Here is a 63,575-nt window from a genome sequence, read left to right on the forward strand (position 1 = left end):
AGATGCCTCATGGACTGATAGGAGAGTCTCTGTGGTTCTATGAAAATGGATATATAAACATAGTTCAGCTAAGAAATGCAATTAGAATTTAACAGAAGCAATAATTTAATTAAGTCAAGAAAATGATATCCATTAGAAAACCATTTGAAGAGTAAACTTGGGAGAACTTTTGCAATAATTTCGCAACAAATATTCTCTATCCATTTTTCTCCCATGAAATCAGTGACAATCTGTAACCTAAGATGGAGGAAGAATTAATATAACTCTTTTTAGTTGGCTTATATACAAATGCTGAATTTTGTAAACATTTATGAAATATATATAAACTGACTCATTTGATTTACAAATAAAAAGTATCAGTGCTGAGATCTTTGTAAATAATATACTCAAAAATGTAACTTGTCTTTTTTGCAACACCCATTTTCTTTCAAATCAAGCTTCCCAAATGCTAACATTGATTATGCCACACAGTTAACACTATAAAGCAGCCATTTTCTTCAGGTGAACTAATTGCTGTAGTTTAGAGATCACTTGTAATTCCAGGAGATGCCCTGGACTCACCTAGAAACTGGTATCATTAATTGGGTTCGAATACACAAAATTATTTCAAGCATTTGCATTATATTTGTGGTGTGACTGAGCTTTTTGTATGCAGAAGTGATAATTACCATTTATTTATATTGCTACTTTGGAAAAGAATCATGAAAATTCTTTGGGAAACAGAAGAGAAATAAGTCAGGAAGGATAGCTGTTTAAAAAGGGGATAGACTCTGACTGGAACCTATATGATAACAATGCAGCACAGAAGCTCATGCATTCAAATTGTAAATGCATTATATTCCATTTCACCCTACGTTCCCCAAAATTTCCCAAGCTGGAAATTTCAAAAACTGGAGAACAGATTTTCAGTGACATTTACAAAGTAAATTTGGAATCAACACAAATCATGTGTAACAGAATAGAGGAACTTTCTCATAATCTAAGCATGGTATATGGATCTGATACAAACTCTGAAAGAATAATAGTTTTCATTCTGATGGAGTAAGACTTCCAGTGGATTCAACAATTGTGGCCAAATGTTTTCAGTTTAAGTGTTCATGAAAACCAAAATAGCATATTATATATTTTACTAGAAATAAAGCCCATTTTATTTTGGAATAAAATGGGCGCTAGGGGCAGTTCCTTGGGAAGCCTTCGCAGGGCAAAGGCTCCCTGGGGATGTGGGCTGCAGGGGCGAGTGGGGCGTGACCTGGGGCATTCTCCCAGCCACAGGCTGGTCTCCTGGGGCTGGTAGATGGTGGGGAGGCCGCACCCCACCCTGGAGCATCCCATGGGCTTCTCCCGGCCCCAGGAGTGGGCTCACCGCGTCAAAGACGTGGCGAGGCCGGTGCTGGGGCCGGGAGAAGGCAGCAACCTACCCCCCCCCACCCTGGAGCAGCGTGGAGCCTTCTCCTGGCCCCAGGAGCGTCCTCGCCATGTCCTGGGGCCGGAAGAAGGTGGCAAGTGACCCCCAGCACCCCGGAGTGTCGCTTGTGCTTGGTTGGGGCCCAGGAGCAGGCTAGGTGTTCTGGGGCCAAGTAGGGCACTCATAGTTTGGCTTGGCCAGCCATGCTACTTTTGTGACCAGTGACCTTCATAGAAAGGAAGGCATCAGATTTCTGTTGGAGTCGGTCACTGACAGTTGCACTCTATCCAGGTTGGGTAGTTGCATTTCCTCACTTGGACCCTTTCTACCTAGCCATAGGACTTCTGTCTTTGAAGGGCTGAACTTCAGATGGCTCAGCTTGAGCTAACCCATCACACCTTCCAAACATCTGGCTAAATCTTCTGGGGGAGAATCAGGATGGCCATCCATCAGGAGGTAGAGCTGCATATTGATGGCACCCTAGTCTGAACTTCCACACTAGCTGGACAAGAGGGCACATAAAGATGCTAAATAAAATTGGAGAGAGTACCGTCCTCTGTGGAACTCCACATATGATTTGGCAGTGGTTCAATTGTCTCTCTCCAGTTGCTAACACAATCCAGTCCTAAACACTTCCATATATGCAAGCCTTAGAACTCAGCCATGGGAAACTTAGATAATTGGCATGTACAAAATGGTTCACTACCACTTAATCAGAAAATACTTATTAAGTTAAAGAAATGAGTTTCTCTGCCTTTCCTGTTTCTTACACTGAACACTGACGATTGCCTCTGGCGCAAAATCAACTGCCATGTTTTTGTTTGTTTTTAATCCCCATGTAAATCATTTAGTTTATTTGTTAGAGTCACTAATACCCTCCTCTCACTGTCAGATCAATATTTGGCAGTATTTAGTGTTCTAAATACATAAGCTTTTAATGCAAAAATGACATGTTTGTTCCCTGCTGAGCCCCCAAAGGCCAATAAATATGCCTTATGATCAATCTCTTGTGATGAGAGATGTGTGAGGTGGAGCTAATGATCCTGCAGGACAGGTGCTTTTCTCATTTTAGTTTCAAGCACAGATGCATCCCCCCTTCCCTATTGGCATTTCATTAACTATTGGCAGCATTGAGAAGCTTTCTGTTTGCTTTGTAATTAGATTATAGGAGTTGACTTGATAGGGAAGAAAGTAACTCTTCAGATCAGAGAGCATTTCCTTTTATAAAGCAGATGTTGGAATGCCGTAAAATCTGAAGCTCAGCACAAGGGACTGCTGTTTTCTCAGGGAAGCTATTTCTTCTCCAACATTTCTCCAAGTTGTTGCCAATTCATTTTCCTCAGAGTTCCATTAGCATCCAAATTTAAGCTTCACCGTGCTAGTCTCTACAGGATCTGTATGTTATCTGCAGCCAAAAATTATAACTGAGTCCAGCTACATAATGAAGGAAAATGTGATGGCTGCTCTCAATTAAGATGGCAAGCATTTATGTGTAAGACACAACTCTAAGAAAGCTTGTGAATTTCAACAAGACATTGTGAGTGGACACTTTAAAGAAGTCCAGAATAATTTCTTGTTCTAGTGTAAACCATCAAACACAACTTTTGTCCTAAGAACATGAACAAAGTGGTTCTCACCTATACAATGAATGGCCAATAAGAATCAGGACAGGGTCAAACTTAGGGCTTTTCTATATGGGCTTTTTAGTTGGTGCTAGCTCCATATTGCTTTAACATTAAAAACACGTCAACCTTTAAAATCATACAAGCCCATCATTTCCATTCCAGTGGAAGGCTGGTAAAGTGCTACATTGTGGTCCACAAAGTGCCATACAGATGGCTATCCTTTTACATATATATGTATGGTTGTAGGGAGGCCAGTTATTGATGGTATTCTGTAAGTCTCAGCCACAGGCGGGGTTGAATAGCTCTGTCTTGCAGACCCTGCCGAACTGTTTTAGGTCCTTCAGGGGCCTGATCTCATTTGGAAAAGTATTGTACCAGGCCATTGCCATGGCTGAGAAAGCCCTGACTGTGGTTGAAGCCAGTTTAGCTTCTCTGGGGCCAGGGATCTTGAGCAGGTTTTGTATGCCTGATCGTAAGCTTCTCTGAGGGATATAAGCAGGTACAAAGGTCCAAAAACATTTAGGACACTGAAGGTAGGAACCAGCACCTTGAACCTGATTTGGGATTCAGTGTGGAACTAGTGCAATTGTGAGAATACTGGTTAAATATGTACTCTCCATCTGGTTCATATGATGACCCTGGCCACTGCATTCTGGACCAGCTGAAAATTCTGGATCAGGTAGACGGGTAGCCCTGCATAGAGCAAGTTGCAGTAGTCTAATATGGAGGTGACCATGGCTCCAGTCTTTTTCTGAAAGTCAATTCTGAGCCAGCTTTTTTCTTATGCATTAAATTTCTGCTGGTTTTCTTGGATTCCTATCCACCTCCAGTCCACTTTTCAATGAATGGATTGTCATAATTATGAAACAACTCCCTCTTCCCCCCTGCCCTGATGATGAGTGGTTTCATTATTATTTTTAAAGGCACTAAAATGCTGATATATCTATATACTGTTGTAATAACAGGTCTAATCCTATGAAATCCCAGTTTGTTTTGTTTTTTGTAAAGTACATCTTTGGCTCCTTCACTTAGACTTACTTTTTAAAAAAAGCTGAGAATTCAGACAACCTGTTTGACGTATCATTTCAGCATTATATTTTTAAAAAATATCAATATTTTAGTCCTTTCTAAAAATGCAGCCATGATCTCCATCTATTGACAAAAGCTTCTGCAAAAAATGAAAGTGGTGGTTGCTGTGATGCTAACAGTGACACCACTAATGACAGCAAGTATCCTCACTTGAAACTCTTGATTATTTAAGCCATTGGAAAAAAATAAACTGACTCCACACTTGTAAAAATACAGGGGGGAAGGATGATAAAGATTTACGCTCAAACTTATTTCAATGCATGTGATTGACTTTGCAAAAAATCATAAATTGAGTGTGCAGAAAAGTATCTTCCCCTTCCTCCAATGAGCTCAGGGCAACAGGCATGTTTCTCCTTTTTCTGTTTTATCCTTGCCACAACCCTGGTATAGGTCAGCCTGGAAGTATGGGAATGGCCCAAGATCACCCATGAGGGTGTATTTCAGAGTTTTGACCCTTAGTGCATTTTTGGTACTGGCTAAACCACACTGATACAAATTAATTAGTTTCTTCATAACTTTCTTCTTTTAACTTTATAACTTATTAAAATGTTTTAATTTTTGTTTTATTATGACAGCAGACAGGATGTCTGATTAATGACTGATTAATACAACTGACCATGAAGGTATGAAGGTTACACATGCTCTCTAACTGAGCTTAAACTAAAGGATGCATAACCTGTCCAAATGGTGATTCTAAACCATTTGTAATCCAAGCAAGTTAGTATATTGTGAGCATGGGTCTATACTGACTAGTCTGAAAACCACCGCACTTAATGCCACTACTGTGCATACATTAAAAAGCCATAAGGTGTATTAAATTTGCTTTAGTGTTCTATCTTATTCCTTGAAGATCCATATACTTTAGTCCCCACTGAGAATTTTCTTTTTGCAATGTTATAAATAGATTTTTCACTTTCACTAGTATGAAGATGAGAAAACGGAGCCTTTTAAAAGGTTGCCACCATGGCATATATAGGGTGGTGGTGAGATCCCTATTATCTTCCTCTAACTAATGAGAAGTTGTTTGCTAAGCCAGTTCCTGGAGAAGCAATAAAGGGTTGCATTATTATATTTCAGGTTATCTATAGTTTTATTTTAGAGATAACCCTTTCCCCAATTAATGGGTTGGTTTCAAATAATTGTTTGTTCTATGTGATTTTTGTGCCAATTATAGCATCTCATAGACATTTTGCAGTAACTGTGAGTACACGGGGAACAGCAAAAATAGTAAACTGAATTTCATTTGTTTCAGTGCTTTCTGTTAATAAAGGGAACATTTAATGACACTTTGCCAACTCTATTTGCAGAAATTACTTTACTACCATTTTTAAAGTCTATTGATTAGGAACTGCAAGCTCCCTTTTAACCATATTATCTTAAAATGAAATTATACTTAAATGAATTATACTTAACTTTGACATTTTTTTTTCATAAAACATTGGCTCCCTCCTTTCCGTCAATTTGAAAATACTCTTTTTAATCAATCCATAGTGCAGTAAAGAGGGAATTTGGGGGAGAACAACCTTGTTGCCCACTAATCTTTCACTGATTAGGGGCACAATCAAGTCAGACTTGAGCCTTTTCAAGTCTCTTAGATTTCAGTGGGAAAACACTGAAATGCAGTTTCATATAAATCCAGACTGCCTTAAGGCTATAGAAGGCTTTTGATAGATTATTGAACTACACTTCCATCTTATTACCGCACTAATTTGCTTCTTTTTTGTGAGAGAGCCAGATGAATTCCACCAATAAATATCATTGCTAGGTAATCTCTTTAGTCCTTAGTTACCTAAGACCCGTCTTTCTGCCAGCCACAAACCTCCTCAGTCTTCTTTCTCTGTATCTTTACTTCATGTTCATATCTTGCAGCATTACTTTATGGCTTTTTTTCTTATTTTATAAAGAGTTCCATAAATACCTCTCACCAAAATAGGTCTGTAAAATCTCTTGTATTTTTAAAATTGTATTCATATTGTGTGTTTAAAATTTTTGGATTTATGGGGTCATTGCCACCTGTCATTTCCCGAGAAAGAACATTCCTGGGGGCACCTTCTGGAGAGGGGTAATTATTTTGACCTAATAAATATAATCCTTATCAAACTTGGAGGGCAGGTAGAAGAGAGGCAGCTGGAAATTCCCTGTGAGTTTGGTATCTCTAATATGCCAGGGTGGTGTTCTGCTGCCAATGTTTTAGATGGCTAAAAGTTTGCCTCTGGCTTGCACAGGATCTGTTTTATGCACTCCTGAACTTCTTGAACCTGTACCTGCCAAAATGACAGAAGGTTCAGGAGTCTATATAGCAGACCCTGTGCAATCTAGAAACACCAAATTTGGAGAGCATGGAGAGGAATGTCCAGGGGAGATCCTTTGAAACAAGATTATTTACTTCTTGCTTTAAGCTCTCACCCTGTTTTTGAAGTGCCTCTGGATTACAAATAAGCTAGTCATTGGCCAGCCTCTGTCAAGGAAGAAGGCTGGAGGTGGATTCTGAATTTTGAAGACTCAATGATTTCCTTCCTTTTTTCTTCCCCACACTCAAACTAAGATAACAGAAACTGTGAACTGATATCTTAAATTCTTTTTTCTGTCTAGCCTTTTTTCTCACCTCTCTTTCCTCTCTCTTCCATCTCTATTATCCTCTTTCTATCCCTGATTTCTAATAATCTATGGACTCCTTTTCTCCCTTCTTTCTTCCTTCTTAATTTTATTCTTAATTTTCTGTGCAGTTGTTGTTGTTGTTCAAGACATTCATGTCTTAAGGTTTTAATGCAATAAATACTGTTCTGTATGCCTATATGGGAAATTTTTAGGGTTTACAATTGAAACTTGATTCTGGCAATCTATATAAGCAGTAAGCGCTGAAGTTAATTCACCGTTGTATGAGCTGATTTCTTAGCTTTCTAAACAAGAATCAGGTTAATGTCAGCTAAACCCTTCTCATGTCATCCAGATCACCCAAGAAAAGATCTGCTTCAGATATAATTGTTTTCTGGAGATACAGAAAAGGCATGGCTACTTTGAAAAGGGCAACCAAGAAAAATAAAGATGAAGCGTTTGAAGAAGAAACATTGGATACTGCACAGATGTTTTGCCTTATTGAAAAGCAAAACAAAGAACTAAAAGCCTTAGTTGAAGGCCTTCATAAACAACAGATTAAGGAAAGAATAACACAAGTAGTTTCAAAATAATATATTGTGATGGTTATCTAATGGTCACTAACAGTGTGTGAATCTATTGCACACCTGTAAACCGATGCTATTGCACACCTGAGTGGTTAGATTGGTTCTGCATTGATTCTAGTTGCTGTTTCAAGGACGTTGACTGTTTAATTGTAGTAATTATTTTTATGATCTGTGCTGGAGGCTATGCTAGATGCCACTTGGAAACTTTTAATTTATTCTTAATAAGTGTGTTACAACTAGTGACAGTGGCTTCAGTGTGGCAAAAGCCTTATTGTTTGGGAAGAAATTCAGAAGTCATTCAGATAGGCCTGAAATAAATGTATAACTGGCTCATTGTCAGCTTATGGTCCCTGTGAATGATTGGAGTGATCAGATGGTAGCATAGTACTTGGCTGTGTTTCTGTAGGGTGATGCCATCTGGATAGGGGCAGCTTGGCTATCCTAGTGATGTTAGATCTGTTGGCAGCATTTGGCCTGGTCAACCATGAGTTGTTAGCCTGCTGCATCACCAGGGCTGGGATTCAGGGGACAGCCTAACATTAGGAATGCTCCTTTCTCTAGAACTGAACACTAAGGGTGGCATTTGAGTATTGAATCCCTATCAACTCCCTTGTGGGATTCCGCAGGAAGCGGATCTTCCCCCCATACTATTCAACATCTTCATGTGTTCTCTGGCCCAGCTGGTGCAGAGTTATGGGCTAGGTTCTCACCAATATGCAGATGACAACCAGCTCTATCTCTTCATGGATGGCCACCTGGACCACCAAATTATATATATAATTTGGATTATATGCAAAGTGTGTGTATATATATATATACACACACACACACAATTCTCAGAAAATATGGAGCTCACAGTCAGAAATCATAGCTGCTGAGTTCCAACACTTTTGTCTGAATGAATCCCCAAACCACCCTATGTACTGCCAGATTCTGTGCTGTCACCATTAAGATGAACAAAAATTTCACAGGAAAATAAATCTTTGTGTATTTTTAATAACACATATATTTACAAATTTTATACTGATTACTGTTTAATTATGATGCTTAGTTTTAAATGCATTCAATATTTTACCTTACATTTATTTACCCAGCATTTATTGTATCAGTCTGAATGACTGTAAATAAAGTGTTGTTGTTGCCTATGCATATGAAAACACACACTAAGAATTTAATTTCAGCCTAGTATGGCATGCTGGGCAGGAAATAAGGAAATATGACTTCTTTGAGACAGTCCAGATATAAAAGGGAAAGCTGGATACTAACCCTCAAAACTGAGCAACAGCAGTAAGCTAATGCAATTAAAACATGAGCATGCAGCATGGTGTTGTGTAGTGGTTATAGTAGTATGGTGTAGTGGTTAGAGTGGTGGAGTTTAAATCCTTACTTTACAATGGAAGTTCACTGAATGACCTTGGGCCAGTCACTTGGTTTAATTAATTTATTTAGATTTCTATACCGCCCTTCCATATGGCTCTGGGTGGTTTACATATAACATCACGGGGTAACTACACAGAACATTGCAACAAATACAACAAGTATAATCATCATAACATAACATGTCAACCAGAACAATATTTAAACAGAAACACTGGCACAGCTTTGGGTAGGGGGTGTCTGGGGGGGAAGTGGGTGTTTTTGAGTCAGTCGGCCTCAAGCAAATGCCTGGTAGAGGAGCTCCTTTTTGCATGTCATGCAAAATTGTGAGAGTTCGGACAGGACCCTGATCTCTTCATGAAGCTCGTTCCACCAGGCGGGGCCAGCACCAAGAAGGCTCTGGCCCTTGTTGAGGTCTGACGTGCTTCTCTGGGGCCAGAGATGCATAGCCAGTTGGCAGAACGTAAGGCTCTTTGGGGGTTATAGGCAGGGAGGCAGTCTCTCAGGTACATTGGGCCCTGACTGTGTATAGCCTTGTAGATGATTACCATTACCTCCAGAATTCAATTAGGAGCCAGCGAAGTTGTTGGAGTACAAGTTGGATGTGGGATCTCCATGATGTATTAGTGAGAATCCTGCCTGCGGCATTCTGCACCAATTGTAGTTTCCGGATCAAGGATAAGGGTCTGTATAGAGTGAATTATAGAAGTCCAGTCTAGAGGTGACCATTGCATGCATCACTGTGGCTAGGTGTTCCGGGGCCAAGTAGGTCACTAGTATCTTGGCTTGGCGGAGGTGGTGAAATGCCACCCACGCTACCTTTGTGATCTGGACTTCCATTGTAAGGGAAGCATCCAGGATCATATCTAGGTTCCTGGTGGAGTGAGCCGTTATGAGCTGTACTGCATCCAGGGTGGGCATACGTGCTTCCTCCCATGGTCTCTTCCTGCCCAGTCACTGGACCTCCTTCTTTGCAACTGAGCAAGAGGGTGCATGAAGATATTAAATGGGATAGGAGAAAGAACTGCTCCTTGTAGGACTCCACATGTGAAGCAAATGAAATCAATAGGCAAAAGGTTGTATCTTCTTGAGATTTATCAAATCCTAAATAATTTTGCAACCAGAACGGGGTCCCAGGTATTCAATCCTGCTTTCTATTGCTTCTTCAGTGGCTGCAATTGTAGTCTATAATGAAAGCAACACATTATGTAAAGACACAACCTTTTGCCTATTGGTTTGGTTTGCTTTGGGTGTATTTCTACAAGAAACCAACGGTGTTTCTTCATTTGGAGTCCACATGTGAGCTGGTGATGGCTAGATACTCTCTCTCCTATTGCTAAACTCTTTCCGCAATGCCAGAAGATCAGCCATTTGAGGGCTATCCCCCATATACTGCCATTGGAAAGGTGGTGAGCTAGGAGCTCATGATCAACTGTGTCAAATGCTGCTGACTGGTCTAATAGTACCAGCAGCGCTAAGCTGCCTCAGTCCAGCTGGCAGCAGAGGTGACTAGCACTGTCTGTACACCATGGCCAGGCTGGAAACCCAACTGAAATGGGTCAAGGGCTGAAATTTCATCCAGGAATGCTGATATTTGGCCTACAGCAGCCCTTTCAACCAACTTCCCCAGAAATGCCAGATGCGAGACAGGGTGGTAGTTCTCAATCTCCTGCAGAGCCAAGGATGGTTTTTTGAGCAACGGGTGTACCACTGCCTCTTTTAATCCCTCTAGGAATTTCCCATTGAGAGGGAGAGATTGATTACAATTGGGGGGGCGTTCCTATTCTTATGTCTGATATTTTTAGGAGCCACGATGGACATGGGTCTAGTGGACAGGTGGTTAGCCTTGTTTTTGCTAGCATCCTGTTCACTTCATTTAATGAGAGAAAGTAACTCCAAAGATGGCCAAGTAATTCCAAAGATGGCCAAGGGACCTCTAGTTCACTTTCTGTGTACAAAGTTTGAGGAAGGTCATGGCGGAGAGTCGAGATTTTGTCTGTGAACTGACTCGCAAATGCCTCACAGCTAATGTCCAATTGGCTAATATTTTGGCGCCCTTCATTGAGGGTAGTAAGGGATCGGACAATCCTGAATAATTGTGCTGGGCGTGAGTGCGCAGATGCGATGCTAGTTGAGGAAAAGCCTAATATACCTTAAAATGTAGTTATGATGATAAAAATCAAGAATTAAGTATGCCACTTTGGTACCCCATTGGGGAGAAAGGGAGGACATCAGTGAAGTAAATAAATGGTAGGGTGGATTTACCCCTCTTGCCATGAAGAAGGTTGATTCATGATATTCTATGTACTGTCCCAAAAACATTTAGGTCCAGGCTTCTTCAATCATGCATGAAGTGCAAAATATTTCCTTAAATTATTACCGAATTAAGCAAAACATTTTGTTGGGTTAAACAGATCTCTTAAAATGTGGTTAAAGAAAATCATTAAAACAGAACACGAGTAAATGCTATGAAATCAATGCATTATAAATAAATTGGCCAATTAAAAAAGAGACATATTCAACAGCTTTGCTATGGAAAGACCATCATAGTGGATGAGATGATAGCCCAGAGGAATAAAAAAGTAACAAAAGTTATAATTCTTGATGTAGAAAGACTTAATTGCATTCTGATTGAGACTAATATTTGCTTAGGCAAATATTTGTTTTCTATTATACTTAATTATATAGCTATCAGTTTACAAATAATAAGCAGTGGGAAAAACTTTAAATGACTTACATGATGTACAAAATAATGTCAGGATAAGGTCAAGCTGTTAATAGGAACATAAATATAGGGAACAAAATGAATAGGATAACAATTTCCTCCTCTCATTTCCCAGGCTAAAATTCACCATATATCCGAGTCAGAGGCAGACTAGGCTTTGCTCCCTTCCCCATTTCCAAAAACGTTTGTTTCAAAAAATGGTGTTTGCTTATACCTAATTCCACCATTCTGTGCCCTTGATTGCCTCACCCATTCCCTCAGTATGTGATTTTTAAAAGAAAAAGCATGTTATCACATTGCAATGATGTTACAGTATGTTATTTTGTACAGCTGGAAACAGCATGGTAATGTGATCACACCTTTAAAAAAAGGTCAGATACCCTTTCCTGTTCCCACAACAGATAACCTGTGAAGTAGGTGAAGCTGAGAACCCTGATATTGGTCAGAACAGCTCTATCAGCTAGCTGCATGTGGAGGAGCAGGGAATCACACCTGGGTGTGAACTGCACGGAGCTTTTATTCCAGCCTCAGGTCGATTCAGTCCCTGCCCTCTACACAGAATGCGATTTCTGTTTTGATTTGGGGCGATTTAAATTTTCCTTCTGCAGCAGGAAGGATTGATCCGGAGTGACCCTACCTTTATTGTGCAATATCTTGGAGTGCTTTTAATGCTCAATATATTTTAAAATTACATTGTTTTGAATCTGGGCTCTCCTCCGTGGTAGGGAACCCATGATTGGCCACAGGTGGTCATGTGACAAGCCTGTCTTAAAGGAGAAGTCACTAATTTCTCTCAACTTCTGTTGGTCTTGGATTTTTTTTTCTGCCTTCTTCGATCCTCTCCCCCCCCCTTCTAGAAAAGAAAGGATTTTTTCCTCCCTCCTCTGACTTCTTGGATCCTCTCCCCTGCCTTCAAGAAAACAAAGAAAGAGTCTCCATTTGCCTCCCCCCCCCCCTTCTGAACTACCCTAACCACATGCAGAACACTTTCCTGTTTCAAGACAGGAAGACTTGAGTTCAAATCGATCTGAATTCAACAGGATTGACAATGGAATAAACAAAGTAAGTGCAAACTCTGCCCTGGTTTACCAGATTAGTAGTCCTTTAGGCTTGTGGGGATGCTTCCATGCTTGGTGGGAGATGGATGGGGCAAGCAACCAGTCTCTTTTAATTATTTCTTTACACAACTGAGAAAGTGTCTGACATTAATTCAACGAGATCTGTACACAATGGAAAAATGGGCAAATGAGAACAAGATGCAATTTAATAAAGATAAGTGTAAAGTTCTGCATCTGGGTCAGAAAAATGAAAAGCATGCCTCCTGGATGGGGGATACGCTTCTAGGTAACACTGTGTGTGAACGAGACCTTGGGGTACTTGAGCAGGCAGTGTGAGCAGCGGTAAAAAAGGCAAATGCCATTTGGGGCTGTATCAACAGGGGCATCACATCAAAATCACAAGATGTCATAGTCCCATTGTATATGGCACTGGTCAGACCACACCTGGAGTACTGTGTGCAGTTCTGGAGGCCTCACTTCAAGAAGGACGTAGATAAAATTGAAAGGGTACAGAGGAGAGCGACGAAGATGATCTGGGGCCAAGGGACCAAGCCCTATGAAGATAGGTTGAGGGACTTGGGAATGTTCAGCCTGGAGAAAAGGAGGTTGAGAGGGGACATGACAGCCCTCTTTAAGTATTTGAAAGGTTGTCACTTGGAGGAGGGCAGGATGCTGTTTCTGTTGGCTGCAGAGGAGAGGACATGCAGTAATGGGTTTAAACTACAAGTACAATGATATAGGCTAGATATCAGGAAAAAGATTTTCACAGTCAGAGTAGTTCAGCAGTGGAATAGGCTGCCTAAGGAAGTGGTAAACTCCCCCTCACTGGCAGTCTTCAAGCAAAGGTTGGATACACACTTTTCTTGGATGCTTTAGGATGCTTAGGGCTGATCCTGCGTTGAGCAGGGGGTTGGACTAGATGGCCTGTATGGCCCGTTCCAATTCTATGATTCTATGATTCTATGATTCTATGATTCTATAATCAACCAACATGGACAGTTTTATTTCTCTAATGTTTTTGTGAACTACAACTGAACTCAAAAGGACTGATTACCTGTTTTAACAAAGAATTATTATGTGGCATAATATGGTTTAATTCGGATATTATGACACAGTTTACTAATTTGCCATTCATTTACTTTTGCCTTATATCTGTACGCTTATGATCATTGTTTCATTTAATCTGAGGAAGAGTGCATGCACTTGAAAGCTCACGCCTTGAATAAATCTTTTTTGGTCTTAAACGTGCCATTGGACTATAATTTTGTTGTCAGATTAGAAGCCACAACTCTTAACCACTACATTAAAAAGACTATTAATGGTGCCATGGCAGCTTTATCATCAGCCAACAGTACCAATATCTTGTCTTGAGTGAGCTTCAGTTTAATGTTACTCATCCATCCCATTGCATACTCCAGGCAGCTGGAAATAAATACATTTGGGTGTCATTTGCATATTGATGGCACCTCATTCTAAATCTCTCCCAAGTAGATGTTAAACAGAGATTCCTGCAGGACTCCTGGCATACTTGGAGGAAGCTTTGGTGCTCAATCTGTACCAGTTGGGTTTCCATCCTGGCCATGGGGCAGAGCCTTGGTGGATGATCGCAGGTGCCAGCTGGATTGGGGCGATTTGGCCATCCATGTGATGCTCAATCTGTTGGCTACATTATATGGTTCAAGGAATCCGAAATATAATAGGAAAATTAGCAAAATTATCTTCTCTTCCATGGAAGGCTCTGGTGACAGAAGAGGAAGGAGGTTGGTAGGAGACAATCCATTGAAACAGGAATAAAGTCAGATTTATGATCTCCCTATATAATAATTTCTTATTTAATTTTGTTTTTTTATGAATATACCACTTATCACAATAGGATAACATCTATTTTTGTTATCAGTCCTCACTAAACCACTGAAGTCAATGTTCAAATAATTCTGACCATAGAAAGGTGCATGATTTCACCTCATGTTTATTGCTTTGACAGATAGCACATAAGTACTACAGAAAACAGAAATGTACAAGAAATGTTCAGGTTTGCAGTTTCAGTTCATGTCATATTACTGCAAATTCTGTATTTTAAGAAACAGGACAGACCTTTGAGCACTGTATAAGTTTGACTTCCAAGTGAAGTATAGAAAAATGAACTTCTTTCTTTTGAGGCATGAATGTTCATGTTGAGACATCTGAAATGTTTATGTTGAGACATCTGAAAATGGGCATTAAATTCAACAATAATTGTTTTAATCACCAATGAGATTGCACATGCTATTATTTTCAATATGAAATGTATTCTCCAGTTCAGTCATCATTAGACATAACTAAATATATGACAACATAGTCCAAAAGTAATTCTGAATATGGTGATTTCACCAATCCTATTTTAGAATGGACTCTTAGGGCAAACTGCTGGGGGTGGAATCTTTTGTGTGTGTGAGGAATCAACGTGGTGGCTAGTCATTAAAGAAAAATGAAACTACGCTCTGAAGCCATAACTAGTTTAATTGTGTGTGCCTCAGCCAAGTTTCTCCTTTGACTACCTAGAGACACGTACTGCTAATCTGCTCCTTGAAACTATCCTGTAAATAATCAAAACTTTTGTGTTATTTAAATATAATTCCTGCTTCAGTGATTTCCATATCCTGCTAGTGCATGACCAAGCTTATTTCATGGCAGCAAATTCAAAGTCTATATACCTGCTAACTTTAGAGCTCCTGGGTTTCCCCAAACAAACCTGGTTTAAAACAAACCTGGTTTACCCAAACCCATAGGAAACAGTGTGGGCCATTCCGCACCAGGATCTATGTAGCAAATTGGTTGCGGAATGAAAAAACTCCATTTTAAATAGTGGAATTCGTTGTTATGCATACCTGCCTTTGTAGTAGAATCCAGTTGCGTTTCTATCGTTTCCCACAGGTTTCCGGTCTCAGCAAAAATCGCTAGCCAGGAAGCGATATTGCCAAGCTTTGTCCTGCCCCAGGCCGTCAAGCAGCCAATGGGCGGCCGTTATCATGATCCCAAAAAGCCCCTTTCCCTTTAAGGAAGGTTTTAAAAAAACACACACACATTGCAATGAATCTGCGTTGATTCGTTGCAACGGAGAGACCCATCTAGCTAGCAGGTGGTGTTTGAGCTGCCGTTTCATCGTTGCCACGCTCCCCCCAAGTGAAAAAAAATACCCCCCCCCCCCGCACGGGCATGATTTTCAGCCGAAAATACAGTGAAAAATAAAGGGAAAATAAACCAGCAAACGGGGATGTGTGTTGCTTCGTGCTTGGTGACTTAAAACAGCTCTGGAGAGGGACTGCAGCCAGGGAAGCTTCACTGGGTAAACGAAAGCTCACCGGTGCATTGATCTCCACTCGCTCCGAGAAAAAAAATGGCAAAATGGGTTTGTGTGGACATCCTCCTTTAAAGCCACCAGTCATATCCCCCTGACATGCAAATGATAGCATTAGACTTTTTGTTAATATGTCTACTTTTGTTTCAATTATTTTTATCACAGATAATCTATAAAATCTAATAAGTAAGGATGCTTATGAGGAGAACAAGCTATTGCTATAATTCCACACTAAAACAATAATTGCTGTGTACTGTATTTATATTATGTACAGTATTTATATTTCTGCTTATTTGTTTCTAATGGGTTTGACACACTATTTTATGGTCATTTTTGCAAAGAAACCTTTTAGGTGTTGCATTAGATTTTTCTCCAGTTTGTTAAAGTATTGATTTTTCCCTCCTGCATTTGCAGTGAGCATCTGTACACAGCTGCTACTTCAACATTCAGTAGCAGAGGTGATTATGACATGATTGCAATTTCCAGCTATTGGCACTGCTCCTGCTTTTGTGTGCAGTAAGACAAAGTTTTACTTAGGATGCTGGATGAGTATGGATCCCCAATAAAAATGAAATATTCATGGAATGAGACTAATTCAAGAGCATCCCTTTATGCATATTGTTACAAATTTTATGAAGCTGATGGCTTGCTATTAGTCCAGGATGATGAGTTGATGTTTCATCAGTGGGAGTTAATGGTGAGAGATGTTCTCCTGATGGCTGGGAGTTTGTCAACCTCCAGCAAATACCTATCAGAGCTTGAGGAAAGTGAAGCTTTCCAGTGAATTTTTGAAGGAAGAAAAACAGATGAAGCCAGACTTTAAGTTAATTTACAGTGAATCAGAAAGACAGCATCTGAAATTCAGACAGGATGAGGTAGGGGTGAGGAACTGGTAGTGAGAATCTGGACCATTACAAAAAAAACAATTTGTGTTAACTGAATATGGATAATATTAGCAGGATTAGTAGGATTCTACAAACTGCCATTGTGCATGGCAGCAAGAATTGGCGGCAAGATGGCCACATGGGGAAGCTGAAGGATGAAAATGGTGATCTTTTCCCATGAGTTTTTCCATTCTTACTAATAAATTATCACTATTTTCCTCCATTAAGTCACAGCTGTTCCATGCAAGAGACATTCAGAGGTGGTTTGACATTGCCTCATTCAACATCACAACTCTGGTATTCCATGGACATCTCCAATCCAAATGCTAGCCAAGGCTGATCCTGCTTAGCTTCTAAGATCTGATGAGATCAGGGTATCCTGTCTATCCAGATCAAGTTAGAAATTTGGAAATACTTAAGGTAGGAAAGTTAGAGGTGCCCATCATTATAATCTTTCCCCACAGCAATTCTTCATAGGACTTTATTTACAAAATTTAGACCTTGCATCTCTGCCCTTTTTTGAGCCACAAAAGCAGCTAACAGATTTAAAAATGTATACAATAGAGTGCTTTAAATTCTCAATATTTTAATATTTGGATTGAGAAAGCAGGCTGTTTTGAATCTGGGCTTTGCTCCATGGTAGAGAACCCCTCATTGGCCAAAGCTCCTCATGTGACAAGTTTGCCTTAAAGGAGAAGCCCCTAATTTCTCTCAACTTCTGTTGGTCTTGGATTTTTTACTCCCTCCTCTGCCTTCTTTGATCTTTTCTCCTCCACTTCAATAAAAGAAAGAAAGAGGCTTGGCTCCCCCCCCCCCCGCTTCTGAACTACCCTAACCACATGCAGAAGACTTTCCTGTTTCAATGGGGAGGGGGGAAGAGGAAGACCTGAGTTCAAATCGATCTGAATTCAACAGGATTGACAATGGAATAAATGAAGTGCAGATAATGTGTGCATGGGGGAGTAATCAAACTGAATATTGTTCAAGGCTGATTTCTGGGCTATAAGAATCATCATCTGATTCCACATACTGACTAATGCAAGGGACTATTGTTGATGAACAATTTCTTATTTGGTACAGACACAGGTAAGGAACAGCAAAGCATGGTGTTATAATGCCAATCCAAACATTATCTCATGGAAGTCTTGTTCAAATGCTAGTGAAAATATTAAGTGGTCTCTTAGGAAACCCACACTAATAAAGTTAATAAATTGCAGTTATTCTGTAAATAATTAATATACCTTGTCTGGCAGTTTCATTTATAGTGTGATATCAAGTCGATCTAAGTGATTGCAGACTAGATTGTTATTTTTTCCACTTGTGTAAAAAAAAGATACAAAATGTACTAGAAAGCTGCACAGCTTCATTTAAGACTATAAACATTAATTTAACTTAGAATGCTTTCATCTCTCTCTTTAATCTCTAAAAAGGGTTTCATTATTTAGGTGCAATTAAGAAGTTAAAGCAATTTATTCAACTATTATCCCTCTCAGCAATGTTTAAGGATCTAAAAACAAATCAATCAAGGATGATATTGCTCTCTTTAAAAAGCAGCTCTTTTGCTAATTTCATACTTGTTTTGAACAAAAACAAATTAATTAGCACATTCATGCAGGCAAAGAATCAAAATCAATTCTAGCAATAATTTCACCCTGGTTTTTAATTTTAAAAAATTGATTAATCTAAGTTTAATTCTGAAATTCTGAAGTTATATATTCATTAGGTTTATTTGAATTCACATGCAATTCCTCAAAAGTTGTAATGAAACAACTCCTATCTTTGAAGAGACACTTGCTCTGAGATGCATCTAAAGTTTTTGTGTAAATTTTGAATTTAAACTGAATCTAAGATCCCGAGAGAATAGCATATATGGTCCCCCATTAATTAGAGCAATTAGTATATTAGCAGTATTTTTTAGGACTGGTTTGATTTCTTCCTTGTCAACAAACAAAATAGAAATGAATTTCTGCTAGGTCATAAAAGTAGCAAGAATAAATAGCAAAGTTACTCTTAGGTTTTTATGGTGTTCTTATATGCTACCTCAAATTAAGCTCATAAATGGCAAATTTATACCCATAAATTTATACAATACACTGGTTAATGTTATTCATAATCTACCTTTAAACCTTTCAATCCAAAATTATAAACAATCCAGAATTTAGTTGTGAAAGGCTCAAACTTTATTGGCAGAATAAAGTAAGTGATGTTTGATATAGGTAAAGTAAATAAGAACTTCCGCTATTAAGAAACGGAAGGCATAGATAGGGAGTGAGCCATCTTCCATTCTATTTCCTTAGTAACTCAACCGGAAGTCCAATTTTTGGTGTATCTCCCTCACTTTTGTTCATTTAGGGATGTTACATAAACAACAACCTACACATGGGAAAGTGGATAAACCACTTGCATACCGTGCATAATTTCCTTATTTGGGGTTATGAAATTTCTTTGTCTTTTCTTATCTGGAATTTTCTCCATGCTTCTTACGCAGCAATAAACCAGCAGTTTGTCATGCAGATAAACTATTTCCTCAATGCGGTTTCTTGTTGACAAGCCAGTTTTTCAGCTGAATTTTAAATAATTAGTATTTATGAAAGTGAACAGATGAAATAAATATGTCAGAAGGTGAACTAATGACAAAGATTTTATTTATTTTATTTATTTATTTAGATTTATATACCGCCCTCCCCGAAGGCTCAAGATGCTAAACATCCATCCTGGAGGATTATTATATATGCATTTTAAGAGTGTTGCAATGCAGAATACAAGCAAAAACACACAGTTGCCCCAAACAATCTATGGTTTCCGTAGTTTAAAACTGTATATAACAAACATAGTTATATGACACCTCTACAATAGTAGCTACACAAAAGACATTTTATAGTTGGTAATCATCTGATTGCTTCTGAATGCTGGTTTCTGGATAAGGCTTTGACATATACTTTCCTTAGACTCTTTTCAATTACAGCATATTCTCCCTTCTGCCAGAATTAATCTGATTAGGTGTAGCCCTCTCCCCCACAACTTCTACCTTTGTCCTTTGCAAGCCAGAGAACTTTTTCAGCACTCGGAGTCAGGATTAATGCACATCATTTCTCTACTCATAATGAGACACTTTGTACAGTACTCAAATACAGTGTTATAGATTGATAACACAGCTAAAAGAAAAAACAGGTGGAAAGTCAGTTAATGACAGATCTTTCATACTGCATAGCATTTTAAATCAGAGAAGGTCTATAAAAACCAGTCACATACACACACACACGCAAACCATCTAATTTTTCAGGCCACCCACTTTGTATGAAATGTACTTCTGCCCGTTGCTCAATAGCAAACATATTTCGGCTATATCTTCAGCTTGAAATCTTGTTCTAGCAAGCAGGTCAGATAAAAAGCTATCTCAAGGCCATGAGTAGAATAGGCAATAAATAGATAATGGGCCAGGTCTTCTATTATCCATGTACCATAAATGCAGACTTTCTGATCATATGAGATTTTACTATATCTACTTTCAAGGACCTTAGTAGGCATGCTTTGGAACTAGAGTGTTGTAAATCCTTTCTACAATTTACAGCTTGTCAGATCACAGAAGTAACTTCTCATCCAGTATCACGATGTCAAAAAATCCAGGCAAAGGGGGGGAAAAGTAAAAATTCCTTAAATGCCTCTTGCCTAACCATATCTTTAGTTCTAGTTTTAAACAACAGGTTAACACATCCTAGACTGGCCACATTCCCAAATAATGTAAGTATTTATGAGATTCATTTTCAACAATTTCAACAGATTCATTTTCAACACTTTAAGACAATAACAAAATATTTCTGAATTCTGGCAGTATCAGATTTGACTTTAACCTGTGTATTCAACAGGAAAAATGGCCAATAGTGTTCTCCAAAAAAGTGTCTTCTGCAATTTCAATTTGAAAAGAGATTACTTTGTCCCCAAATCTGAACTCTACAAATCATAAGGAGTGTAGACTTAGATGATGGACTGCAATATGGGAGATTTTGGTTCATATCCCAAGCCTTAGTCTTTGGCCAGATTCTTTCTCTCAGTCTAACCTCGCCCATGAGGTTGTCGTGATGATAAAAAAGAAGAGACAAGAAGTGCATCCCCTGTCCAGAGTTCCTTGGACAATAGGTGAAGTAAAAATCTTATAGAGTTATGAGAGGTCTTCTTGCTGTCAAGATTTGTATGGCTGAATTTATTATAACCATAGGAAACATTGTAACAGTTTTAACATTCTGGAGAAGAAAGCACCAGATGAACCAGCAGCTGGCCAGTCTAGGTGCGGAATATTGACTCTTCTTGTATGACATTTACTTGACTACTTTGTATCAACCTTCTTGCAAACTTTACTAGGTTTAACACAGTGACCGTGGCCTTACCATAAAACACAGCTGGCAAGAACTGACCATGCTATTATTTGTGCATAAATTAAATATCCTAGTTGCCTAATGATACTGTCCATAGAGTTTTCATGGCAAAGATACTGGAGTGGCTTGCCAGTTCCTTCTCCAGTGGATCATCTTTTATCAGAGCTCTCTGCTATGACCCATCCATTTTGGACAGGTCATTTACATTCCAATCCCAAAGAAGGGCAATGCCAAAGAATGCTGAAACTACCACACCATTGCACTCATTTCTCATGCTAGCAAAGTTATGCTCAAAATCCTACAAGCTAGGCTCCAGCAATATGTGGACCGAGAACTTCCAGAAGTACAGGCAGGATTTCGAAGAGGCAGAGGAACTAGAGATCAAATTACCAACATACGCTGGATCATGGAGAAAGCTAGGGAGTTCCAGAAGAACATCTACTTCTGCTTCATTGATTATGTTAAAGCCTTTGATTGTGCGGAGCACAACAAATTGTGGCAAGGTCTTAAAGAGATGGGAATACCAGAGCATCTTATCTGTCTCCTGAGAAACCTATATGCAGGTCAAGAAGCAACAGTGAGAACCAGGCATGGAATCACTGATTGGTTCAAAATTGAGAAAGGAGTTCAGCAAGGCTGTATACTGTCTTGCCTATTTAACTTGTATGCGGAGCACATCATGAGAAACGCGGGTTATATGAGTCACAAATTGGGATTAAGATTGCAGGGAGAAATATCAACAACCTCAGATATGCAGATGATACCACTCTAATGGCAGAAAGTGGAGAGGAACTAAAGAGCCTGTTGATGCGGGTGCAGGAGGTGAGTGCAAAAGCTGGCTTGAAACTCAACATCAAGAAAACAAAGATCATAGCATCTGGCCCTCTCAATTCCTGGCAAATAGATGGGGAAGAAATGGAGATAGTGACAGATTGTATTTTACTGGGCTCCAAGATCACTGCAGATGGGGACTGCAGCAAAGAAATTAAAAGACGCTTGCTCCTGGGGAGGAAAGCTATGGCAAATCTAGACAGCATCCTAAAAAGCAGAGACATCACCCTGCCAACAAAAGTGCGTCTAATCAAGACTATGGTCTTCCCTGCAATGTATAGCAGTGAAAACTGGACCACAAGGAAGGCCGAGCATCAAAGAATTGAGGATTTTGAACTCTGGTGCTGGAGAAGACTCTTACGAGTCCATTGGACTGCAAGGCGAACAAACCAGTCAGTCCTAGAGGAAATCAGCCCTGACTGCTCTTTAGAAGACCAGGTCCTGAAGATGAAACTCAAGTACTTTGGCCACCTCATGAGGAGGAAGGACTCCCTGGAGAAGAGCCTAATGCTGGGAGCGATCAAGGGCAAAAGAAGACGGGGACGACAGAGAATGAGGTGGCTGGATGGAGTCACTGAAGCAGTCGGTGCAAGCTTAAATGGACTCTGTCATAGCCCCGTCTCCAGAGGGTGACTCTGCACCACGGCCTGAGCTCATTCTGCCAGCTCCCTCGGAGGAAGAAGTGGAAGAGCTGAAACAAAGCAGCAGGGTGCTGCTTAGAGAGGCAAGTCCCGATAGGGAGCCACAACCAGGTCCCACCCGGACAAGCACCATGCTCTCTGCACCAGCATTACCTCAGCCTGCAGCAACTCCCCTGAACAGCCCAGACTCATCTCCAGAGCGCAGGAGGGGATGCAGGAGGACAACGTTGGCAACACGCAGGCAAAGTGCTTGGCTTAGACTACAGCAACAGGCTAGGTTGGGCTCAGGTGGGGCTCATTCATTGGAGGAAGGCTAAGTGCCAGGTGCAGCCACTTGATGTGACAGCTCAGCTTGTTCTTAAGCACAGCCAAGGTGCTTCCCAGTGTGGCTGCAACATTGTGCATATGTCCACCCGTTGCCTTGACTGGTTTCCTGCTCCCCGATGCTTTGGCGAAGCTCTGCTTGACTGATTCCTGGCTTGACCCTGCTTCACCCGACTAGACTACACTTTGATTGAATGCTCCACAGATTCCTGGCTTGACCTTGGTAATGATAAGCGACAACTCTTTCGGTTCTCTACTAGCAATTCCTGATAAGACCCGGACTGGACTTTTGACTACCCTCTGGTACGCACTTTGAACTTGCTTGACTTTGTAACCGTGCTTGCCCTTGCACTAACCCTGCGTGTGCCAGGCTAGGGCAGCACAGACTCTGGGGAATGGTAGAGGACAGGAAGGCTTGGAGGATTATTGTCCGTGGGATCACGATGGGTCGGACACGACTTTGCAACTAACTAAGTTGCCTAATGAGCACATAAAGCAACAAAATAACATTCAGAATAACCCTGTGAAATAGAACTTTAAAATGTTTTGCTAATTGAACTTGTATGTTTTCTTTTATAAATCAGAAATGGAATTATAAACCTTTTTAACCAGTGCCATTGATTGTTTCTCTTGTTCTTTTGGCTTTTTGGAATCCCAGATGACATTGTTTGTTCTGTCTGATGAAATCTCTAACCCCTAAAATTAGCTTATAAAATGAATTAATAGTGTATGAGCTGAATTTGGTTCAGGCAGTTAAGAGGATTAAACAGGGTATAACAGCTTTTGCATTAAATCTATTGACTTGAATTTCCTAGAATAAAAAAATGTGTTGAGATGAGGTTTCCACTCTATAACTTTGGATTCCCTGTAATTTTCACGGGGCATAAATTTGACTTCTCCTTATTTTATGTGTTTGGGAGTTATCAGTTTCACAGTTATTGTTATTCCCAGTACTCCTGCTTTTCAATTTATATTGTCAGTTCAGATTTACAAGAGATCCCTAATGTGCCATGATCCTTCCTATTGGTGCTAATTAGGAAAAAATGATAAAGGTCCTGGCTTTCCACTATTCCAAGAAGACACTACCAAGCATCATTCCATACGCATACCATTAAGCACATTCTCATGCTTGTCCCCAAGTAGAACAAGAGTTCAATAAGTTCATTTAGAGAGAGCTTGGTAGTTGGAGTTGGAGGGGATGGAGCCTATTTTACCTTGGGGAATCCAAAAATATAGGAAGCTGGTGAGTAGTAGCCAACTGCTCCAAAGCTGCAATAAAATGTATTATTTATTTAACATTTTTATGCTGCCTTTTCACCCAATCAGGGCCCACAAAGTGATAAACATCCAAAATCATTAAAATACAGTTAAAGTATAACTTCAATTAAAAACACACAAATAAACAACACTAGAAGGAATGTTATCAGAAGGATGACAGGGGGAAAAACATGGAAGTCTTCACCTACTGGTAAAAGACACCAGTAGAGGAAAGACAGATGAAAACCCTGGGGACAAAATTTTGATGCTATGAGTGAGAAGGCTCTTTTTTAGGTTGCCACCCATCTAGCCCCAACTAGCAGGATAATCAGTGCAAGGCCCCTAAATGTCAGGAAATTCATTATGGTTCATCAGTTCATGAACATGGCCAAAATTCATGACATGCTTTGGTTTGTCAGCTGATTTGTGTCAATCCCTACTGGCCTTCCTACAGAGGATGAAGCTGGCTAAAAAGAGTGAAATGGAAGAGAAGACCTGGTTAGAGGGAAGAAGAATGAAGAAATTACTGCCTGGGAGGCTTCATTGGCATTCCAGAACAGGAGAAGGAAGAGAGCACAGAAAGAAAAGTAGCACAGGGCAGGGAGCTTGTTCTTTTTCACAGACATTACTAGGAAAGCCTGACATATGTTTCAGGGCCTGTTACACTGCTATGTTTGCAACTGTGTACAAGCTACACAGTTTGATATTGCAAAGCTAACTGGGGTAGTTACCAAAGATGCTCTTTGCCCAAAGTCCTATACATCTTATGGCTGGCACTGCATAACAGTATCTTGAGTGTTTGTTCCATCACAAACTGTGTTTCTGCTACTGTGACATCACACCTTTCTTTTACCACTTAACATATTTTGGACATTCACAAGTGCATAATAAACATTTAAAGTAGCTTACATTTTAAGTAGTTCTTGATACTTCAACTGTGATTTCCTGTCTGTGAAACAAATTATCTGATAAACTGAGCCTTATGGAAGATCAGTGCTTTAATTCCAGAGAAGCCATCAGAATAATTATGTTATATTGTCATTAAAATGGAGGCAAAAGATTTGAAGTGTGTTTGAAGCAGGTCTGTGAGGGATGAGCAGATGAAAATTTCATGAGGCAGCCTTACAACAGCTGTGCACAACAGTAGGTCCTCTTTTTCCCCACCAGCTTGTTTTCTTCCTCCACTAAGGAGAATGTCTGAAGTGCTAGAAAAAGAAACTTTCGAGAGAACAGAGAAACACTGTTTTTCTCCCACATACAACTTTTAATTCATGCAGCTTCTAAAAACACAGTTTATATTATATGGTAGATTCCATAGGATTTGCTCTAAGATACCAAAAGATATTAATGGAAATATTTCAAAGAAAGTGAAACTTGGAAAAAACACTTTTCAGAGTTCCAATCCTGACCCTGGCATCCTTTTATACCACCCTCATAATCTAAGTACTATATTTTAATATTTCACTCATGTGTTTATTTGTGTTTCATTTATCTACATGTGTTATTACAATTATCACCATAACTTTGTTAGTTATAAAATACTTATTTTTATATTTGCATTCAAAGTAAAACAAATATTAATTTAAGAGGGCAAAATGTATCATTCTATGTTTTCATTTTACTACAGTAAAAATCCTGTTTTATTTCACAGAGATATTAAATTAATTTTTTCTTAGCTGCTATGCCAGTTTAAGAAATAGTCCACAGATCATAAAATATTCAGATATTAAATACATACTTCAAATACATGCAGTGCAGTTGCTTTCTTTTTTGCAATCATTCCATCAACTTGGTGCCTAGAACTATTCTTAAAGGCATATATTTAACAGAGAGACATGAATATTTATTCAAAACAAGATTAAAAAGCCTCCCATGCCAGAGATTATAATACAAAGAATTGTGGAGGAGGAGTAAAAGTATATCAAAAGACTAGAAAAATGAAATTCAACTTTGAGTCTGATATCAGAATTTAATCAAGTGCTTTTGATTAAAATATTATAGATCTCAATGTTTCTGTGAATACTTAGCTACTAAGGTTACAACCTGTGCTGTAGAAAAAGTCACAGGAGTATGGTACTCTCAACAGCTTTGGATTTCTATGGGAATATTCAGTTTTATGACTCCAGGAACATGCTTTCCCTTCTTTAACTTCCATTTGTTCTGTTACACGGGGGAAAACTGGATATTTCAGGCTTTGGGGAAAGGATTTTAGCAGGTTCTAATTCTATTTTATTTGAAAATTTGGCTATAGTGAAATAACCAGAGCTGGTTCCTCATGGGCAAATACTGAGTTAATTGTTTGGCTCACAAGCTTCCCCCCTTTACATAGTATGACAAGGTTGAAAACAGAATTCAATCCTGGCACCTCTTTGGTTATAATGTCTGAATGTATTTATTTATTTGACTATCCCACTGTGTTTCCAAGGAGCTCAGGACAACATACATGGTTCCTTCTTCTTTCATTTATCCTCACAACACTCCTATAGGTTAGGCTGAAAGAAAATGACTAACCCCAAGTCACCCATTTCATGGCAATTGGGGATTTGAATCCAAGTGCCCCTTGCTTTGAGTCCACACTGAATTGCTTTTAAGCAGAAGCTAGATAGTCATCTGACAAAAATGCTGATTCTGTGAACTTAAGACAGATTGTGAGTGAGTGGGCTGGAAGGGTTATGTTGTTGCTTGGATCTGTGGCCCTTTCTTATATGTCCAGGGAAATGCCAATTGCCACTTTGGGGCTGGGAGATGAATTTCCACCAGGCCAGACTGGCCAGCGATTCTGTTGTTGTCGTTGTTGTGTTTTTTTTGGGGGGGTGGACATCATCTGAGCATGGAACTGAGGTCACTGTAAGTTGGCAGATAAAAGTGAGTTTCCTGTATTGTGTGAACGGTTGGACTAGATGATCCTAGAGTTACTTTACAACTTAAAATGTAGTCTAATAACATACTTTTTGTAGAACTACAAAGTATTTTCCTGAGGGTACACTCTTTGCAGGGCTGTAATTCAGACTCAGTAAATCCAATCCTCACCAAACTTTGAAGGCAGGCAGAGAAGAATCATCCGGAGATACCTGGCAAATTTGCCAGGGATACATTCTATCACATCATAAACCTCACAGATAGAACCAGTTCACTTGGAAGCTAAATGTTTGTAACAGTTCATGGCTCAAGAACGGGGCATACCATGAACCATGAATCAAACTGCATTTTCCCAATTCATGACCTTCCATAATACTGAGTACTAACTACAAGATAAACAACCCCATGATGGAAAATGTAATTCTCTTATCAGTCATCTCACAAAAGGATTGATGAGTGAATTGCCACTTTTGTGGCTTTCTGGTGAAATATCAGGCTGTTATATTGACATACATAGGTTCAGAAGATTAATAAATGTATAGAATAGATCCTGTGCCAGCTAAAGACATCAAAGTAGCAGACTTCCCCTGTATGTTCTTCTCCATGCTCTCCATGTTCTACCTCTGTATTGTTTTGAAGTTTGGTAACCATTTAGATTGAACAGAGACAGTTTGTCTGGAAATGTATCCATTAATGAACCACCATGAACTGCTTGAAAGTTCATGGAAAGTTTGTGCTAGCTGACTAGCCACAAACATGAGTTTGCAAACCACAAACCAAACACACTTCATCATGCAGTTTAGTTCATGAAACAGTTCATGTACATCCCTAGTATTGACAATGTCCCACACAACAAAAAATCAGCATATCTAGAACAATGGCAATGTGAGGAAAATAATCAGATATATGCTTGCAGTTTCATTACTTAATAATACATCATGGAATTTAAGTGTGGCATGAAATCTTCACATTAATTCTGAGTGCATAAACTTAAGTTGAATGAATTGGCCTTTTCATAAAAATATGTGTTGTGATACCTGACTAAGGTGTGCATAGTAGAATAATGGTTGAGACTTTCCCAGAGGGAAGGAGAAAAAAACCCCCAAGCATATCAATACTTCAAACAAAAAATCCTGGAATGTCTTTGTTGAACTTGAAGTAGTTTAAAATGCTACTAACAGCAAATGTAAGGTCAATTTATCAAAGTGAGTTAGACTTCATTAAATATTCTTAATCATCATTAAACCCTAAATGACGTGTGAGATCAATGTGATTGCTAAGAAAACATGATGAATTACTGTAAGCTGACATACAGATATTTAACCATAAGGATGTGCTAGACTGCATAATATTTTATGGAGCTTTAAGGATTACTTATCAAGACTAACAGGTGTGATAAAGGCTTTTCTAATAAGAATATAGAAAGAAAACCACAGAGGAGCAAAATGTGTACCTTATTAAAATTCAGGACTAATTAGAGTATATTGTTGATGGAAAAGCTGGAAATGAATATTCTAATCAGAAACAGAAAAGCTATCAAAAGGCAAAGACAAAGTAGGCTGCTCTTTAAGAAAGTTGAGTTTGTTAACATCCATGTTTGTAAATGATTGAATGGAATAGGAGAATGAATTGGGATTATGGTGAGTGCCCAGACCACAGGACTTCATAAGAGAACATATGTGTCGGGACCCGCTTGCTAACTGAAAAAACAGGGTGCCCTTTTGAAGAAAACGTCACGCCAGGCCTGGTGAACGATACAACAGGAACAAGCTTTATTTCAGCAACGTGGAGTCCGCTGGTATGGAGTAAGAGCTTCCACCGAACTCCAGGTGGAAGCTCCCTTTTATACAAAACCCACCTCCTTAGGCTGTATTGCCCCACCCAGTACTTGCGGAGGGAACATGCTGATACAATCATGACTCATGCACATATGCGAGGTTTTCCGGGGTTCCTGATGGCCCATTTTCCTGGAACAAAGGGCCATCTCCGGGCCCTTGTCAAAAGGTGGAGGGGGACATTGAGGTTCTTTAGCGGCCATTGCCACCTCAACGATCGGGTGGGGCGCCCAGCTGCCGGCTTGCCTATGATCACCATGCCCTACCTCCGTGATCGCGGGCGCCTCTGATGGCGGGGTTCGGTCCGGTTCCCAAGCCACCAAGGACCGAACCACGACATTCTGCCCCCCCAAAGGTCCATTCTCCAACCCCCCGGGACGGCCAGGATACCGCTTGTGGAAACGTTCAGTGAGTCGGGGCGCAAGGACGTCCGCTGCCCAGACCCATTCCCGGTCCCCCAAAGCGAAGTCCTTCCATTCCACGAGGTACTGCAACTTCCCCCTGTGGAGTCTAGAGTCCAGGATATCCGCCACCTCGTGGTGCTCCCCCCCCGGCAGGACCTCGGGCGCTGGCGGGGAAAACACGGGGTGCCAAACGTCACCGTCCGGAGTTTTTTTTAGAAGGCTCACGTGAAAGACGGGATGGATGTGCCGGAGGTTCTTGGGGAGCTTGAGCTTGACCGAAACTTCGTTGATCGGGGCCAAGACCTCGAAAGGCCCCAAAAACCGAGGGCCTAGCTTCTTGCTGGGCAAATTCAACCGTAGGTTCCGGGTGGAAAGGTAAACTCGATCCCCCGGTCGGATCTCCTCAGCTGGTCGTCTCTTCCGGTCGGCGTCCTCTTTCTGCGCTGCCTTGACTTTGTGGAGCTGCTCCTGCAGCGACTTCCAGCAGCTCCCGGCACGCTTCCCCCACTCGCGAAGGTCGGCCGATTCCCGGGCGGGGACCTCTCCAAGCTCCGGGAAGTGTCTCAGGTCTGTCCCGTAGACGACGGCAAAAGGCGACATCTCCGTGCTGCTGTGGTCTGCGTTGTTGTACGCGAACTCGGCCAGGGGGAGCAGGGGCACCCAGGTGTCTTGATGATAGGAACCGAAACACCGCAAGTACTGCTCCAGTACTTGATTAACCCGCTCGGTCTGCCCGTCCGTCTGGGGGTGGTAAGCGGAGCTCAGCCCTTGCTCGATGTCTAACAGGCGCAGGAAAGCTTGCCAAAACCGGGACACGAATTGTGAGCCCCGATCGGAAATCACCTTGTCCGGCAGCCCGTGCAGTCGGAACACGTGATCCAGGAACATCCGAGCCAACTGTGAAGCACTGGGGACACTGGCGCAAGGAATGAAATGGGCCTGTTTGGAAAATAGATCTACCACCACCCAGATCACCGTTTTCCCCTTGCTGGGAGGCAAGTCTGTTATAAAGTCCATGGAGATCACTGACCACGGCCGGGTCGGGACCTCGAGCGGGTGCAGCAGACCTTTCGGCTTGCCAACCCCCGGCTTGCAGGTCAGGCAGACAGGACAACCACTGACGTAAGCTTTTGTGTCCCGCCGCAGACTGGGCCACCAAAACCGCCGCCGGGCCAACTTCCAGGATTTTACGAAACCGAAGTGCCCGGCGGTCTTAGCATCGTGGCAGAGGCTGAGGGCTTCCCGTCGTAGCCCTTCCGGGACGTAGACAGCCTCCCCCCTCCGCCAGAGACCGGAGTCCAAAATCAAAGAGTCCCGGAGTTCAGCCAGCTCCTCGTCTGTCCCGTAGGCTGCCACTAGGCGGTCTCGGAGCGGGGCGGTCGCCGGGTCGGGCTCCCATTCCTCCCTGGCCCGACGCCTAGTGACGACCCCCCGTCCCAGCTGCTCCTCACCAAACACGGACCTGGTGCAGGGAGCGTACCCCTCCCCATAATGCGGCAGACGGGAGAGGGCGTCCGCGAGGAAATTCTCTTTGCCGGGGATGTGACCAAGCTTGAAATTGTACCGCGAAAAGAACTCCGCCCACCTCATCTGCTTGGCGTTCAGGGATCGCGGTTGCCGGAGCGCCTCCAGATTCTTGTGATCTGTCCAGACCTCGAACGGCTCCTCTGTTTCCTCCAGCCAATGCCGCCATTCGGTGAGGGCGAACTTAATCGCAAACGCCTCCTTCTCCCAGGTAGACCAGTTCCGCTCCGTTTCGGCGAATTTTCGTGAGAGGTAGGCCGCCGGCCTCAGCTGTCCCGCCTTGTCTCGCTGCAGGAGAACCGCCCCGGCTGCTGCGTCGCTGGCGTCGACTTGTACCACCATCGGCTGGGTTGGGTCGACGTGCAGTAGCGTGTGCTCAGACGCGAAAGCTTGCTTGAGGGCCAGGAACGCTGCCTCCGATTTCTCATTCCAGCCGAGCGCTGCGCTGGGCCGCGTGGCGCGAGGACCTCTCCCCTTGGTACCTAGCAAGTCCGTGAGGGGAGCCACTACGGAGGAGTATCTGGGGATGAAGCCTCTAAAAAAGTTAGCAAACCCCAGGAAGCTTTGTAGCTGTTTCCGGGTGCGGGGCCTTTCCCAGGCCAGCACCGCCTGCACCTTCTCGGGGTCCATAGCTATGCCCTGGGCTGAGATGCGGTAGCCCAAATAGTCCAGGGAGGGACGGTGGAATTCGCACTTAGCCAGCTTCACGTATAGGTGGTTTGCCAGCAGGCGCTTTAACACCTCCCTCACCAGGGTCACGTGCTCTTGGGGATCTTGGCTGTAGATCAGGACGTCATCCAAGTAAACAACCACCCCCTGAAACAGAAGGTCCTGCAACACCTCATTAATTAGACTCATGAAAACCCCAGGTGCCCCGCTTAAACCGAACGGCATCACTTTAAATTCGATTTGTCCCAATTGACAGTTAAACGCTGTTTTCCACTCATCCCCCTCCCGGATGCGTACCCGGTAGTACGCCTCCCTTAGGTCCAGCTTAGTGAACAGAGTCCCTTTGCCCAGCCGGGCCAGCAAATCCGGGATCAGCGGGAGGGGGTAAGCGTTCCCCGCTGCGATGGCGTTGAGGCCCCGGTAGTCCTGGCACAGCCGTCGGGACCCATCCTTTTTCCGGACGAACAAGACTGGAGCTCCCATGGGACTGGAAGCGGGCCGGATGAAACCTCGGGCCAGATTTTTACCCAAAAACTCCCGGAGGTCCTTGAGCTCACCCTCACTCATCTTGTAGATGCGCCCTTTGGGTAGTACCGCCCCCTCTGGGATGTTGATAGCGCAGTCCGTGCGGCGGTGTGGGGGTAGCTCGTCCGCTTCCCGCTCGCTGAAAACGGCTGCGAGGTCTCGGTACTCTGGCGGGACCTCGGGCTCTGGTATCTCCTGCTGCGCCGCCGCCGCTCCCCTGGGACGCGCCGCCGTCCTCTTGTGGCTGGAATTCTCGTGGGGGACCCGATGCCGTGCACCCACCGTCAAGTCGAACTTCAGGGTCCCCGCCCGCCAGTCCACCACGGGGTTGTGTTCCTTCAGCCAATCCAGGCCCAACACCGCCCGATATCCCGCTACGGGGACCTGGATCAGCCACCGCAGCTCTTGGTGGTCCCCTATGTGGATGGCGATAGGACCCACCTCCTCCCCGAAAGGTCCCCCCTGAATCGGGCTGCCGTCCATCTGGATGAAAACCAGGGGAACCTTCCGAATGCGCTTCGGTAGCCCCAAAGCCCGGGCTATCTGGGGGTGGACCATGCTGTGGTCGCATCCAGAGTCCAAAAGAGCCTCCCCCACCCAACTTAGTCCGTTCTCCGGGTTCCGGAGCTCTAAAATTACCACGTTCGGAGGTCGCGCCTCATGCTGTAGGGGTTTTCCCTCGCACCGCGGGACCTGCTGCCCGGCGCCGTCTACAGCAGGTCCTGGCCGTTTCCCGTCGCCTGGGCGCTTCCCGGTTCGTTGCGGAGGTCCTCCGCCCGGCGTGCCTGCTGGGGGCGTGTCGCACCTCCCCCCTGGGAGAGCCCGCGGTCCTCCCCCCCTTGCCGTTGGCACGCTGCTGCGAAATGTCCTGACCCCCCGCATTTCAGGCACAGACCTTCCCGGCGTCTCCTTTCCCGCTCGGGGTTCGGGGGTCGTTTGGGGCGAGAGTTGTCGGGGCCCGGTCTCGGCGCCTCGGCTGACCCGCCTTTGGCCTCCCGGGGGGGTGCGGCGGCCCAACCCAGGCTGGCTTCCAGCTTGGCGACCACAAAACACCACCCCTCCAGTGTAGACAGATCTTCTTCCATCCCCTTGATCACGGCCCATTCCCTGAGCTTCGGGTTAAGGCCCTCCCGGAAGTACTCGATTTGGGTCTCCTCGTTCCAGGAGAACACCTTGCCTGCTTCCCTCCGGAAAATGTCTATATAGTCCATAACCCCCCTAGTACCCTGTCGAAGTCCCTTGATCCGACTCTTTGCCTTGTCCTCAGCCTGGGGGTCCTGGAATCGTCGGCGGAGCGCGACCACGAAGTCCTGCAGGTCCCGCGTTGCCGGGTCGCCGCGCTCGGCCAACCCTAGGTACCACTGACCCGCCTTGCCCTGGAGACACGAGGCCACCCCCCAGACCAAGTCCTCGGAGTCCTCATACCGGTCTCCATACCTCCGGGCATGCTGCGGGAGGTCGTCCGGCGTCCCGTCGAAACGCGCCTTAAGCTCTGGGGGGGAACGTTTTGGAGAGTAGTCCGACCCCCTCCGGATCCGGGATTCTCGGCGTCCGCCGTCTCGTCCTGCTCCGCTCCACCGGCTACCAACTTGCCCAACGACGCCGTGCCGCTCCCTGCCTTGCACATCGCTCCTGCGTTGGTCCGGCTCTCGCCGCCCCGTCGGCTCACCCGCTCCCCCGAGATCCTCTGCTGTCTCGCCTCTCCGCTGGCCGTCTCGCCTACTCGGGACTGAAAACTGCTCCGGGTCGGGGTCCGGGGCCCGCTCACCAGTGCCGGGCTCGTCCTCGTCGCTGGAGACATCCTCACTCGACGCGATCCCCTCCGCCGTTGTATTACCAGTCCCTCCGGGCCCGGCCCGAGCTTGTTCACGGGCTTCAGCTGCCTGCAAGCACTTGGCCAAGTCCGCCATGGCCCGCCGCAGGTCCTCTAGGGATTCCTCAGGTCCTACCGGGCGAAGCGCCTGCCTCAGCTGGGTGTCCCAGGTTGGGGCCAACCCCCCAGACCTCGGCGCGCTCCCCGCCGTGCTTGGGAACCCCATGGCCCGGCGCCTTCCCTTGGCCGCCGCTGCCGAGGGTCTCGGGGTCCCGGACAGCTGCTCCTGGCCCCCCGATTTTCGGAGGAAATCTCCCGGGGACATTAAACTCATGTTCCCGGGGTTCGTGGGGGTCGAGACCGCCCCGTTGCTTGAAAACGCCATCTCTGGATCCGTCCCGATAAGCGCTCGGATGCGATGCCGACCCTGGAGTTCGGTGGGAAGCTCTTACGATGTCGGGACCCGCTTGCTAACTGAAAAAACAGGGTGCCCTTTTGAAGAAAACGTCACGCCAGGCCTGGTGAACGATACAACAGGAACAAGCTTTATTTCAGCAACGTGGAGTCCGCTGGTATGGAGTAAGAGCTTCCACCGAACTCCAGGTGGAAGCTCCCTTTTATACAAAACCCACCTCCTTAGGCTGTATTGCCCCACCCAGTACTTGCGGAGGGAACATGCTGATACAATCATGACTCATGCACATATGCGAGGTTTTCCGGGGTTCCTGATGGCCCATTTTCCTGGAACAAAGGGCCATCTCCGGGCCCTTGTCAAAAGGTGGAGGGGGACATTGAGGTTCTTTAGCGGCCATTGCCACCTCAACGATCGGGTGGGGCGCCCAGCTGCCGGCTTGCCTATGATCACCATGCCCTACCTCCGTGATCGCGGGCGCCTCTGATGGCGGGGTTCGGTCCGGTTCCCAAGCCACCAAGGACCGAACCACGACAATATGAGAAGTTGGATCTGGCCAGTGCCTCATCACATCCAACACAATAACTAAAATCCAGGTCCTGGAGGTCCAGCAGTGGGGCCAGAAAACCTTTCACAGTTGCCCCCCAAGCACTAAGAATACAGAGCATGACTGCCCCTGACATAATGTCTGATTTATACCTTGTGATTGTATATGTTTTATCCTAGCTGTATGCCAATAAAGGTATTATTGTTATTATTTATACCTTGTGGTTAATAGCCACTGAAGGACCTCTGCTCCAAATGTTTTTCCAACCCCTCTTGAAGCTATCTGTGTTTGTAGCTGCGACCACTTCTTGTACCACCTCTCCATATTCAAATTCAGGCTACAAAGTGATGATAAAGTGGAGGGGAGCCCCCAAAGTACTTCTTCTAAGTTTTCATGCTTGTATGAAATGTTGGCATGTATTTCAGAAAGCAAAAAGTGTGTAATGTCATTTGGCTTCTAGGAAGCAACTCAAAAGACTTGACCCACAGTCAAGACAAATGTACTTAATCCAGCATGGTATAGTGGCTAAGAGCAGTGGACTCTAGGGTTGGGCACTTCGGAGACCGAAGTGGCCATTTGTGCCTGAAACAGCTAGCACCGTAGGGGGGGATGGGGGGCACGGGTGCTGGCACACGGGTTGGTATAAACACGCAGATGCAGTGCATACATGTGCCAACCGGCACACTAACACTCGCACCTCCCCTTCCCCCGCCCACGCCATGGCGCGGGCTGCTTTGAGCGCTGACCAGCCACTTCGGATGCTAAAGGGCCCAACCCTAGTGGACTGTAATCTGGAAAACCAGGTTTTATTCTCTAATTCTCCACATGCAGCCAACTGGGTAACCTTGGGCTAGTTATAGTTTATATAGAGCTATTCTCACAGAGCAGTTATCTAAGAGCTCTCTCAGCCCCACCTACCTCTGTTGTGGGAAGAAGAAGTGGAAGGTGTTTGCAAGCTGCTTTCAGTTGCAAAAGATGCAGAAAGTTTTCCAGGGATACATAAGTGCACTCTGTACACATGTGCCCAAAGGGCTGCAGCGGACCAAATATCAGCATTCCTGAAGGAAACTTCAGCCCTTGACCCATTTCAGTTGGGTTTCCAGCCTGGCCATAGGGTGGAAACGGCACTATTCGCCCTGACGGATGACATCCATCGCCAGCTAGACCAAGGCGGGTCAGCGCTGCTTATACTATTAGATCTGTCAGCAGCGTTTGACACCGTAGATCATGAGCTCCTAGCTCACCACCTTGCCGATGCCGGGACAACTCTCAAATGGCTGGTCTCCTTCCTCCAGGGTCGCAGACAGAGGGTTGAAATAGGAGAGAGAGTATCCAACCATCATCAGCTCACATGTGGAGTCCCACAGTCCTCTCTCCTATTCTATTTAACACCTTCATGCGCCCTCTTGCTCAGCTGGTATGGAGGTTTGGGCTGAGTTGCCACCAATATGCAGATGATACCCAGCTCTTCCTCCTGATGGATGACTGCCCCGATTCCCCCCCCCAGAAATCTTAGCCAGATGCCTGGAAGAAAGGACAAAATGGCTCAAGCAGAGTTGTCTGAAGCTCAACCCTTCAAAGACAGACATCCTGTGGCTGGGTAAGAAGGGACCAAGCGAGGAAGCGCGTCTACCCAACCTGGACGGAGTGCATCTAATAGTAGCCCACTCTACTGGCTGCACCCTGATTGGCCCTATCCCAACTTGGACAGCCTGACACTTCCCACCCCCTAAGCTGTTTCAGATAAACATATAGAGAAACAACGATCAATAAGGATATTATTCCAGCGTTTACCAGTGATAGCCAGTGAAATGGAAAAGTTCTGTTTAATGTTGTTTCAGAACTGAATGTTGGTTCAGGCTGGTAGCCATGTTGGTCTGAAGCAACAGAGTAAAGTTAAAGCCCAGTACCACTGTTAAAGCCAGCTGCTAGCTGAGCATTATAATTTTTATTACTGAAAATGATCAAAGATGATTTCTTAACGGGTGTTAAAACAAAGACAAAACATGCTTTTAAAGTAAGAACTGATTTCTTGGAGCAAGATACCAGCAGGGGCATCTCAGAGTCTGGCGTAGTAATTGGATAAGTATAATTGTGTGTTCATATGAAATCACTGAAATTGAGGTGGAGGTTAAATAATAACTATGGGCCTTGAACATATATGAATCAAAGAGCATATAAACATGTAAGAGATTTTGTCTTCCAAGCCAAGACACAATAGAAGTAGTGCTACATATAACATTAGTAGTGGTGAGAATTCAACATGGGACTGCCAAGTATATTTCTTATAACATGCAGTTAGACTGTGACTGGTAGATGCATATGCAGCAAGATCCCCAACACAGAATCTGCTGACTCCATCATGAAACATATATTCTGCTCACCACAAAACATCCTAGCCAAGCATACCCAGAGATAAATTAATTCAGTAAGTTGCATCTATACTCAAAGGAAGGAGACGCTATACTTGATTGTGATCTGTTGGGACTTGCAGATGGCAGAAAACCAAGAGTTCTTTACACCAGAGAAAGTAGCAACAGATGATATGCAACTCCCTTGCACTTTCTCTTCTGTTATAAACTGGGAATGAGGAACTCCAGATGTCAAAATAGCTCATACAACATTCCAGAGAGAAAACTCAACCGAAAGCATTAAAATGATGCATGCCGCTGCTTCTTTATCCTGTCACATGTAATACATGCTCTCTTCCTCACCCAGTTTCCTCTTGGGATACACAACTGCCATAGTTCTGCTATAGAAAAACAGCACTATACTAATAAGTCTGCTTTCATCTGCGGCCTCCACCAGTATCTGATCTCCAGTGTGCATACAAAGGACAAATATGATCAATGTACATATGTGCACTATAATAAATCTAAAATGCATAGGGTCTGAACTTATGATGCTGTTTTGCTGGCATGATATAATTTATACCAAGTGGGGTGGCACATCCACTGGCAGAAGAGCAGAGGTGGTATCTATTTACAAAATTTATATCCCACCTTTCTGCCTTCTTCAGGGTCACCAAGATGGCTAATAAATAAAAGCATACATTTATTTGATGCCCCATTTCCAGTCACACACAGAATACCTACCTCTCTGTTAAACCTCTCTCTCTCATGTTCAAAGTTATTAGTAGGTCACAACCAATTACCTTCTTCTCTTTTTGAAAATATGCATAGAGCCATGAGCATTTCACACCCTCACATCTTCTGTCTCACTACTAGAGACATCCACAGATGGGTTGTCCAGCCTCCTTCAATAATCAGCCCTTCCTTACACAGAGCTGCTAGGGTTGGGGCTCAAACAGTGTTCCAACCACTCACTGCTATCATTTACAAATCATGATCATCATGATCAGTAAACCTTATAAAATCCAAACTGACTGCTCACCCCTGATAGGCCATCCAGGAATGGCCTACCCAGGTAGTTTAGCCCCAATCAGGAGTCAGACCTCAGCCAGGAAGGGCTTAATAAACGATCAGCTCTCCACCTCCAGCTTCCTGCCAATTTAAGAAGTTTGCTGGATGAAAGAGGAGCCAGCCTCAAAGTATGCCCTGCTGCCAGGAAGTTGCTCTGGCCTCTTACAACTTGGAGGATGGGGGGGGGGGAGCAGCTTCTGCACACCTTCTGGAGGTGGGGGGCTTCAGAAGGCCCAGAAGTTCCACAAGTGGCTTAGCAGGAGTCACCCCTCCATTGCCTTTTGAAATCCGGTAGAGGCAGAACAACAGCAAAATGATGCCCCCCAGTCCCTGCCCAGAAAGGCATTGCAGAAGGATACCATGACTGATATTGCCACCTTGCCTCCCACATACTGTTTATGAGAATCTGCTGACTTGCAGAAGCAAAACTGGGAAGAAGGCTCAGTTAGTGGCAGGAGGAGGCAGGAAAGTTGGCTATACCCAGGCTAAGTAAATAATTATGGTAAAAAATTAAAATATATTAAATTCCTATTGGATTCTCAGCAAGGATAGATGCAAAATGCTTTTTACTACACTTTATAACACTTGAATTAAGTGAAAAAACATAATTAGAAAGCATTTGCTGCTGAAGATTCCTATTTTTGAAAATGTTCTGATCAACTGCTTCCCTCTCCCCCCTTGTATTGGGCCATAGTGATATATAAGAGTTTGGTGCTAATGCATGGCATCATATTGTAAAGTGTAAATTACCCTTTGTCACAAATAGTATTAAAATATCTCCAGCAGGTACATATTGGACAGGGTTACCTAGGCATATCTACAAAATTAGTTTCATAGCCTGAAGCATAAACTGGCACAAAGTTAAAGATTAAAAAGAACTAAACTCTGTGACTGACATAAAAAGACAACTTCACCTCCTAACTATATGAACTTCAGATAGGGAAATTGTTGATTCCTGTACACCTATAGAATTCAAAGGTCTCTTATTTATATGAACAGGACAATAGGCTTTTTAAAAAGCCAAATGTAATAAATTGTGTAGGCAATCCAAGTATGATAGCTCCAGATAATATCATTTACCAAAATTATACTGAAATATTTTCCCAAAAACATTTACACTTAGAAACTATAGGAAGAAAGCTTGGCAACATGTAAAATTCAGGCTCAATGTTCATTACCTCCTAACACCTATAAACCAATTAGGGCTCTTCAGTGACCAGACATTATGAGCCTGAAAAAAGTTCAAGAGATCCATTCGCTTTTTCCTTTCCTACTACCAGACCACAGACCCTTTCCTACTACCAGACCCTATCTTCACTGGCAGACCACAGATGCCTCTGTAATACCGTTCATCCATTACTCAATGTCAGAGCAGTTGTCATTGATGGCCCAGGGCCTGGTCTGGACATTTTGGGATCATTTGCCTAGTGTGCAGTACCCAAATAGAGTGACCATTAGACTGGAAAACCTTTTATGATTGTATTCAACTGCAGGAGAACAAAAATGACACAGGTGAGCTGGTCCCAAAAGAGCCTGTGCGTCGAACAATAGCGATACATGAAATTATGCAATTTTTCATTGGAGGTGGGTAAAGGTGAAGCCCCTACGGGTCAAACCAATAACCTAAGGTCTTCACCATTTGGACATCCCTTCTGGATCAACCCCCAGACCATTTTGCCATTTTGCAAAGTCACCAGAAAGGCCCAAAAAATCAATTTTCCGTTCCTCCCAGCCTTCCGCTAAACTCCAATGGTTTAGGATCAACAATTCTAGTTACTTCCACTGGCCTTGGAAATAGGCCAACACTGGCACTAATTGGCAGCATTTCAAGAGCTGGTTAAGAACATCCTCCTCACAAGGCCTTCTGATTAAGACATAGTTCCAGAAGCTAAGTTACAGAGACAAAACATTACAGAACGTTGCATTGTCATAAACAGTGTTTAACCATTGAATGGGCACCTTAGGAATTGCAGCATTTCATAGCATAATAAAAGTGAAAAGTTCAACCCCCTATCTAAAAGTTTGGTACCAGTAGAGTCACCAAGAAAAGCAGAACATCGTAAGTCACTCACTTCACTGTCACTAGATGATCTTGACACTAGGAAATAAGAGATCACAAAAGAAAACCCTGATGATGATGCAGGGCCATCAGGAACAGTCCATGTTTTATGATTGAAAGGAGCTGATGACAATAGAATGTGCGTTCAAAGAAGATCTATGCTAGTGAGGCCAAAATAAGCAGGAGGAAAACATGGTCCATTTGTTCCTTTTTCTCCAGCTTCCTAAGCCTTAGCAGCTTTTCCTAAAGTAGTAGGCACAGGCATTCATCGGAGGTATGGTGGGAGTAGGTTGCTTTAGAAAAGTGATTGTACTATGGTAACATGATGTGAAATGATACAGAATAGCCTGATCTCATCAGTTCTTGGAAACCAAGCAAGGCTGATACTTGGATAGGACACTATCAAGGAAGACTTTTCCAAGAAAGGCAATGGCAAACTACTTCTGTTTTATCACTTGTCTTGAAAGCCCCTTGCTGGGGTAGCCATAAATTGTCTACAACTTAGTGGCATTTCATATACAGCCATAGTAGCATATTCATTTATAGATAAAGGAAGAAATTGGTGCAGAGGGAAATACATTTCTATAGGTATACAGCCCCTACACAATTCATGCGTAGCTTTGCGGGGGAATCTCATGAAATAATAAAAAATAGGACATATTTGATAATGTAATTTTAAAAGCTGATAAAATATAGGATATTTTTACAGAGCATATACAGAGTGCAATTCATAATTAGTTGTTATTAAGGAAACCAAAGCAGCACTAATATTTACCTCTGCAATACCTTTTAAAATTTTCTCCCACTACTACTTTGAGTGATAACAGGCAACCAGAGTTGATGGTAGGAGGCCTTCCACCATAATGGGAGGCTTGGTAACCCTGCCTTCCCTGGACCCAAGAGAGTTCAGTAACCATCAACTAGTCACCAGTGTGTCATTCTTGAGCAAGGTGATTGAATGGATTGTGATTGGACATCTTCAAGCTTGTCTTTTGGATGAGGTAAATAGTTTAGATCCTTTCCAATCTGGTTTCACTCCTTGTTAGGGGACTGAAACAGCCTTGGTCAACTTGATAGATGAATTTTGCTGGGAGATGGATAGAGGACATATAACTCTATTGATTCTCCTGGACCTCTTGGTGGCTTTCAGTATCATTGATCATGGTATCCTTCTGGGCTTCTCTTTCAAGCTGAGATTGGAAGGCCCCATTTTGTGCTGGTTCCAGTCCTGAAGGGTAGGCTTCAGTAAGTGGTCTTTAGCCTGCAGGGTCCCTCAAACCTCCATTTTGACAAGATGAAAATGCTACTGTTAAGTGAAAAGTCAAATCCAAAACGTAATATGTCAGCCATTCTGGATGGGGTTGCAATTCCTTTGAAGGAACAGGTGTGTAGTCAAGAGGTGCTTTTGGAGCCAAAACTACTACTACATAAACAGGTGGCAGGCAAAGCCAGGAGTGCCTGTTACTAGCTTCAATTGATTAGCCAGCTGCAGCCTAGGCAGAAAAGATCTGACTATTGTGGTGCATGCTCTTTTCCCACCAGGGTTAGCTTACTTCAATGCACTCTATATGGGTCTGCCACTGAGAAGAGTTTGGAAACTTGCAATTGATGCAGAATACTGCAACCAGGATATTGACTAGAATGGAACATACAGACCATATCAGTCTATTCTTGACCCATCTACTCAGGATTTCTATTTGTTTCAGGGCACAATTCAAGGAGCTTATTCTGACCTTTAAAGGCAGGTAAAGGTAAATGTATCCCCTGTGCAAGTACCGAGTCATGTTTGACCCTTAAGGTGATGCCTGCTATTGCTTTCTTGGCAGACTCAATACAGGGTGGTTTGACATTCCCTCCCCCAGTCATGACCGTTTTACCCCCCAGCAAGCTGGGTACTCATTTTACTGACCTCGGAAGGATGGAAGGCTGAGTCAACCTTGAGCCAGCTGCTGGGATTGAACTCCCAGCCTCATGGGCAGAGCTTCAGACAGCATGTCGGATGCCTTACCACCCTGTGCCACAAGAGGCTCTGAACTTTACAACTCTATAATATTTGATACCAAGAAACCTGAAGGGCATTTATGAACCTACCTGACTGTTTTGGTCATCTTCAGAGGCCCTGTATAGAGTACCACCTCTTTTCGAAATTAGGCAGGTAACAACCTCAAAGACGGCTTTCTCAGTCATGGCACAACAATCTGGAACTCTCTCCCCCAGTGATATTTCTCTGCCTTCTGTTGCAATCTTCTGCCAGCCAGTGAAGACTTTTTTTGTTTCATTTGGCATTCCCTCAGTGGCATTCCTTATCAATATTTTAATTGTTGTTCATATGTCTTTGCATTTTAGCTCTTTTTTTGTTTTACCTGGATGTTGTGATATTATTATTATAGCAACAATATTAATACTTTCTATACCATCCCTCCTGGAATCAGCTTTGATTTCTTAAAACATACATTAATGACACTCACATGTTCAGAAAGGCAGGATATACATTTTGTAAAATAAAACATAAATAAAGCCATAGCTATACAAGCTCTACATTATTCAGCAGCTAGACCTATTGAAAGCTAATAAACTTTGGTGGATAGAATGGCAAGATGCCCGGCCATGTCTACAGCATTTCTGGAGGGCAGATAAAAAAGAATTCCAGTCTCAGAGATTGTGCACCCAGCCATTAAGGGAGATAGAAACAATGGAACACATCTTCTTCCACTGCCCTTTGTCTTCTACAGCACACAGCAAGCTTATCCAAGCACTTCTAGACATAACAAACCAAAGCAGATTGGTCCAAAGAATTACTCAGGGATACTTCATTACTTCATTGCAGATAGCAAAATTTTACGCCCAGATGATTCAAGCCTGCCAGAAACATAAATATTTACAACCACTATCACCACATCCTTTTAGCTAATTTCATTGACAATTTTAAATTATTATATTGTCTAGAAGTTTTAAAATTTAATCTACATTCTGGTCTGTGACCATATAAATAAACTTGACTTGACTGTGGATGGAATGTTGGACCAAGGTGGGTTGGTGGGGTATAATTTCTATTGGCTGTTCAACAATAAATTATTTGAATAACTAGAGGTAAGTATATGTGGTGTATGCTACAATGAATATTATATTAAACTGTGTATATTATTTAAAATTGGAGTAACAGTGGCCAGCCCTACAGATACATATTTTAAGGAGGGATGTAATGACAGTAGTAGATGTAATGACAGTAGTAGATTCCAAGAAGCTCCATCAGGATGCACAACCTACAGCATATGACCCTAATAGAATATATCAGTAATGATTGGTGGGCAGACAGAGTCCCCACTTTAGTAACATTCTTTTACCATGTATTTTTCTGACCTAAGTAAATAAGGAAATGTTCTGTGTTCTGTGTAATAATGACTAGTTATCAAGCCCTGCTCATTCAATGAGACAATGATAGCAAGGGCTGGAAGAAAACCTCTGTTGTATCAGGAAGCAGCTCAGTTTGAGGTGATTTTTTTTCCAGCAAGTCAATTTTAGTTATGTAAATACATGATAAAAGCATTTATGCAACATGCAGATGATATTAGTGATGCAGCCTACAAAAGAAAGTTAATATGTGTAATCTTCATGGGAAAATTGAGAAACCGCATCATGCAAAGTGCTTTATCAGGGACAAACATTCCTTCTTGAAACATCTTCATGTTCTGCTCAGCTGCAAAGTGTAGGTTCATATTGTACTGAGCTCCAGTCAGGGGTTCCTGATCTGGTGAGCCACTCTGACAGTCTTCCTTGTGAGCTTCTTAAATTTAATCTCTCTCACAGTTCAGTAAACCACTTAATAAAAACCAAGGTAGATGGCAAAAGTACATCATAACGTTTTGCTACTCTTCAAAAATTATGAACAATACTTCTCTCAACAGAGTTATAAAAACACTACTTTCAATTTATGTACTCCAGTAAATCCTCAATGTAGAAAACGCCACTCATTGTATAAGTTTTCATGAAACAGCCATTCCATAACACTGTCGAAAAGCCAGCTACTGTGCAGGTATAATGTGATTTCACACAAACTTTGAAAAATAAATATTTTGCATGTGGTGCTCCTAGAGAGAGAGATCTTGAGACATTTTATACTAGCAGGAGCCCCTTCTTTGAATTCCTTTTACCATATTACAGTCCCTAGTGCAACATCATATCAGTGCATTTAAATATCAAACCACTGAGGAGGACACCAAGAGGGCCTGAAATGCATTTGGTTCTTTGTATTAGGTCGCTTTATCCATGAGTCAATATGTATTGGCTCTGTGCAATAAGTAAAGGTAAAGGTATCCCCTGTACAAGCACCGAGTCATGTCTGACCCTTGGGGTGACGCCCTCTAGCGTTTTCATGGCAGACTCAATATGGGGTGGTTTGCCAGTGCCTTCCCCAGTCATTACCGTTTACCCCCCCAGCAGCAAGCTGGGTACTCATTTTACCGACCTCGGAAGGATGGAAGGCTGAGTCAACCTTGAGCCGGCTGCTGGGATTGAACTCCCAGCCTCATGGGCAAAGCTTTCAGACAGCTGCCTTACCACTCTGCGCCACAAGAGGCTCTTTCTGTGCAATAGTGTGTAATTAATATTGATGTTTTAAAACATTTTAAATGTGCACATGAATAGTAATAAATATTTGCATTTTAACATTTAGTATATTCTTTTGCTCAACCTCAAGGGTTCCTGGCAAGTCACATATCCAATACCATCAATGAAAAGATCCAGAATAGTGGCTCGCCTTAATGAACATGTGGAATTTGAGCATCCAGAGATCATATCCATGTTGAAGTTCTCACATTCCTATTGGCCTCAAGAATGATCAAGCACCCTTGCAAATTACCTAAGAGCTGCACAAAATAGTCATCCTAATGTCAGTTTCTTGATTTTTTTAAAAAAATTACTGCTTAATAATACAAACTTACTGCTTCCTTTCACAAATAAAAACAGGAACATTAGGATAGGTCCAGGGGAGAATTTACTGACCTAAGTATATGTGAAAAATGGATAAAGAAATAAATTATCTCAGGGAACATGCATAACACATTTTCTTCACCAGTGAGTAAACAGCCTATTTGTCCACACCTAGAAGTAATTGGCATGTTCTCTGGAGAGGCAGCATATATATTTTCTAAATAAAAAATATATTTCTATATCAGTTCATCATCCAGTCTAAGAAATCAACTGATGCACAATTTTCATGGCTAAAGTACTTCAACAAGCAGGTTTCTCAGACCAAGACACCTAAGAATAATTCCTGAGTATTCTGTGCTGCCATCAAAACCAAATCTGTCAATGGCCTATAAGATGGAGCTCTTCTGCCAGGTGTTTGGTTGAGGCCAGGGCAGTTCAGATCCCCCCCCCCTGCCGGACCCAACAAGAGAACAGGGTCATCACATTGCTCCCTATTAACCTTCCCCCCTGAGGCATCTATACACCCTCTGCTGAGTAGGGGAGGGTATTTCATTCCACTGCCAGGAGTGTGGGATTTTATGAGTTTGTTTATGGGAAGAATAAATTAATAGAATCCCACACTTTTAATAAACGTGTTATCTACCAATAGCTGGCTATGGAAGTGGTGGGATATAAATCAAATTATAAGTAAATATTATGAATAAGTTAAAGAAGATAACCTAATACTAATAATTAGCATGTGAAATCTGTTTTAGAGCATTTGCTTGAAGTTCTGCATTATTTCAAAGGGGGGGGGGGAGTTATGGCTTCAAAGTGTGTTTTGAATTCTCTTTAAAGTTTACATATACAAACAGGATTTCACTGACTAGCCACTAGGCTGGATACTTCCATACACACAGGATGCCACCAACAGCAGCCTGCGTTTTCTGAAGAGTCAGACTAAATGGCACATGATCTGATGATCACCAGACACAAACCTAGCAACTGGATAGTCTGATCCCCTTCCCCCAAAATAGTCAATGATGGGCCTGGATGGGATAGAAAGGGGAGAGTCCCCAGACATTCAACACTTTGCCAGCTGAGGCTCCTATCACTTTCAGTTGACCTGTGTTGGTGGCAGCTTGATGAATGACAGGAGTGTTTTTGTTTTAACTTAGGGTCTCAGTCTAGAACCTACCCACAGCCCAACACTAGACTGAGCCAGGCCCCGGCAAGCTCTGGGACTTGATAGGAGGGCCTGACAAGGAGTTGTGGTGTTTCTAGGAGCATGGCAGTGTTGCATAGCTAGCTGACATCACTTCCAGCATGCCTGAAAGTCTGAAAAAAATTCCAGGGGTACTTCCACACTCAAAAGGTTGAAAAAGCCTTGGAAAAAATTAAATGCATTGGACAATGGAATGGAGTACAGAGAGGATCTGCGGTGGTGTCAACCCTATCTCTGCCTACATGTTTCATTTTAAAAATAGAAACAGAATATACCCACCAACCCCACAACCAGGGAATTTGATTAGCTTTATTCCAAATGTACATCCTGATTATCTGCTGCAATGTTACATGATTGTAAATAGTTTTAAATAGTTCTTCTGAACTGGAAGCTATTTTATCCTAAATAATTTATTTCAAACCTGACAATGGAATACAATCTTCCTTTGATTGGAACAGCCATTCCTTGACTTTGGTCTTTTGCAGTTCAGCACACAAAGTTGTTTGATAAATTTACTCTGTGAAATTCAATGTGTGATAATCTCTCCAAGATTATCAGAGTTCACTTGTAACTTGACTTTTCAGAATGTGAAGGATAATTCCTTTGAGGGTTACACATTTTCCCCCTTTTCTGCAACCAGCAGTTTTTAATACCTGTGGGATTATGTTTGATTTATGGGGTATTGGAGGTATTTATGTGCCAAGGCATAACAACAATGTACTGTCTTGCTGACACCAGATATAGCAACTGGTTCCCCAACCTGCACCTAACAGGTGGCAGCTATTGAGAAAATACACTAAATAGCTTTGATTTCTGTTTGCAGTTCACAAAACAGAGTGGTTCATAGTTTGCTATCTGCAGTTTGCATAAAAGTTGTTTGCTTCACATTTCAGGTGGAAAGAAAAAAATAGTACAATTACACAATACCTTCCACTCCATGAGACTGCTCTTCTGCAAACTGTATTATCTTGTGTTGGCATATGAATCTTTTTTTTAAGCTGCAAACATAGCAATCCAAGAATGTTCTCCAGGCACAAAATCCATATGCACATATAAGATGAGGGACACTGGAAGGCAAGTAAAAGCTACGAGACATTATCTTCTGTATGTTAAAATTTCTATTTAAGATTAGAAAGCAACCAGAAAGCATTCATGTGCACTGAGGGAAAAGTTAAACTATTTCCCTCTTCCTGAATTGAAAAGTTCCTTAGTGATGCTCTCCGTCTTTACTGTGGAAGTCCAAGATCCTGGCTCATGGCCTTACCAGAGCATCACAAAAGCAGGCTGTAGTGTCATATTTAAAGGTATATGTTGCCATCTTAAAAGGACCTATTAAATCCAATGTCTGAAATTATCTAACTGCACCAATAACCTCAACAGAGCTGTTACCAGCCCCAACAGGAAAAGCTGAATAACAGCTTACCTGAATTCCATCGTTTCCTAGTCTCCTATAGCAATTATTTCAGGTTATACTTTCTTGTGACTTAAGTGAAAGCTAAGGTCCTTGGTGTTAATGGATGCTTATTTTTTTTCCCCCTTCATTCGAAAACAAACCACACTGTCCCTGACTAAAGTTTAATTATGGCATGTGGGTCTTAAATCAATATTTCATAGACCATTTGGATTCTTTCTAAAACCACCTCTGCTTCATTATACGAAGAGGTAAGAAACTGATGGAGCACTAGCTTAGCCTTCACTGTGGATATATTTAAAAATTCAATAATGTCTTTCAAAACACCGTGCCACTATCAATATTGGCACCTATTGTGCAAAGAGTGCATTTTGTTGTATGTTAATAAATCCAAGATGTGTTTGTTCATTTGGTTTGTCTCAAAACACTTGAACAGATTTTAACAGCTTTCAAATCACCTCGTACATCTGCCCTTTACCATCACCCCCAAATAAATTTTCTTAGCACTCAACAGAGTTGACAAATTCTCCACAGGAACTGTAGCAATGAAGGAATATGTTTCAATTTATAGTTAAAAGTAACGATTAAGATAAAAGAGTTCAATTTCTCCTTTGTTCTGCTGCTCTGAACCCTGAAAGCTATAACTTTGATTTAAAGAGGTGGGCAAATTGCAAATGATAACATATCCATTCATAACACAATACAGCTTGATTTTGCATAACAGTGTCTGGCAGCAGAACAGAATCCATCAGTACAGCAATCTCAGGATTGCACAATGGAAGGAAAAGCAGTTGCCAAGCTAATAACATACTCCTATGCATTGCCCTTCTTTGGGATTGGAATGTAAACTGACCTTTTCCAATCCTGTGGCCATTGTTGAGTTTTCCAAATTTGCTGGCATATTGAGTGTAGCACTTTTACTACAACGTCTTTTAATATTTTGAATAGTTCAACTAGAATTCTGTCACCACCACTAGCTTTATTGTTGCTCAGACTTCCTAAGGCCCATTTGACTTCACATTCCAGGATGTCTGGCTCCAGGTCAGTAACTACCCCATTGTGGTTATCAGGGATTTTAAGCTCGCTCTTGCATAGTTCTTCTGTATAATTTTTCCACCTTTTTAAAATCTCTTCTGCTTCTGTGAGGTCCCTACCATTTTGGTCCCTTAACATATCCACCTTTGCATGAAACATTCTCTTCACATCTCCAATTTTCTTGAAAAGATCTCTGGTCCTCCCCATTCTATTGTTTTCTTCTATTTGTTTGCACTGTTCATTTAAGAAGGCATTCTTATCTCTTCTAGCTTTTCTCTGGAATTCTGCATTCAGTTGGGTGTATCTTTCTCTTTCTCCCTTGCCTTTCTCTTCGCTTCTCTACTTAGTTATTTGTAAAGCTTCCTCAGACGGCCATTTTGATTTCTTGCATTTCTTTTTCTTTGGGATGGTTTTAGTTGCTACCTCTTGTACAATGTTGCGAACCACCGTCCATAGTTCTTCAGGCACTCTATCTATCAGATCTAATTCCTTAAATCTATTTGTCACCTCTACTGAATATTCGTCAGGGATATGATTTAGTTCATACCTGAGTGGCCTAGTGCTTTTCCCTACTTTCTTCAACTTAAGCCTAAATTTTGCAACAAGAAGCTCATGATCTGAACCACAATCAGCTCCTGGTCTTGTTTTTATTGACTGGATAGAACTTTTCCATCTTTGGCTGCAGAGCACATAGCCAATCTGATTTCTGTGTAGACCGTCTGTGTTGTCCATGTGTAGAGTTGTCTCTTGGGCTGTTGGAAAACAGTGTTTGCTATGACCATTTTATTCTCTTGACAAAATTCTACCAGCCTGTGCCCTGCTTCATTTTGTACTCCAAGGCCAAACTTGTCTGTTATCCCGGTTATCTTTTGGCTTCCTACTTTAGCATTCCAATCCCCCATGATGATAAGCACATCATTTTTGGGTGTTGCTTCTAGGTGTTGTAGGGTTTCATAGAACTGGTCAACTTCATCCTCTTCAGCAACAGTGGTTGGGGCATAGACCTGTATTACTGTGATGTTGAATGTTTGCCTTGGATTCGAACTGAGATCATTCTGTCATTTTGGGGATTATATCCCAATACTGCTTTTCCTACTCTCTTATTGATTATGAAGGCTACTCCATTTTTTCTGCAAGATTCTTGCCCACTGTAGTATACCTGATGGTCATCTGAATTAAATTCACCCATTCCTGTCCATTTGAGTTCACTAATTCCTAAAATGTTGATGTTCAGTCTTGTCATCTCTTGTTTGACCACGTCCAGCTTGCCTTGATTCATGGATCTGATGTTCCAGGTTCCTATGGAATAAAAGTCTTTACAGCCTCAGACTGACTTTTCGCCACAAGTTACCTCCACAACTGAGCGTCCTTTTGGCTTTGGCCCAGTCGCTTCATTCATTCTGGTGCTACTCGTACTAGCCGTCTGCTCATCCCCCGGCATAATATCGTTTTGCCTTTTGGTACTGTCCATTGTGTTTTCATGGCAAAGATACTGGAGTGGTTTGCCATTTCCTTATCCAGTTTTGTTAGAGTTCTCCACTATGACCAATCCATGTTGGGTGGCCCTGCATGGCATAGGAACTCAAAAGTTGAGCTGAACAATAAAAATAATGTAAAACTTGTTAATTATTTATTGTAGTGCACAATTAAAAACAGAATAAAAACTTCTTAAAAACTATACTGAACTAACAGCACATATAACCAAGGACCAAACGCGTTTTGACCCTTCCGGGTCTTCCTCAGTGGTCAAGATTATGATAATACACTCTATATAGAAATATACCTACTGTATATAGAACTATAATGTGTAGCAGAATGGTTGAGTGGGATCTGTAATGTGTAAATTTTATCCTTTTTGGAGACCAATTCCTATGTCACCACTCTTCGCTATCATTAAGTTCTGTACTCAGAGTGTAATCTCATGTGCATCAGAAAAAGCTATATAGCAGGCCAAGAGGCCCTTGTTAGCAAGCCTTCCACCATGACCCTTTGCCCTGGGCCCTCTCCCCTTACCTGCTGCTGGCTCCAGGCACTAAGGCATCTGAGAACAAAGAGGCTAGAGTCCAGGGACAGAGGGTGGGAGCTGCAGGGGCAGGACCAATCAGGGCAAAGTTGGCTGCACCCTGATTGGCCCCATTCTCACTTGGACAGCTGGACACATCCCACCCCCTATGCTGTTTCACAAATATATAGAAGAACAACAATATATATATTGTATTTTTTACAGGCGCAGGATGGAATAGTAGACTTTGAGGGGCTGAGGCTCAGAGATAACAGCATATATATATATATATGAGTGTGTGTGTGTGTGTGTGTGTGTGTGTACACACAGAGAGAGAGAGAGAGAGAGAGAGAGAGAGAGAGATCATCCTGTCTTCTGTCTTCTGTTGTGTTTGCTACCCCTCTCAGTTTAGTATCACCTGCAAATTTAATAAGTATCCCTTCTAATCCCTCTTCCAAGTGATTTATATAAATGTTGAACAACACAGGTCCCAGGACAGATCCATGGGGCACTCCACTTGTCAGTCTTCTCCAAGAGGATGCTGAACTATTAACAAGTACCTTTTGGGTACAATCAGTCAACCAGTTATCAATCCACCTGACAGAATTAGGATCCATACCAATTTTTACCAGCTTGTCAGCAAGAATATCATATAGAACTTTATTAAAAGCTTTACTGAAATCCAGATAAACAATGTTTACAGGATTCCCCTGATCCAGCAAGGTAGTCACTCTCTTGAAAAAGAGATAAGGTTGGACTGACATGACTTGTTCTTGTGAAACCCGTGCTGAGTCCTGGAAATCACAGCTCTCTGTTCCAGCTGTTCAAGGACTGGCTGTTTGAGGATTTTTTCCAAATTTTTGCCAGCTACAGATGTCAAGCTGATGGGTCAAAAGTTACCCGGATCCTTCTTTCTCCCTTTCTTGAAGATGGGGACAACATTTTCCTGCCTCCAATCATCAGGCACCTCACCTGTTCTCTGAGAAGTGTCAAAAAGAATGGACAGAGGTTCAGAAATTACATCTGCAAGTTCTTTTAGTACCCTTGGATGCAATTCATCTGGCCCAGAAGACTTTGTTACATTTAAAGAAACTAGGTGTTTATGGAGTGTCCCCACAGTGATCCTAGGCCACCATTCCCATCCCCCCTGTTGTGTTACATTTTTGCCACATTGAGCACTATTTCCCTCACAAGAGAAGACTGAAGAGAAATAGGAGTTAAGCAGTTCAGCCTTTTCTTCATCATCTATGTTATACTTTGGAGAGACATTGCTTCAGGAAGAAGAGAGGGAGGATTTGGGTTGTGCAACCCTGTGCCCCTCTTTCCTATTCTGAAGAGTCAAGAGACTCTAGCAGCACAACATCTAAATGCACCAGTATGGGAGGAGCCTAACACCCTTTGGTACCTCATCACATTGAGGTTTGCAGTGCCTAATAAGAGAGATAACTGAATTCTATGAAATGTTGGTGTGGGCCGCTTATGAGAAAACACGGTTGGGACTTTCCCGGGCCACTATTGACATGGCAGAGGGCAGGTGGAGTCATGCACGGCAGGGGCAGACATGATGAGTTTGCACCATGTACCTGAGGGGAGGGGGAGCAGGCATGCAGCTATATAAAGAGCCATGTGCTCAAAGTCCACCCTATGGCCGAGCTAAGTGTTTCCCACTCACCAAGTTATTGATGTTTTTCTGTTAAAGTTACAAGTTGGAGTCTTGTTTGAAAGGTTTTGATATTGTATGTTGCAGAAGGCGGAAAGTGGCACAGGGAGGAGCCTGCTTTGATGGAGGAAGTCAGGTCAGGGGTACCTGACTCTACCACATAGGGAAGTGGTGGCAGGCTGCAAACCAGCTTGACCCTGGCTGAGGAAGGTAAAGAGGTTCGCAGGGCCAGATGGCCTGGGGTGGGCCAATGGAAGTATATACCCCAGGTGGTATATCTCCCTGGTGAAAGACCTGATGGCAGGGGATCGGGGGGTCAGCTGGAGACTCCCCTGGATGCTGTTAGGGTTATGATGTTAAGTGGTTGGCTTACCACATTGTGCAGGCTCTCGCCTCCCCAGCCCTGCCAACACTCTTTGGTTAAAGTGTTAAGAAACACTGTGGCCTGTTGTTAAAGCCAAAGTCTTGAGTCCGCATCTTTCTTAAGCCCACAGTGCCCAAAATGCAAGTCAACAGTATTTAGTGGTGGCATTCCATCTTCCAGCATGAAAAATAAAGTCAGATCAAAGTTAAGTTATTGATTCAAACATAGTTGCCTGTAGCTGAGGAAATCCTAAAATCCTGCAAATTTATTCTGCTCCCTAGAGCCTGGGAAGATCCAGACCAAGTAATATAAAATGAGCACAGAGAATCAATGGCTTGACTAATGTGTTTGTCATTTAGAAACAGAGATAGCCTATATACTATCAATGTAAATTATTTAGAGCTTGATTAGAATGAATTCCAGGGAAATGTACCATCATTTTCTCAAGTAGTCAAACTAATATTAAAGATTTCAACAGAAGTATAACAAGAAAGGTCAGTGCTGATTGAGACCCAGTCAAAGATGAGACTTGAATCCATTATTTCTTGCTATTACTGAAACATTAGAAGTGAATTAAGGAGCTACCCACAGGCTGGAGAAATTCCCACATTGTTTCCCAAGTATTCCACTGTAACATGAACTTGATACAAATGAGGCAGGCTTGATTGAGTCACTATATATATATATATATATTTGTCCCTACATTTTTAGTTGATATGATTTTCTTATCTGCTGTTTAGTGTATCTGAGACATTCTTTCAATAAAAACTAATACTTTGGGACTGACACATTTCTGCCACCCCCCAAAAAATTGTACAAGTAATTTTTGAGAGAAATTTTAAAAGTAAGATGAGAGATACGAAATGTTACTGTATTCCTTTTGCTGCATTTAACAAACCCGAGCTCACAACACATATTCATTTATTACCCATTTATTAACCATTTGATAAGACCAGCATCTAAGAAATGAAGATGTTTAGGTTGCAAGTGTTGGGCATAAGCCCTCTGCTACCCCCTATGGCAGGTATACCATTTGGGGGGAGGGATTGGTTTTTGCCGCCATCTTGCTAATTTTGGTACAGTTGTATGATGGAGATTTTTTTTAATGGAGTTTTAATGGGGTTTTATTATTGTGGGGTTTTTAAACTGTGTTTAATATGTTGTAACCTGCCACAAGAGTGGCGGGTAAGAAATTCAATAATAAAGAAAGAAATTAAATAGTGGCTAGATACACTTAATACAGGGGAAATGTACAGACTCCCAGGGCAGTCTGATGTATCAGCCTCCAAAACAATAACTTGATGGGATCTTCCAGGGTCAAACAATGATTGAAGAAATGACATGATAGAGGTTTACAAAATTATACATGGAATTGAGAAATTAGGTAAACATATGGAGCAAAGATCCATCAATATCTATTAGCGACAATGTATGGACAGGGCAGTGATGCTCTGTATTCTCAAGTGCTTGCGGAGGGGGGGGCAACAGTGAGAGGGCTTCTGGAGCTATTTCCCTTTTGGTGGACTTCCTGATGGTAACACAGAATGTTGGAGTGGATGGCTTCTCTTATGTCTTTATGTGTGAGTTCCAATGTCAGCAATATCACCTGCAGTAAGAGTAGCATACATTACTTTTCCCCCATCCATTTTGTCTTCACAATAACCCTATAAAATAAGTCAGCCTTAAGGATGCTGAGAAGTTCAGCATAAAGGCTTTCTAGTCATGCTTACCACGATCAAATTCTTTGTTATCGTTTCTCTGCAGTTTCATCTGCAGAATAACTCTGTGTAGTGGCCTCAAATCTGCAGAGAGTTGCAAAGAAGAAATACACATAGCTTGGCTATGTCTAACCCCCGGGCAGAGCAGTATTTTAAAGGAGAGGGGACTTTTCTGTGGCCTCCCTGTCAGTCGTTTAGCAGAAGGAGAAATCCCCCCTCAAAAGGTGTGCTCACCCCCATGCCCTGAGGCTTCCCTGCATTGTTCTCAGAAATGCCTCCCTCCCCCCAGTCAGGAGCTGTCAGAGGCTGCTTTGCAGCAGGCCTGAAGGGAGGGGGAGGGAGTGCACTCACCAGCCCCCTGCCAGCTCTGTCAGTGTTCTGAGGCAATTTGCAGTTGGACATGACAGTTAGGACAGCCTTGGAGTGAAAAGGGCTGGTGCAGCCTGTCCAAGTCTCTGTTCTCATCCCCCTTGGCAGCCCTACTGACCTCCTCTCACTGCGGTAGTCAGGAGCAGACTGGCAGAAATGTCTCCAGATTGCCCCTGGCTGGGCTGGGAGGGTGGGTTGGGAGGCGCTTTGTGCCTCCCGACTGGATGTAACTCTTGTCTGTCATGGTAAGGGCCCAATCGGAAGGCACTTCACGCCTTCCGATTGTCCCCTCCGATTGTCAGTCCGGGACCAAGGGACCAATGGCCCCTGTTTCCTATCCTGGACTCGGCCCACCCCCCTTAGCCTTAGCAAATTATTTATACCGCTCGGGGAGAGGTTTACAGATAGTTACGCATGTTCAGTCATTCTTTTTTCAAAATTAGACATATCTGTGTTGAGACAGAAGAATAACACTATGCTAAAGGCATGTGCAATGCCATTAAAATGCATAGAAAAATATGACAACTAGTAATCTCACACTGAAACTTCCACTTACTGGAAGTTTATCTATATCTATATCTATATCAATATCTATATCTACACATACACACACACACACACACACATATATATATATATATATATATATATATATATATATATATATATATATATATATATATATATATATATATATACACACACACATATACACATATACATATACATTCCATGTTATACACATGCGGGTTTAAACCATAAGAAACCATAATAATAATGGCCAAAGGAAGACAAGAACATGCAGGACTATTAAGTAGGATGCTCAAATTGTTCTGCTCAACATGCCAAAGCCTAGAAAAAGATGATAGAACACTGACACTGGCATTTCTTCAAACATCTGGATTTGTCTGATGCAGCCAACTTTTTGGTGAGAACAGAAAATGAATGAAAAAGACCTAAGAAACCACGTTCCAAAGTGCCCATTTTCTCCAAGTGCACTCTATCACTTGGAATTCAGTTGTAATCTCAGGAGATCTCCAGACACCACCTGGAGGTTAACAACCCTACCTCCTCCCATCCTATCTAGCCTCCCATTTAAAATAATCTTTTCACGCCCCACTCTCCATGGGCATACAGATAAAATGCTGAGTGAAATGTTTCTGTAGCAGTTCAATGTTATATATTAGGTATTTGCTAATTATTCAGGACTCCCTCTGACATCCAGTAATACTGGTAATATTTGATTATCATTTTCAAATAAATCATACTTCAGCACGCACTCAATTACAGTAAACTGGATATCAGATTGACAGCAAATTGAAAAGTCAATATGGAAATACACAGGGATGATATTCTAACTCAAGATGATATTGTCTCCTACAGATGCTATGGGGCACTGACTATCAACCTACGATAAGACAAGCAAGTACTATGTGCCACAAGTACAAAACAAGAATTAGAAATATGTGCAGAGCGAATACTTCTATAGTCTATTTAATGAAGTGTGTATATATTATATTTTGATAAAATAAAATACAAACAAATGTCATGTCATATATTGCCATCTGACCAGGAGCCAATGAACAGCAAAATGTCTCACAAATGTCACACATCTTTAACCGCTCCTGCAGTTAAATAAAAGGGTAAGGCCACCTGGGGAGGAGTTAGGGCGGGCCCAGTCCAGGATAAAAACTCAGAGGGCCCAATCAGGAGCCGCGAAGTGGCTCCTGATTGGGCCCTCCAAGTGTACATCCAGGGCCAAGCAGTCAATGGGGAGGCACGCGAAGTGCCTTCCTATTGGCCCCTCACCAGGACAGACCAAAATTCCATTCACCCAGCCCAGTCTGGTTGCCAGTCTGCTCCTGACCACCGCAGGGAGAGGAGGTCAGTAGGGCTGCCAAGGGGGATGAGAACACAGGCTGCGTCAGCCCTTTTTGCCCCAAGGCTGTTCTAACTGTCATGTTGTTGTTGTTGTTATGTGCGAAGTCGTGTCCGACCCATCGCGACCCCATGGACAATGATCCTCCAGGCCTTCCTGTCCTCTACCATTCCCCGGAGTCCATTTAAGTTTGCACCTACTGCTTCTAACTGTCATGTCCAACTGCAAATTGCCTCAGAACCCTGACAGAGCTAGCCGGAGGTTGCAGAGTGTGCCCATCCCTCCCCCTCCCTCCCTTCAGGCCTGCTGCGAAGGAGCCTCTAACAGCCCCTGACTGAGGGAAGGAGGCCTTTCCAAGAGCAACGCAGGGGAGCCTGAGGGCCTTCCTTTTGAGGGGGGGGGACTTTCCCCTTCTGCCAAACAGAAAAGCCCCTTTTCACTTAAAATACTGCTCTGGCCGGGGGTTAGACACAGCCAAGCCATGTGTCTTTCTTCTTTGCAACTATCTGCAGGTTTGAGGCCACTGCACAGCGTTATTCTGCAGAGGAAACTGGCTCTTTTGTGTCCTGTTTCATCTGCACAACAACCCTGTGCAGTAGGCCTCAAAATTCAACCCCGTGCCCTTACAAACTGGACAACTCCTCCCCTTCCCCTTCCCACTGCCAAGCTCTAGTGCCCGTTGTATTCTTGGAGACAACGGGCTTTGCCCCTAGTATTTATTTATTTCCATTATTTATATCTTGCCTTTTCTGCAAATGGGGACCAAAATTAGTTTAAATGGTTCTCCTCTCCTTACAACAACTCTGGGTGAGAGGTTAGCTAAGAGCATGTGACTGGTCCAAGGTCACCCAGCAAGCTTCCATGGCAAAGTGGAGATTCAGATATTAGTTTCCCAGATCCTAGTCTGACACTTTATGCATTCTGGCTTTTCTTTATCACCACCATGCATAAAAGCATAAATGTTCTAGTGTACATATGTGTCTCTCTCCGTTCTGAAATTAGATGCTTAAGGGATTAAGGATGTGGACCAATCCACTTCCTTAACAAATATTTTGGAGGACCACCTGTGGAAATAATTATATGATGCACAAGGATCACATTTCTTGATACGTTCAAAATGAAAGTTGGAGATGGTACCCATGAAGAAATCTAGCTAGGGCTTAATACTCATTTACTGCATTTCTGTCCCATCCTTCTTTGATCATGGTCTCAAAGTAGTGGGCACAGGATTTCCAGGTTATCAAATGAACATCATGACACAGCAAGAATTTGAACCCAGGTCTCCTAGATTCCAGTCCAACACTCTACACCATACTGATCTTTTTAGCTTCAGCAAGGATGCTGTGTTACTTGCGTCCCAGACACACTGTGGGGCCCATAACAACTTCCATTTTCATTGCCTGCTTTGAAAAAGTATCAGATACTCATGTATTTGAAGAAAATCTTTGCCCAAAGCAATGTGATTACTCCTTTTGTGAAAGCAAGAAGACATTTAACCTTTTACATTATCTTTGCCTCCACACCTCCCCTTGAGAATGTTTCCATTTGTTGGGCATTATCCTATCTAAAGCAATACTCAAGTGAACAAGTCACACAGAATGAGTAGACTCAGATGTGTTTGCTGTCGTTCCTAAGCCCTTAAAATAGGTATCTTTGAAAGACTGTGTCATGAACAATTTCTAGTGCCTTCCTTTCCCCCCTATGTGTTCTTCTCTTATCTTTATTATCTTCTTTTCCATGCCACTAGTATTCCTAGGTCAGAGTCCTGAGGCACTCCTTTTTTAGTGACATTCAGCAATCCAGACACCACATGAAATGATACCACTTGGCCTGCAGGTATTAAAGATAACATTAAAGGCCAAAACATGATAGAAAATGGATGAAAGAGGAAAAACATTTTCTGAACTTGCAAAGATACCTCTTCAGTATAGTTTCCTTTTGAAGTCAGGGGGTGAGGAGGGGACAGGCAAATTAAACCAGTCAACATCCTCTGTTTTATTTTCATTTCTTCAATGTGTTTGGAATGCGGTAAAGATTTCTCTCTCTAAGACTGAGACAGCAGTGCTCCATATATATTTAGGAAAAAAACAGTTTATATGATTAATATTTTGGACTACCTTTAAGTCAGATTTCCACCCACACATTCACATATTTTAAAACAAGGTTTGTATTACAAAATGTATATGTGAAATCAGTACATAAGACATTGAAATCCCTGCCCCCATGACATTGAAATCCCTGCTGCCCATGACTCTTTTCAATAGTATAATCATATGAGAACATACAAATTTTCTCAGTAATATGGCATGGGGCAGAAAAAAAATTCAATTAATGCTCTATACTCATAACTTACGGTAAAAGGTAAAGGTAAAGGTATCCCCTGTGCAAGCACCGAGTCATGTCTGACCCTTGGGGTGACGCCCTCTAGCGTTTTCATGGCAGACTCAATACGGGGTGGTTTGCCAGTGCCTTCCCCAGTCATGACCGTTTACCCCCCAGCAAGCTGGGTACTCATTTTACCGACCTCGGAAGGATGGAAGGCTGAGTCAACCTTGAGCCGGCTGCTGGGATTGAACTTCCAGCCTTATGGGCAAAGCTTTCAGACGGCTGCCTTACCACTCTGCGCCACAAGAGGCTCTAACTTACGGTATGGGAACATATTTACAAAATAAACAGAAGCATCTACAGAACAGTACATTTCCGTGGTTTTCATATGGCCTGCAAGAACAGTGGAGGATTGTTCTTAGGTGAATTAGGCAGTGGCCCACCAACTCAGGCTCCTCCCCGTCCCCTTCTGCTTGAATGCTTACAGTCATTAGCCAGGGGTAGAAAGTTGCCAGCCATGTAGTAAATCAGTCTCAACTTTATTTACTTTAGCTATTCAGGCAAGCTATTCAGTCAGGGGATGAGGGCTTTTATCCATTGGCTCACTGGGCAGGACTAGCTGTTCTTATGGCTCTGAGTCACTAACTGGTCAGTGAATCTGTAAGGCCATTTTCCATGAGGAAAATGTTCCTGGACAGGCTTTGCATATTGACTTGCAGGAGGGCATTACATGCTGGAATAAGACGTGACACCAATGTTGGGATAAACAAGGCCACAGCTTTATTATCTCCCCACGGGGAGCACAGCATGGGAGAGGGAGCCTGACCTTGCAGTCAGCAGACTGCAGCAACAACCCATGGAGTCCAGAGGCGCCCTGGGGGCCTGCACCATTCCCAGCCGGGAGAGCAAATCCCTTTGCTTACTGAAGTACGCCACTAAGGGAAGCGACCTAAGCCGGGGAGCCACCAGGTGGCAACCTGCTTTGACTGCCCCAGGCCACCTGGCAAATGAGCCCCGGGTCTCCCAGCTGGGTAAGCTCATATACGCACCGCCTCATAGGCCCATTATGCACGTACGCCGAAACGGCGATTTCGGGTCACATGGAAAACGCGGAGGAGGAAGAAGCTAAGCAAACCGCTTATGCACAGGACGGGACGCAATGGTCGCAAAACCCAGGGCCGTTCCACATTCGTCCAAAATAGCACAATGGTTACTAATTGAAATCACTACAGTTTTGCCGTTATGCACAACATCGTTGACAATCTGCAACACTCCTGAAACCGATCCGCAAAAAGCGCTTCGTTGTAGCGCTTTCAGGGAAATCCCAAAAAGTGGATTCACCCTCTGGAAAGCGCTACACTCCTGCAACCAATCTGCAACACTAGCAGGAAAGTTCTGTGCATTACCATTGTTGTGGTTTCTGCAAAGTCCCTCCCCCTGGCTCTCTCCTCTGATCTTCCGGCGAAGCGATCGCCATTTTTTTTTCTCCAAGCGAGCGGAGATCAACGCACCGGCAAGCCTTCGTTTACCCAGTGAGGCTTCCCCGGCTGCAGTCCCTCTGTTTAAAGTCACTAAGCACAAGCAACACAGAAGCCCGTTTGCTGGTTTATTTTCCCTTTATTTTTCACACTGTTTTCGGCCAAAAATCGCGCCCGTGAGGGGGGGGGGATTTTTTTTTTTCACTCGGGGGGAGCGTGGCAATGATGAAACGGCAGCTCAAACATCACCTGCTAGCTGGATGGGTCTCTCCGTTGCAACGAATCAACGCAGATTCATTGCAACGGGTGTGTGTGTGTGTTTTTTTCTTAAACCTTCCTTAAACGGAAAGGGGCTGTTTGGGAGCATGATAACAGCCACCCATTGGCTGCTTGACGGCCAGGGGCGGGACGAGCTCGGCAATAGCGCTTCCTGGCTAGCGATTTTTGCCGAGACCGGAACCCTGTGGGAAACGATAGAAACACAACTGTATTCCACTACAAAGGCAGGTATGCATAACGACAAATTCCACTATTTAAAATGGCGATTTTTCGTTCAGCAAACAATTTGCTACATGGATCCCGGTGCGGAATGGCCCCCAGATTATGCACACGGCGACCCGATTATGCACACACAGCTGCAAACCTACATTGACAAAGGTGAAATAAAATCTTCTTTAAAGTTCCCATGGTCTTTTTGAGATCAGGAAGGCAAAACACAGCCCCTTTTCTGTTTTCTAGAGGTGGGAAATGAGCTGGGAAAGAGGAGGGGTCGTGATTATTCTCCAGATCATACAGGTTCAAGCAGGGGACACACAAGGACTTGTGAAGTGCATCTCATTTTCCACTGTAGCCCTTCCTCCACTATTTGCTCTTTCAGTTCTCTGGCAGCTCTCCCCCCCCCCCCCCACACACACACACATACAACACCGTCTCCTGGTTTCTTGCTTCTCTTTCTCCTTTCTTTTTACTAGTCAGCCTACCTTTATCTGCACTCTTATCTTCACCTTTCCCTCCACCAGCAGTTTCTCTCTAGGAACAGTCTGGCCAAGTTGCATGGCAGCTGCTGAGCTGGGCTGTGCAATGCCTGAAATGCCAGACAAGGCCAGGTTGTAGGGTGGCCAAGAGGCCGGTTCAGGATGAATGGGATGGGTAAAGAGTCTCCAGTGGTTGCCACTATACCTGTGCCCATATGTTCTCCTCCCTCAGGGTGTTTTGGTCTCCAAGTCCACCCCTAATCCCCCCTCAGCTTGCTGTACCAAAACCAAGCTTTGGAAGGCACATAGTGTTGTGGTTGTATAGCAACATGCAAAATGGTGACTGAGAGCTCAGTAGAAATCCTTTCTTAAAGCTACAATTATTATTTCTATTATTTGGGGTGTGTTAATCCCACCTTTTTAAAAAGATTGCAGATTGGGGTTTTCTTCAGATCTTTAGCTCCATTTTACCGATCTACTGATCCACACTCTAAAGCAGGGGTAGTCAAACTACAGCCCTCCAGATGTCTGTGGACTACAATTCCCAGGAGCCCCTGCTAGCATTCGCTGGCAGGGGCTCCTGGGAATTGTAGTCCACGGACATCTGGAGGGCCGCAGTTTGACTACCTCTGCTCTAAAGCCACTTTCAGAATTAGATACATGATGAATCACAGGGTCTTATTGCTGCAGTGTCCCATTGGGCTTTTCTGCATTAAATCTTCCTCTGATAATCTCATATTAAAAGCCAGTAAACCTGCAGGTGGTGAACTAGCTATCCAGGATCCAGACTATATAGGACAGTAGACTATCACTGTCGCTTTGTATAGGATTGGGACACACACTGGCAGCCAGAGCCAGTGATGTGTTCACCACAGCCAGCATCCTTTAAGCATTAGGATGACTACTATTACTTCCCATTTATTTACAAACACACTAGGATAACTCAGTTATTACTTAGTAAAAAACCTCTCTTAGTAAAAAAAAAACTTGTCATTCTCATTCAAATCTAATTAGATATTGGTTTTCATTACAGAAGATTATTTAGCTCTGCTGGCCCAAAGTTGTGCTGAGATTTGTACAACATGCCTCTTGGTGTATCAGGGATAATCAGAAGTAAAGCTGATCATATTAGAAAATTAATCTCATAGTGATTCCATGCATTTCAATAGCAAACACATTTTGAGATGCAACCATCCCTTAGCCAACTAATTGGGAATAAACTCCCAGGAATTTACCTTTCACACACCAAATGACTGGCAGATGAGAGAAAAGGGACTACATGTTGGAATCCTAGGTGACAATTCATCAGAGACTCAACAAAAATCTAGTGACATGCCCCTATTGATTTTCCTAAAGAACATTTTACTCTTTATTCCATGTCACATCAACTAAACTTGTATACTTTGAAATCTTAATTTAAAGGCTGGATTGACAACCACTGTACATTTCTTCCAGCTTCCCGCCTGTAATAACAAGCTGTAATTAATTTTATCTCAAGGGTTAAAAGCACAGACTAACTTTATTTTACATTTCCTAACCAAAAATACTTTCCTGGTACTCTGAGTTGCTAGAAACAATTATGTTAATTTAAAAGTAAATTCCTACAGTCTACCTAAGAGCTTCACATTTAGACATTGGTAATTGCTCCCCAAGTCTCACTACTTACATGATAATTTTAGACAGCAAAAAAAAAAAAAGAGTTCATTGTTTAGCTATACAGTCATTTTCAAAGTAATAATTGTATTATTAATTTGAAACAGATGATATATTGGTCAATAACAAGGATCAGACTGCTGCTGCATATTCATCTGGAATATCGATTATCAGGTAAAGAGTAGTTTCAGAACACAACTTAAAATCATTCATCAATAAATGCATTGCAACTTGTTTTCCTTTCAAACTCTGAATATTATGCAAAGTCTTCCTACATTTATATGGAAAAAATTAAGTAATGTTGATTTGAAATTAAAGCAGGCTTTTCTTTCCCTGAGCCAAATATGTTAGACCCTTTCTAATTGATGATATAGTATTTCCATCACTTAATGGTATA

The 63,575-nt window shown here is 42.7% G+C and overlaps 1 long non-coding RNA gene across 1 annotated transcript; it reads right to left on the reverse strand.

Annotated features, from left to right (window-relative positions):
- Positions 1-40,970: 40,970 nt before the first annotated feature.
- LOC143841812 (uncharacterized) lies at positions 40,971-58,814 on the reverse strand. The gene is made up of 3 exons (XR_013232856.1): positions 58,667-58,814; positions 42,269-42,540; positions 40,971-41,483 (listed from the first exon to the last, which is right to left on the reverse strand). It is a non-coding gene; the product is annotated as an uncharacterized LOC143841812 (long non-coding RNA).
- Between the last annotated feature and the right edge of the window lie 4,761 nt (positions 58,815-63,575).

Source organism: Paroedura picta, chromosome 7 (genome assembly GCF_049243985.1).
Source record: "Paroedura picta isolate Pp20150507F chromosome 7, Ppicta_v3.0, whole genome shotgun sequence".
In the NCBI taxonomy this organism is placed as follows: domain Eukaryota; kingdom Metazoa; phylum Chordata; class Lepidosauria; order Squamata; family Gekkonidae; genus Paroedura; species Paroedura picta.